Source organism: Bolinopsis microptera, chromosome 3 (genome assembly GCF_026151205.1).
Source record: "Bolinopsis microptera isolate Bmic1 chromosome 3, MBARI_Bmic_1.0, whole genome shotgun sequence".
In the NCBI taxonomy this organism is placed as follows: domain Eukaryota; kingdom Metazoa; phylum Ctenophora; class Tentaculata; order Lobata; family Bolinopsidae; genus Bolinopsis; species Bolinopsis microptera.
Genome location: NC_087074.1, coordinates 12367508 through 12435904, shown reverse-complemented (window position 1 = coordinate 12435904; position 68397 = coordinate 12367508). Strand labels below are relative to the sequence as shown.

At 37.1% G+C, this 68397-nt stretch overlaps 3 protein-coding genes and 1 long non-coding RNA gene across 11 annotated transcripts; 3 read left to right on the top strand and 1 right to left on the bottom strand.

The window, feature by feature from the left end:
• Positions 1–20425: 20425 nt before the first annotated feature.
• On the top strand, positions 20426–28598 carry LOC134813195 (transient receptor potential cation channel subfamily A member 1-like). Its single transcript, XM_063820882.1, has 20 exons — positions 20426–20723; positions 21087–21160; positions 21383–21578; positions 21749–21978; positions 22139–22277; positions 22458–22640; positions 22828–23093; positions 23217–23560; positions 23744–23977; positions 24163–24346; positions 24557–24809; positions 24944–25073; positions 25213–25396; positions 25511–25678; positions 25925–26453; positions 26601–26725; positions 26922–27113; positions 27292–27378; positions 27550–27789; positions 27945–28598. Exons 1-20 carry the CDS (start codon positions 20627–20629, stop codon positions 28089–28091), a joined length of 4002 nt encoding a protein of 1333 aa, XP_063676952.1. The 5' UTR covers positions 20426–20626; the 3' UTR covers positions 28092–28598.
• On the bottom strand, positions 28592–49036 carry LOC134813483 (uncharacterized). 6 transcript variants are annotated; one of them, XM_063821284.1, is made up of 16 exons: positions 48791–49036; positions 46097–46168; positions 40235–40341; positions 39736–39850; positions 39408–39482; positions 38771–38872; positions 38226–38314; positions 35814–35886; positions 34571–34675; positions 34231–34314; positions 34009–34098; positions 33287–33327; positions 30675–30771; positions 30437–30553; positions 30147–30264; positions 28592–29227 (listed from the first exon to the last, which is right to left on the bottom strand). In XM_063821284.1, the coding sequence occupies exons 1-16, from the start codon at positions 48938–48940 to the stop codon at positions 29184–29186; spliced, it is 1479 nt and encodes a 492-aa protein (XP_063677354.1). In that variant the 5' UTR covers positions 48941–49036; the 3' UTR covers positions 28592–29183. The 6 variants fall into 6 exon arrangements, with proteins under 6 accessions (XP_063677354.1, XP_063677352.1, XP_063677356.1 ...); XM_063821281.1 differs by having other exon boundaries at positions 28598–29227; positions 33287–33348; XM_063821282.1 differs by lacking the exon at positions 30147–30264.
• Positions 49037–51080: 2044 nt separating this feature from the next.
• LOC134812096 (adhesion G-protein coupled receptor D1-like) lies at positions 51081–58909 on the top strand. 2 transcript variants are annotated; one of them, XR_010159891.1, is made up of 17 exons: positions 51081–51340; positions 51488–51676; positions 51831–51958; positions 52234–52426; positions 52792–52932; positions 53906–54079; positions 54310–54546; positions 54689–54760; positions 54886–55292; positions 55732–55910; positions 56061–56344; positions 56670–56791; positions 56964–57066; positions 57319–57478; positions 57611–57668; positions 57907–58041; positions 58171–58909. XR_010159891.1 is itself a non-coding variant. In XM_063819278.1 (9 exons), the coding sequence occupies exons 1-9, from the start codon at positions 55066–55068 to the stop codon at positions 58469–58471; spliced, it is 1569 nt and encodes a 522-aa protein (XP_063675348.1). In that variant the 5' UTR covers positions 54983–55065; the 3' UTR covers positions 58472–58909. The 2 variants fall into 2 exon arrangements, 1 of the variants encoding a protein (XP_063675348.1); XM_063819278.1 differs by lacking the exons at positions 51081–51340; positions 51488–51676; positions 51831–51958; ... (3 more) ...; positions 54310–54546; positions 54689–54760 and having other exon boundaries at positions 54983–55292.
• Positions 58910–61489: 2580 nt separating this feature from the next.
• On the top strand, positions 61490–68167 carry LOC134813065 (uncharacterized). Of its 2 annotated transcripts, XR_010159994.1 has the most exons (4): positions 62363–62488; positions 62692–62779; positions 66618–66752; positions 66960–68167. It is a non-coding gene; the product is annotated as an uncharacterized LOC134813065 (long non-coding RNA). The 2 variants fall into 2 exon arrangements; XR_010159995.1 differs by lacking the exons at positions 62363–62488; positions 62692–62779 and adding an exon at positions 61490–61519.
• The last annotated feature ends 230 nt before the right edge of the window (positions 68168–68397 follow it).

Here is a 68397-nt window from a genome sequence, read left to right as displayed (position 1 = left end):
TGATGTCTCATGAGTATCGAGTAACGCTGCTCAATTAAAACAATTGAACACTAAATGTAATCTAAATGTACTCTAAATGTACTCTAAATGTACTCTAAACTTAGAATTGCGCTCCTATCCTAGCCCTCATTATACAACTTCTTCATTTACGGTTACCTTAACAGTTTCGTTGTCTTTCTCGTCCTTCATACAATATACATATCGAAATCCGTTTTTAACTCGGGATATGTCATTGCCTAGCCTCGACCCTGTCAGTACTTTAGTTCACGGCACAGGAAAGTGGGTATCCGGCAAACAACTCTCGTTCGGAGGTGAGACTTTAAGTTTAACACGTTCAGAAGATGTGATGGCCCCGTCAAGTTTTGACGAAACTCAACATAGAAACTGAGATTCTGTGATTAATTTATTTTGTTGATTGTAATGTTGTGATATTGCATAATTTATTGTAAACATAATATATGTTTTAGAATTATGTAATGTAACGTGATGGAAATATTTTAAACGGGCATATCCTGTCCAAACCAGGAAGCACTACATGAAGAATTCGTTGTAATTTTGTTTGAAAAGCATTAATAGGTAGGTCAAGTTTAGTGGTAAGTATTAAAACATTTAGTTACGTACTGAAATTTTTCCAACTGTCAATAATATGCCTAGAGGACTTTCTCCCTGTGTGCATAATATACCTTGGCCCGTGTATATAAAAATTCTACATGTGCGATGTGATGATGTGCTGTTATTCTGAAGCCCAAAAACTAAAATATGCAAATTGTTTGAAACCCCAAAGTCTCCGTGTGCGTCGGTCTCGAATTTCAGATATCTCGATTAAGGAATTTTTTAATATTTCATTTTTAATTGAATCTAAATAAAAGAAGCACATCAAACCAATAATTACAATTTCAAATTTATAACATTCAAAAATAGAGCACAGCAATAGTTATAAGAAATCAGATAATAAGATGAAAATAAAAAACAATCAAATGAAGAAATGGCAAACTGGTATAAGTATTTAACCTAGAATTACTTCCTTCTCAAATATTATTATCAATCACTCATACTTGAACAGAGTTTAAATTAATGCTTGCCATTCGTTGACTGTAAGTGCCTCTTCTTGAATACAATGTCTCTCTTGACTGCATGGAGGCCACTCTGTAGACCGTGCAGCTCTGACTAATGCTCCTCTCACTCAAAGAAAGAGCCTCTCTCTTGAGAAGTCGTTGCTTAACAAACCTATTGAAACTGTCGATGGATGCAAAATAAATGAAAGGATTTGCAGCATAATTAAGATAAACAATATAGTAAGACCAACGGTAAAGTACACCAAACCAACTGCTAGAGCTTCCATCTAGAAATCTCTTTAGTATTTGGTAAATAAAACCATACGGTGCATGAGAAACAAAAAACAGAGCACAAACTGAAAGTATAGTGATTAAACCCTGTTTGTGTACAGCACCAGCCTTGCTTACTAAGCATAACAACCAAACTGTTGTGACTGTTATGACTAACTGGGGAACTATGTTAAATACCATAACCATAACATTAAACATAATGTTCGAGTTCTTGTCGTAGTTCTCCCGGGAACACTGGTACACCGCCTCATGGAAATCTGTCCAGTTCTCTTTAGTGGACTCCCTGTAAATAGTAGTTCCAGCAGTCAGGCAGATCATCAGTAACCATATCAATGATGCTATGATTCTTCCATTCTTCTTTGAACGAGATAGCGCTTGAAGAGGTCTCAAAATCCACATCAGTTTGCTAATGCTGAGAGCCGCCAATAGAACAACCTCCGTAGAGAGACAGGCGTAGAACCAGGTTTTGGAGAAGATGCAGAAGAGGTCGCTGTAGAGGTTGTGTTTTGTGATGATGCCAGGAAGGGTGGATGCAATATAGAGGGCTACTCCGAGGTCGGCGATGGCTATGTTTCTGATCAGGACCATGGAGATGTCGTCCAGTTTGATGGCATTGTACTTGATTGTTGCTAACAGGACGACAATATTTCCTGTTGTGGAGATGATAACGATGATGGTTGACCACGTTGCCATCAGAATCCATTCTACGTAACTTGGGGGACTGTTCTTGTAGAGTAGTTCAGCTGATAGATTCATCTTTGTACATAGATAATGTTATTAATTGTTAAGTGTCAAAACGTACCTTGTTAACTGAGCATTTCTCAAATTATCCAATACTCATGTTAGTTCATGGTGTTAATCAAAATATAAGTTTGCTGGTCTAACTCTTAAACTGGATAGAAATGGAAAACCGTTAACTACAACGGCCTTGATCAACAAATAAATCTCCCTGATTCGAGACACCAAAAAGAGGAAGGAAATCAAGAAATGATGCTCACTCCACGTTAAAACGCAAACTATTACTTTGAGTTGCTAGTTGGAGGGGGTGTAGTTACTGATAGTACTATAAATAATCATGAGAGAAAATGAAAGTATTGTAGAATTTCATGTCCCCCAACTACAGAGTATAGATCTTCAAATTTCAGAAGGATGCAGAATGTGGTGTGTGAAAGTTTTTATAGATTGAGTTCTGCCTGGGCTCTCTAAAATAAGTTTAATTAGCTAATTAAAACGGGATCATTGGCAACTGCTCCTACCTTATCATAATCCAGGTATCTGACTCTGCCCTAATGGTCTACGGTCAATTTTCTCCTACCGTCTTACTCAAAAACAATTTTTACTTCATAACATTTATTGCAGTGTTTAGTAGAAAGTATCACGGTTTTCGTCAGTCTGTCGAGAGCTGTGATGCTCCCTTCTAAACACCATAATGTTAAAAGGTCACGCTCGGTATTACGAGATCTATATCATAACGTTCACCCATATTCTAGGTTACCGAAAGTAAAACAACATTTCTCAATTCTGTCTATTGTAAATTCAGAAAATTCTAAAAGTTCTTTTGCTACAATTCTATATTCTGTATTCTATAGTCTGTATATGAAATTGAATACGATAAAGGAGCGACGGTGAGCTGTTTTTCTTCTCTAATAATAGTGTCCATATTATATTACTATCTGAACGCGGAATACAGTATGTAAGCCACACACACTGCAGTCTGCAGGTGTGTTGTTAGGTGCCGAGTAGCACGAATAGAGGTATTCAGTAATATGTCTTCTAGCAATCTAGCTAACTACACTCTTACTCACTACTTCATAGCACGCTGTAGAGTGTAGTCTTTAGTTGCCGTGAGTTACATCTTGTAACAGTGAACAGATGTGTCTACTATTAGTGGTCATATTAAACATATTCTTGTTGTATACTAGGTTGCAGAGAGAGATTTTCACTCTCTTAAGAGTGATTACTCTCTTGAAGCATGCTCTGTTCTCTGCCGTTGTTATCGTGAGTTACAGCTTTGCAATACATTGTAGTGGTTCGTTGTGAATAGGCTTAATTCAGACACGTGTTGAGTTCTTTAGTTGTTAGCGTCTACACATTTAAATATTTGATGACACTCACGTTGAAACCATTAAAATGTTGTATCTGATTCCCTGGGCCTTCAAACGAACAAGTTGTGTACAACAATGCAGTACACATGATTTGTTTTTAAAAGAGATTAGATTACGTTAACGTTATTGTGGATGTTTGACTATTTGTGGCTGAGAAGTTAAAACTAGAGTACTCAGTAACAGTTATAAATATTAATCCCACATTTTAAGACAGCAGATTAACACGATGATTCCCCGAGTACAAGTTCCGATGGATTTTGGGATAGAATACCTAGGATCTCCCGCTCACAGCAACCTCAAGTTTCTTCTTGGATCTGGAGAAGAACTTCTCGCTAACTCAATGATTGTTTCTTACAACAGCCCAGTCGTTGACAGAATGACAACGCAATTGTTTCAAAGCACCATTGAAGTAGAAGAGTTTTCTAAAGATGCGGTGCAATGCTTCCTCGAAGCATCCTACTCCGGTAACATCAAAAAAATATCCAAGTTGAATTTTCGGGATGTTAACAAAATGGCTTATGCATTTGAAGTGACATGGCTCATTGAAAGATGCTTTGGCTATTTTCTATCGCTTACAGAAGAAGTAACGGCAAATGAAATTGACTCTCAAAGGTATATCTTTGATGAGGCAATGTTCATTCTGGAAAAGCTCAAGCAGAGAAACTTCATTGAAGCTGTCATCAAAAAGTTTACATCCCTCGAATCTTTCACTCAGTACTTTGCAACACACTATCTAACTAATCTATCCTCGTGCCCATTAAAGAGTCTGGATATTATCATGAAGATGACAGGAAAACAGGAAGTCCTTGTGGAAGTCCTTTGTAAAAACTTCGAATTAAACAAATCTTCAATAGATTCGAACAGCAGATATATTCTTGAGAAACTCAACTTTGCGGCATCTCAAGAGATGCACAAAGGACTGTACGAAAAGCTGTTCAGACAACTTGAGGAAATCGAAAATCCAACAAAAGATGACTACAGACTTATAATGAAAATTATACAAACATTTTACAGATCCTCAATAAGATGTGAACTGAACAGTGGCAGTTCTTCGCATCAAATAACATTGCCCTCTCCACAGGCACAAGTTGTAACTCCGACCCAATACAAAACCTCGTCAAACCCCAACTCTTTTGCTATAGAATCATCGCCTTTACACACTGATGCAGAAATTGGACAATCCATCAAAAGTAATGCTGCAGGAGACGAGTTACTGAGGCGTCTGCAGAACCCCCCTCAATCAAAACCTCAGTCTTATCGGGCAGACGAGATGTGGTTCTACCTTGATCAACAAGGAAACCCTCAAGGTCCATTTAACTCGGTTACAATGTTCAGCTGGTACAAAGAAGGATACTTTGGGAGGGATATCATGATAGGGCTATCTGCTGACTCACAGTTTATACCATTAAAAACTTTGATCCAGCAGTGTGGTCGTATTCCGTTCCAGTCTGGCGCTGGACCACCTCCTTGTAGCTACAACTTCCAGAGTGACAACCTCCGGAATACGACAGAAAACTTCCACTCCTCAACTTCTAGCCTTGAGAAACAGTGGCAGCAGATGAATCTTGGACAATCCAGCAGGAACTCTTAGTCTTAACAGCTTTGATCTTAATCGTTAATTTTAACAACACCTTCAAAAAATAAATTTTCCTCTAGAATAATGTCATGCGAAGAGCAATTTTTAACAGTTTTTAATTTTGACACGAGGCTCGTAATATCATTATCTGTGAGTTCGACCAAAAAATTCTTGCCAAAATTACGAAACGGCGCATTCGGCGTATAAACAGGTTCACGCCGTTTGAAAACGGCGTGGCTGGAAAATCATCGGCGGCGGCGTGCAGCACTGTCACGTGGAATTAATTGTTTCTGCTTTTTTTAAATTTTTATTTATAAATTAATAAATTTGTATATCATTTCAGAATACTAATTTGAGTTTTAAAGTGCATAAGGCATTTTATTAATTGTGAATTTCTGACATCGTTGTTTTATTGTGTGACAAGAAAAGCAATAAACAATATCATAAAATAACCAATAAAAATATCATAATTAAAGTGTCTCAGAACGTTATGCACAAAGTGTACAATATTCCATAATTGCGCCAAGCGGCAAGCTGCAGTATCGCGGATTATGGGAGATTCCCAACCATGCTGCAGTTGCTTTGGGAATGTGTGGGTTGGTATCTCTTGGGTGTCGTAACACGTAAATGTCTCATTATGTCTGCATAAGGGAGGATATTGGTCAAGAATTTGTGTGCTACATGTCCTGCACAGTAGATTCTAAAGTTGGCCAGCGAATATAGAATTCCAATGTGCGAGTAATAGTCGAGCGAACCAGCAGCAAAGTCGTCTATTCCAGCAGCACCAAGAACTCTTTTTGCGAAACTTTCCGTCTTTTTGTCTTGCGCAGTCATCTCAAGATCAGCCGGTTTATTGAATATAAAGTGACGATAGGAATTCTCGTTCTCTATGATCCGGGTCGACATCTTTTAAAAGATGAAGATTTTCCATATACGTAGTTTACAAACAATACAAAGGCAGGTCTCTCCCGAACGTTGGGATGGCCTGAGGTGCTTATCTCCTTTTCAGTAACCCTAAGCCACTCTGTGCCGAGGCACTATACTAGCTGTAGGGGGGTTAGTCCTACGAGCCAGAGAGTGTGTATCACCAGCCGAAGCTGTACCAAATCACAGCTTGGTAACTGGCCGACTTGCATCCGACCGGATTTGAACCCGGGTCTTCTGCTTGGGAGGCGATTGTGTTACCACTACACCACCCGGCCGACGTAGTTTACAAAGGCCATAATGAAAGTGACAACGAACTGATGATTTAACTGGAAATCTGTTTCCTTTTTATACTATTAGCAGTGTTTCTTACTCCCAATATATAGGATATCCTGGTACACACAAGCTGAATGCAAGCTGACTGGTTAGTTGGTAATTACTTGTCATCTGTGATCATGTCCAACACCATCCAACACCTATAGGGCTATTTCCGAGTTCTACTTAGGGTTAGCCTGAAAAACTGACAGTCGATAATTTAAATTATAACATTTACATTCCAGACCTAATTAGGGTTACCCACAACCCAGACAGCTTGAAGCACCCACAATCTACATTGGCAAATACAGATCCTGTTCGTAACATACAAAACATACTGATGACCATGTCAAGAAAAAAACAAAACAAAAATGGTTGATAGAAAATGATCGAGTAAGCGCACAAACCGGAGAAACATTAGAAGGAAAACCTTCGCCTTAAAATCATCACGGAGAATGATATTTTATAATGAGTTGCGTAATGTTGACTTTATTTGAACGTACGTAAATATGAACGCTACGGTTGCCAGCGTCCACGTAATGTCCGTTCAAATAAAGTTCGGTAAGATAGATCTGTTTCTGTTTTTGTGGAATAAATATTGATTATGTTAGATCCATTACGACCATTTGACATATCATCAATACTTGAACAATGAACAGTATTGAAGTAATATAAATAATCGCCTTGTTGAAATATACATAATATATCGATCAAATTTGAATCAATTACGATCATTATTGATTTTTATAAAAAATTCCATTTTCCGCAGTTGCCAAAACATTAGGATCACTCAATATTTACCATTCTGACTCATCAATTGAATGCTGCGTCACAAACATCGAGGTTGCTTTTTACTTCTTGATAGGTTTTAAGGTCAGTTTTCACTATTTTTTACTAGAAGTATGTCATTCACTAGCGTTGACTCTACCATGGCTTCAGTTCACAACACTTGAAATTAGATAACCGGTTAATGACTCTTGTCGGGGAGGGAGATGAGACTTATCAACTAAGATACTCTAACTCAGAGACTCTAACTAAGATACTCTAACTAAGATACTCTAACTCAGAGACTCTAGCTGTTAAACAGGCCTTCATTAGTCAGTCAAATATTATAATTACCGAAATATTTCCTTGTAAGTAACATGATCAGAGGAATAAAATCCTTCAATGTGTACTTAATTGAAATTCCATCCTATAATATAATTGTTTTCTCGGTCATACATCAGTATTCCGACGGCAGTACGGCGACAGTACGGCGGCAGTACGGCGCCGTACTGCCGCTGTACTGCCGCCGTACTGCCGCTGTACTGCCGCCGTACTGCCGCCGTACTGCCGTCGGAATACTGATGTATGACCGTTTTCTCTTTGCATAAGTAATACTATAGGTTTCAGTGATGTTTTTGAATATTGTGTGATTTTTGAATTCGTAATTAAATTTGTTCAGGACGTTACAGAAGGATTTGATTTAATGTAGTCCGAGGAGTCCTAACTCTCCTCGCGTCCTACGATATCGTTTTTCTTTTCTCATATTATATGTGATGTGCTCTATTATTAAAGCCCCAAACTCTATGTGACTCCAGTCATCTTAATTCAGGAATTTTGTATAAGATCTGTGGCCTGATCATTTACTAGGTGGCCTACAAATAGATAACAAAAATACAGTTTATGCTCTCACGTTACATACATCAATCAGTAAAGGCTGGCCCCTGTGATTCGCTTAACATCTCTAGCTCTATAACTTTAAGTTATAATGATATGCAGAGCGAGATACCAAAGCACTCCCATGATATTATATTCTGAATTTGACTCTATTTCTTTGCTCCGAACGTTTAGTTGTCTATTTTGTCAATCTAAATATAGCCATTTCAGCACCTACGAAACAACACTTATTTTAATTCTCAAATAATTAGTTGTAAACGTTTGGTGCCTGAATTAAAACTAAATGGGCTTAATGTTTTTGAGCTAAGCATAAAGTAATGGTTCATTTCTGTATTTTCACTTTTCAGAGTTCAATTTCTGCCTTTCTTAAATTTTAACCTCTATTTAAGTATTATTTGTTTTTTCGACGGGCTTGGTAAAATCTGTATTATTTTTGCAAATACGTTTTATAGAACTATTTCTTGCTAAGCAACGTAGATAATAGAGATGAGAGTACATCATTATGATAATACTCTCCTGAATTGCTGGTGGAAGATATACCTTACCTGAATAATTTGTCCTTAAGAATGGCTGGCAAGAACATGTGAATGTTTGTCAGAGCCATTACTTTTGCATATTTATTAGATAAGTGGGGACGGTGAGCTACCAGTTGTTTTGTCTACTAATAGTAATAGTAGTTATGCTAAACTTGAGGTATATCGTACTATCGTACATTTTATGTCACTGGTGCACAACTATACATATTAATATATACCTTATATATTATCTGACTACAATTTATCCGCTCAAGTGATGTCCGACATCCCTTTAATCACCACTTAATCTGGGGTTAATTTCCGCCCATATTAAAGTCAGTCAGAATGTTAACATAAGTTCAAAGAAATGCTCGACTTTAAAACTTGAATGTCCACGTAATAAAAGTAAGGTAACTGTGTAGTGTGTAGTATACACTCTTTTATAGTGCTTAGTCTCTCGAACTCGAAGAGGGTAAACAGCTGTATCCTCTTGGTGTTGCGAGTTACAGCTGTTTAATAGTGCTTCGTTGTGAGTAGGCTTCAGTGAAACATCTCTAGAATTATCTCACTGAGTTTATATTTGATAATGCAGGAAATTATTTTAATAATCTTGTTCAAAAGAAGCATCACAATGTTGTCACATTCTAAAACTACAAATAGACACAATAATTCATCAGTACAAGTTCCCATGAGTACAGAGTATTATGTGCACATTATTATACACCTAATGCTACAGCAATATTATCTAGTAGCTTTGTAGTTCCTTGTGAGAGATTCAACATTTTGACTCTTTGTATTCTGTAGTTGTCGAGATTTACAGCTTTGTTATAGTGGGCAGGTTTTATTTAAGTAACTGGCAGGTTTTATTCGAGTAGCTGACACATTTGTTTAGTGAGTACGTTTGATATATATAGCTCCATATAAACCATTTCAATATTTCTAATTAACATGTAATCTCATATTTAATACAGCAGATAAACATGATGATTCCTCGAGTACAAGTTCCGATGGATTTTGGGATACAATACCTAGGATCTCCCGCTCACAGCAACCTCAAGTTTCTTCTTGAATCTGGAGAAGAACTTCTTGCTAACTCAATGATTGTTTCTTACAACAGCCAAGTCGTTGACAGAATGACAACGCATCTCTTCCAAAGCACCATTGAAGTTGAAGAATTCTCTAAAGATGCGGTGCAATGCTTCCTCGAAGCGTCCTATAGCGGAGACATAAAAAAGATCTCCAAGCTAAATTTTCGGGGTGTTAACAAAATGGCTAATGCATTTGAAGTGACATGGCTCATTGAACGATGCTTAGGCTATTTCCAATCACTTACAGATGAGGTTACGGTAAATGACTTTGACTGTCAACGATACGTTTTCGATGAGGCAATGTTTATTCTAGAAAAACTCAAACATAGAAACTACATCGACACTGTCATAAAAAAGTTTACATCCCTGACATCTTGCACACAGCACTTCGTGACGCACTATCTGAATGATATTTCAAAATGCCCAATGGAGAATCTGAATTTGATCATCGAGATGACCGCAAAACAGGAAATAGTTCTTGTGGAAGTCCTTTGTAAAACTTTCGAAGCTAACAAATCTTCAATAGATTCGAACAGCAGATATATCCTTGAGAAACTAAACTTTGCAGCATGTCAGCAAGCTCACAGAGGATTATACGAACGGTTGTTTAGATACCTGGAAGAAGTTAAAAATCCGACAAAAGATGATTATAAACTAACAATGAAGATTATACAAAAATTCTACAGATCTTCAGTGGTAACGGAAGAAGTGGGATTTGTCTCGTTCACACCTCTTCCAAACTTGTTCAATCATGAGTTTAAACATCTTAAGTGTATCGATAATCTTGATGAACTAACCAAGTTCTTAACAAACTGTAGCGAAGTGAAGAATTCTTATATTTTCTACGATGCTATCTACAGTTGGTTATTTAATAAATCTAACCCTGACTTCTCCCCATTTGCCTCTATAACAAACGAGTTTGTTGAGGTATTCGCACAACATGCATCGAAAAGTGGATGGAAACCCTTGGCTCCAAAATACATCAAAGAGAAGAAATGGTGCTGGACTGGTGAACTTAGTGAAATGATTTTGCAGAACCCCAAATTATTGGTTGGTTATCAGGACGAGTGCCATATTATATCAGCAACCAGGGAGTACACTCCAGACGAACTGTTCGGTAGGAATCACGACATTAAGTTCAAATTTGATCCACGATTTACCAAAAGCTGCACCAAAGGAAGTGACTGTGGTTTCATCCTACGAGTATCGGCTGCCTCAGGTGCCCAAGACGAATCCTTTAACATACAGCTCCTCGTAGATTCAACACCTGCTGAGGACATCCACTTTGCTATTGACATTAGAAGTATACTTCACTATCCAGATTTAAATGAGACAATAGATGTTATCGATAAAGCGTGCCCAGTAACATGGTTTGGGAAGCCATGTCGTGATAGAAGCAAACATTACTGGTGTTGGGGGCCCCATTATTTTTACGACAACAGTCTGGAGTTCCCAGTTGCAGGACCCTCAAAACGGGCCTGGTATTGGGGCAGTATGATCAAAATAAGGCCTGTTCTTTACTACTTTGGTGAATAATATCGAGTGGTATTAGCAACGGTGCACCTGAAGGTATTTAGTTTGAAACCATCAAAACATTACCCTTTAAACAACATGCAGTCTACGACATGATCATTAAATGTGTAAACTGTATCCTTATCCAACTGTCTGCTCTACAAAACTAAGCATATCAGACTATTGTACATGCACGTTACATCATAGATGTATATTTTATACGTATGTTGAGAACTTTTCGTGTATTCGTGTACATTATTACTGCTACTCACTGTCAGAATGCGTTTCGCTTCGTTCACTTCTTTTTGCATTCTAGTTATTTTCGTTCACTCCAATTTTACTTCAAAGTAGATAAACGAGTATCTACTCTGAGGCACCAGAGAAAATGAGTGACATCGGATCAACAGCGTCACTCTACGGCAAAGTTACAAAATGGAAGAGATCAGGAAAAGTTGCTGTGAATTTGCGTAAGAGCTAATTATTAATTCAAGTTAATGATTATAATTATAAGTCGCAAATATAAAAAATGGGTATTTGTAACCTTACAGAGCACGATTCTCGTCTGATCCGTGAAACCCACCACCTATTATTTATGAGCCACCTGTCAAACTATTAACCTAAATGAAACTCTTTCTTAATTCCTATCATCAAAATTTCAAAAAGGATAATGGGATTGGGTTGCACAAGATGGCTCACTTCTCATTCTTCAGAGTTCAGACTTCTGCTGGGGACGTTAAAACCTAGTCATTAGTAATAGTCTGGATTAAATGCGTCATCAGATATCAGATAATTAAATCCAGCCATCTTTCAATACAATTACAAACCAAAGGAACCATTATTTCAAAGAAGGCCGAGTTCTGAGACCTCTGAATTCGATAAAGGTACCTAACTAATCGGTTTGTTTCGTTGCCAAGTTAAGCACTTCAGGACATATGAATTATTTAGCGAAATTATAGTCGTGTACACGATGACCGAGTGACCTTGGTCCTTTCCTAATACTAATTATCTATGCATGCTGTTCGAAAGTTGTGCATTACGTTACTGACTAGAACTCCTCTAATATGATAATTGGTTTCTTGCTTGATAATAGTTTGGATATTTTAAATTTTAATGACAACCATTCACCCGTCGTCATCAGTCAAGTTTAACAAGCCAAAAACAAAGATGAAACTGAAAGGTAAGAAGCTAGATAGGAAAGTTGATAATCTTTTCCTTGCGGTGAACAGCTGTGTATCTTATGGTTAGTATAAAATCATATGTCCCGTGTCAATAGGTAGTAAAATATTAGGAGCGGTATTTTCAGGTACGAATTAGCGAGGGAGGATTATGCTATGGTTGCTAGGTTAAATAAATATATTTCGTTTTAAAAAGAATTATGTCAAAGCTTTTAGGTCACTTTACAACACGATCACCAAGTGACCGTTCCTAAAACTAGTTATTTATTTTATGTATGATGTTTGAAACTTGTACTGACTAGAACTCCTCTAATATGATAATTAATTTTTTGCTTGATAGTAGTTTGGATATTTTAAATTTTAATGACAGCCATTCACCCGTTGTCATCAGTCAAGTTTAAAAAGCCAAAAACAAAGATGAAACTGAAAGGTAAGAAGCTAGATAGGAAAGTTGATAATCTTTTCTCTGTAGTTAACAGTTAATGGGAAGCTTATGGTTAGTATAACAATGATTTTATGACAGTAACCTCATCGGCATTGAATTCAAGGTTCATTCCTAAACTTAAAAATGTTATTTCACCCTACTGTTTTAGAATACTGAACTACATCACCATTAGTATTACCATGCCCAAACTCTGAGATTGTAAATCCAAAATAATTAGATAGATCGGCTCTTGGGCTTTTTCAACTATCCAATGTACCGGCCGTCATTATAGTACCACAGAAGATACTTCGCTTCAATGGAAAGCCGAGATAGTTAGGAAAGTTTGTTAAATTAACCTTATCTTTAACGGTAACAAAGAACTCTCTACAACGATGTATATACAGCCCATTATATTTCAGTCTCATCAGACGGCTTTATATAATTATGCAAATGACAATCAAATTTAAAGCACACTACCCTTTTTGGGTTATGATGCCACACTCTACACTCCATCCAAGTTGTATAACCCGTAATACAGATTACTTTTTTATGAGCGTGTAGGTATTCGTGAGTCGTGACTCGTCGATATAGAAGATTGTAAAGTTGATCGCAAGTGGCGCGGTTCGTTGGACGGTTCAATGTTCGTGTGTTAGCCCTCATAACCATTACCAGACTCATTATAGATTATTAGTCTGCACCTGTTTTAGTTTCTGTTCACTGTGTCATTTCAGCTGGATACTCGCTTCAGTCGTTTGTTAGTTATCACATCGTTTTTATTTCTTTGTAACTGTAACAACAAGAAATACCTCTGGTTTTCTTCTTCAAGTTCAAATATGGTTTCAAAAATGAATTTGAAAGGTTGGTTACTTCTTTAAAAAAATTACATTTAAAAATGAGTTTCGTATTGACTATTGAGGCAATCACGTTTTTATGATACCTTACAATTTGCTTATAATATTCACGACCATTGATCCCTGCACCGCAAAATAAAGTATAAACAAGTTTAGTTCCATTTTACAGTCAAGCTAACTTTCATCCCTATCGCGTAGCTTGTTAAACTTAGATCCTCTGAAATTTACAAAGTTACAAATTCGAACTTCCAGAATAATATGTTCATGTAATACGAGACCTTATACGCTGCTAAACATATGAAACACTTGGCAGCGAATAATTCTCACATAAGACGCGGTTGGCTGGCAATTATATTATTATTCAATCGTACTAACTTAACCAGACTCAGACATCTGCTTCAAACTACAACCTCCAAGTTCCGAGATAAAGCCCCTCGTCTGAGAGTTTAGTTCTCCTTTTTTGGTTGTCACAGTCCAGTGTCCATTGTTTGTAGGATGAGCTCTATATCTCGGGTAGGATCTTATCAGAGGGTACGAGGTAGGCTAGGAAGTGGTAGAACAAGAATATGCTGTCCAGACAACAAACATCACCTGCATCTCTCAGGTTGACATCACCATGACAACAAACATCACCATATCTCAGGTTGAAATCACCATGATAACAAAATCACAATCTCTCCGATTATGAACACCTATAATAGTTCTGATCCAATTTGAAATGCTCTGCTGATTCTATTTCTTCATTTAACGTTCATAGATCCACACGATCAGTTTGTTCTCCCATCCAATAGTTAATTATTGACTTAGTTATTTGTATACACTCGTATTACACCCGGAAATACGTTAACACAAACAATGCACCTTAGTATAACTACAGTATATACTTCTATAGTTCAAGTAAATGTGTTGTCCTGTTGTTGTGACGTTTTTTTTTCTTGCTTTGTACCAAACCTGTGTATTTTGTAAACTGAAGATCTGAATTTGGAACAAGTTTCTGTTATATAAAGGAGGGATATAAAAGAGGGATATAAAGGAGGGATGTCCTACTTGACGAACACTCTAACACGATCTGAAGAGGAGAAGGCGGTTAGATTGCTAGGTAGGTCACACTTAGACCACAGCCAGACGGCACGTAATTGATTAAGAGTCTTTGTTCTCGCTATACGGTACTTTCTGAGTACGTGATGACTGATGCGGTCATCGTTCTAGCAAGACGGCATACTGTACCGCAGTACGTGATCTAGTCTTTGATCCTAGCTAGACGGCACGTTACGCATTACGCGATCTTAAACATTATACTGAACTTGTCAATTTGACCAAAACCCATAATCATGGGTAGAGTGTACCGCTGCCAGTGTCTCTCTTTTCCAAACAAAAGGAAATGATATTAATTTGAGGAACAGTCCGCTAATGCAAATTGATACCGAGAATGAAATCGGTCGCTCGCTTTTTCAAATCAATAAGCTTTATTACAATTCGTGAGCCGTGATCGAATGGAAAAAGCGAGTGATCGATTTCATTCTCGGTATCAATTTGCATTAGCGGACTGTTCCTCAAATTAATATCATTTCCTTTTGTTTGGAAAAGAGAGACACTGGCAGCGGTACACTCTACCCATGATTATGGGTTTTGGTCAAATATCATCTCTTTTTGATTATAATGTCAGGATAATTTACACAGCTAGTCGAAACTTCATTAACAAGGAGGTAATTTCGACGATTTCGAAATTCTGCCTTTGAAAACGTTTCCTTGTGTTTAGTTAGGTATATCTGTCGATAACCGACTGAATATGGCACTTTTTACTCATTCAAGTTGGCATTAAATTCATATATAATGCCATTTAAATATCGTGGAAAGCAGAATATATTCGAAATCACGAATGAGCAAAATTCTCACCTTTCGCACGTGCAAACTTTGAGCGGACGTTGCGTGCGCATACAATATTGAATCACCGTAAATTTTTGCGTAGTGGTATTTAATATATAGTTTGATAAGCATGCAAAGTTTCAGAAGATTTCAAAAAGAACTTGGATCACAACGGGACTCCAAAGTTGATAAAAATCGTGAAAATCAAAATTTTTAGTGATTTTAGCTATTTTAAATCAATTTGGGCGTGTCCCCACGTGTGCAACTTTTCGATTTTTAACTTTAAAACTAGCCTATAACACAATTTACACCTTTAAGAAGCAAAATTGAGCTCCACAACCCAAGGGATAGCCCAACACCAGAGAATACTAATTCACAACTTTTGTGTTTTTATAAAATTATTCTTCAAAAAAGCACTAACTTCAATAGCAAATATCTTTATGAAGGAGTAAGGTAGGAAACTTTTCCGGTAGATTTTTAGAATGCTTGAACAATTATCTAAGGTGAAAATGTCCTCAGATTTTGAATAAAATTACTCTTTAATGGTGTAAAATCGATTTGAAAAGTTGTTGTTTTGTCAAAAATCAAGTTTAAAAAACACTTAAATTGATGACGTCATCAAGTGATGATGATGATGATAAATTATTTTTCAATATAAAGTAAACTAAAGTATAAACGATTATCTTTAAAACCTGTGGTTCGAAATGACTTTATCTTTTATACTTTTGAATCTACGGACACTTAAATGTAGGCTACAATTGACTGCAAAAAGCGTCTATATATCATATATATCTTCACGACAATCTGTTGTAAAACAGGGGTTCCAGAAAACCCACTTCCCGATACTCCTGAAACATGAAATTTTTTTACTGTCGACTTGGACAAGGTCTAGACGCCCTGCAAAGTTTCAGATCTCTAACTCAATTTTAACATGGTTTTTAAGGCACCTGAATATGGCGATTTTGGGTTTTTTACCTAATTTCGTATAACATGCTGGCGCGTATTTTGCGCAAATTTCTTAAAAACCTCCATATAACTATTTCTTATTCCTGTCATCTTTAACATTGAATCAGAATGTTTTGAACTTAAATGTACCTGCTGAATTACTTTCGAAAAAGTCTTAATGCCTGGAAAACAATAAAGGGGATATAATAGTATAGGGGGTAAATAGTATTGTGAATATAAGGGCGACGGTAATGCTTGCCAGCATTGTGATAGATTTAGGTTACTAAGTTATGAATGGATATGACGACGTTTTTTATCAGTAACGAATCACGATCTAGACTGACAAATCTCCACGAGGTAGAACAGTGATGAATAGAGACAGATTTTTATTCAAATAATCTTCTAGACCAAAGAAGCATTGTTGGCAATCTAGACTTTTGCCGGCCAAAAACTGTAGCTGACACAAAGTTCATGGCGCACCACAAATGATCTGTCGATTATCATTCATCATTTCTTATATTATTGAAACAAAAATCGCTGCTCGGACAAAAGTGGATCAATTAATTTATTGCCACGACACTAAGTGAAAAAGTTGATCTATTGTGCTAAGTTGGTGCACCCCGCATTGTTCAACTCTCTGAACAACATGTGAAGAGGACAACATCTGTCCAAGTCATTATACTTTCGTAAAGCTTAGCTAAAGACGAGCACTCTATAATCTGTATATATACCGAACTAAATCGTTCTTTTATAAAATTTGTCCTTTTATGCCATTAAGAACTTCAGAGAGCCTTCTGTTGTGTAACTCTGAAATAATTGTACGTTTAGAAGTTGATTGTCTGAGTCTTCACAGGAAAAGGTTGTGATTTCGTTCCACAGTTTGCTTGTTGAGTTTTAAACAATATGTCCTGGACCGATTTAAGAAATCAGTACAACGGAGGGACAACGCTTCCACCGGAACTACCGGATCATCAAATACGACGACGATGTACAAGAGTGCAAGGTAACATTTCGAGATAGACATTTTCTAGGGGCTATTCACTATACAGTATACAGCTCAGATTTCGAACACGTAATGACTAATGAGAGCTTTGTGGTCATTTAACCAATACTAATTGACCCTAACTAATGATTTCGTTATAATCAGGCGTCCATTTTTGCGATATTCATTTTCGTACCACATCACCAATGAGCTCTTCAAGAATCAACATTGTCAATCGTTCGACGAACAGGCAACAGCTTTCGGAATGCAACAACATCAAAATATATCAACAATATTGACATGCGTTATCGACGAGTCATTGGTTTGATTTCTTCACGATAGTTATCTGATAGCATGCGGCTTGTAAAAGTCTGCAGTCGAGCCAGCACTGAAATCACGAGTAGATACTAACAACACCGTTAGTTTCTGCTCTCAAAATAGTTGTCCGCTAATTCTGTGCGTGATCACTGATGATGATCATGTTCATTAGTCCTGATATCATTCTCTTGTGTGCTTCACTAATGAGTTTTATATCCAATATTACATTCGGTACAGATATATGTGCTTCCTATGAGTTGAGGGTTGAGCTGAAATTTCTCTCGGCATTGTGCTTGTTTAACTTGTCTCCTAACATTCTCTTTTTCAAATTCCTGCAAAGTTTAAAGATTGTCTTCTGTTTTTCGTTTGTTGAAAATCAGCCTCTATAATTTTATTTCAACAGCTCGGCAATCGGAACTTATATTCACACACCCTTTCATCGTTAATAATCAGTATAGTCTGAAGAATATTAATATTGGACCAAACATTTTAAAAGTTACAGGTAATTGTAGTATAGGGCATAATTAGCTGATAAAAATTTGAAATGGATGAGCATGAAGAAGGGGAGTTAAATGGGATCACTCTTCGGGTTCCCGGCGAAACTTACAAAAACACTTCTCCTAAACCGTACAGAGAATAAAGAACAGAAGGTAGGAATAAAAATGCAATCTTGGTCTCCAAATTGAATTAACTGCAGAGCTCATACACTCACACGCGTGAGACTTGAATAAGAGTGTCACCCTGTGCTAAAGAAATGTGGGGATTAAATGTTTGTTACACAGCCGTTATAACAACGTTGGTTTGAAATTTTGCGTAATTAATTTTACTACAGTCGTTCTGTTACTGATCAGTATCTACATTTAATTAAGGTTCCTGCTCCTCATTAAATTATCCGTTATCGTTTTCCTCAAGTCTTTTTGTGGTGATCGTTTGATTACGGGGGAAACTTAAATGAAGCCAAGGCCCAAAGGAAAACATAATGGTACCCTGCAAGCGGCGAAAGTTTTTGCCAACCGTTCGAGAGAGGTTTCAATTTTTGGGCTTTCAGGTTAGTAATTATATATATATAATATAATAAGGGCAGCTCACTGCAAAATATCGTAAATATTGGTCTGAAATAACGATTTACTTTCAATTAAACTTAAAATTGTACTTTAAACTTTTGTGACACTTAGTTAGGGTTTGCGGCTTGAATTGGATTTCATTTGTGCGCGATCGAATGTTTAAATAGTGCCCCAATTCAATAATGCAACTAGGAAACTTTCTATAATAGATCTTTGTTTATGATGATTGCTAGGTGACCATAATGTATAATGCCCGTGGTTATTTGTCAGCTGGTCACATTCAAGAGGTTTCATTGCAACCACGTCATTGTTGTTTGTCATTTGAGCCTTTTGGCCTGAGTCCATAACGCCATTACAGTGATTACATTTACCCTAATTGAAATGTGCGAGATAAGCTTTATTATCAGTGTTACTGGAGGCACACTATATTTCATTATTTGTGCAAACGTCGTTTTGATTTAAAATATTATTTAATTGAAATAGCAGTGAATTGCAAATTACAGCTATTTTTAATTCATTTGGAAGTTTTAAGTAAAAGTATAAGTTGATCTGATCTTGGCGGGGAGCCCAATGTGAATGAAGTCCTGGGGTAAATACAACAGTTCGGTACTGTCATCAGTTCACGGTTTCAAATCCGGTTACTCTGCGAAAGTTGCAGGTCTCTCAGGTAAATTGAATCCATGAAATTCCCCCTTTTTTTACTTGTTCGCTCCTCTGTAAATTACCCGTAATTCTTAACGCCAGGATTTTCTGTATGTGCCCCCCACAACTAATTATGTTTGATTCATTTACATCTCAAATACTCAGTACAATGTAACTTACCGGTTATTAGAAAAGTTAAGGAGATGAAAGATCTCTCCTGTAAGCTCCCAGCGGGTAACTTGAGCCATCCAATGAAGACAGACTAATTAGAGTACATGTACAATAATGTACATGTACTTATACCAGCATGTATAATGTATATACTATATGTCCATGTTATAATACCCGCAGGGACGTTACAACAGATACTTCGAGGGTATTATCGTATTATAATTTGTATAAATGTTCTGTGTGTACTGTGTGATCTGGTGTATACTGTATAAGGTGCTCGCTCTTTCTTTCTTTTGAAGGTGTTGCGAAATCCTGTGAGATGAGCTTATAGAGCAGCGTATCAATTATCAGCTTAACCTGTTTATTGTTGACCAGTTTAGTTTAGTGATAGTAAACCGTTGCTTGATTGTAAGTTTAGAAGTGCTAAAGCGTACATTCGCTTTCCGTAATGTACGTCCGTTCTGATAGTAACTTGAGCAGTGGGAGCACGGACAGCTCAACTTCATGCTTGCTGGAATCAGGAGCTGCAGCAGCCTATCGTAGATATCTGAAACATGAAGGTAATGTCTAAATGTCTACGAGGCTATTTCAACTCGCGTATAACGGTTAATATTAACACACAAAAACCTCGATCACAATCCCTACCCTAACTGTTACCAATAGTTTAACATAATTTGTATTATGTAAACAGGAGAAAGGTTCAACAGCAGTTTTACAATATTAATAGAACCGACAAGAAAATATTAAATGGGTAATCGTGTTGCTGGTCATTAGAAACGTCAAGGAGATGCTATATCTAGCTCCTGTCAGCTGCCAGGAGGTAACTTGAGCCATCCAATTAAGGCAGACTCATTAGTGTACATGCCAACATGTATACACAATACACACACGAAGCACGTTATATCAATGTTCTGGTATATATAACGTCCTTGCGCATTCCTCTCTTTGTTTTAATTCTCCGTGAGGTTACCTCATATCAGAGTACAGTATAATATCATTTATCAGCTTAAGCTTTTTCGTTGTTGTTGTTGTGCAGTCAGCAGTACCGTTTGTGATAGCTTGATAGTAAGCTGGTGCTTGATTACAGTGCTAAGCGTACATTCTTCTGCAAATCTGCATTAATACGGACCGTGAGAAGAATTTGAGTTATGTATGTACGATCTGATAGTAACTTGAGTAACGATAGTTCATCCTTGCGGGAATCAGAAACAGCCTCTGCGTATCGTAGATTTCTAAATCGTGAAGGTACATAAAATCGATGGGGCTCTGCCTATTTTGCCACATTTCATCTCACGTACGACAGTACCTTAACCGGTACCACTAGTTTAACGTTTGTAAACAGGATTAGGGTTCAATAATAGTTGTGCTGCGTGCAATATTATTAGAACAAACAAAAAAATCAAATTGGTAGTTGCTGGAAAGTTGCTGGAAATATGTCTGAAGAATTATTATTGGTTACATTTTCTGAGATGTGGTTCCTCAGTTGATAAAAATGGTCCACTCATATTGAGTATACTGAACTGAACTCTGAACTTTACTTCTTTTTACAATTATACTGTCTAAAAACTCTGAATGTTATCAACAACTAATGAACTGAACTTATTTCAGCGATCGGGAGGCAGTTTACACTAGATGATATACATCAGATCAAGGACAATGCTGGGGGTATCGACTTTCAGCAGGTATGATAAACTAGCAGAGAAATATTTTTTTCATAGTAGTATAGTGAGCTTACTGCAAGTGAATTTGTTTGACTTTCCCTTTCATTTTACATTTTCTTACTTTCTTACTTAAGGCCTAGCCAAATCTTTGAACGAATTCTCTCTAAGCTTTACGACAAAACTTATTCTAATATGCAAGCCAAGAGATTGTACTTCTAGCAATAAATCAATCATAAATTCCAGGCAGCTCGTGAGGGTAACCTCAAGGTTATAAAACGTTACATATCAAGTGTTCACTTCCGGAGAAAGATAGACAAAGTCTCCAAAGGAGGGAAGAATCCCATAGATACCCCTGATGGAGAGGGGTTCACTGCATTGCACTATGCAGCAAGGTACAACAACGTTGATGTTATGGAGCTGCTTATTGAGCATGGAGCAGGTGAGATCTTTACTTTTAGGAGCTCTTTTCCTGATCGGCAAACTTGTCCTAGAATCGTGAGTTTTGGCCTCTTTGAGTACCGGCGTCTACGTACTAATCTATTATATTATGTATGCTTGGTATCTTCAGATTGATCTCACTTCTAGAGATATTATAAAATGTCCTTCCAGATGTTAATGTAAAGGACGAGGATGGACAGACACCTTTACATCACGCAACTAGATACGCCCCAAAGGGTACAGCACTGAACCCAGCTCAAATGGCTTACGTTCCTATGAGACCTGATGTTAACCGTAAAGATGAAACGAGGGAAGAGGAAGATGATGATGACGAGCCGAGTAAGGATGATGACGTAGAAGAGGCAGAGGAAATAGCAAATGGGGATGAAGAAATTTTGCAGGTCTAAAGATATCATTGAGAGTTGAATATTCATGATTCATAGTTATAGTTTATTCCACCCCATTAGATCCGGTGGGTCTTATGCATCTTAATTTGAATTGAGAGTACTTAATCTGAATCTCAGCTGAACCCTCTGATTCACAATTAACGTTCATTCACAGTTAGAAGCTAGAACAATTGAACTTCAGGACATAGAGGCGGTCCAACAGGAAGTCATCAAAAAGATAACGTCGGAGGATGCCGCAGTTTCTGCTATAAAGAAGTTTCTCCACAGGAAGGACACTCAGCGGATTAAGACAGGTTATTATAATTAGTTATAATTAAGACAGGTTAGTTATAATTGTTTAAATTCAAGGTAAAAGCTTCAAAGGATGAAGAAAAATTCTAAAGGTTCCTAACAAGTTCCAACCTAATATGTAAACCTACGTGGTATCCTCCTATTATATATGTAGCCCTTATCTAAAATAATAACAAATTCAGTGGAAGAAGAGATCGCAGAGGAAGAAGGAAGTCCACCTATTAGGTCCCTGGCAGAGAACGGAGCTGATGTTAATGCTCAAGATGACTACGGACTGACTGCTCTTCACTGTGCTGCTGATAGGGGTAACTACCCCGCAGTTCTGGAGCTGCTCAAGATAAACAATGTTCAAGTCAATCTTAGAGGTATGTACTTATGTACAATGTTCAAGTCAATTTGAGAGGTATGTATTTTCTGAACTGATATTATCCGAGAACTGAATTATACAGATCCTTCTTAGGTCTTATTTTTGATGTTTTGATAGCAGAACGGGAATTGACCTGTGTCCTCGTCTCGTAAGATAAACACTTGTTAAACATAGCTACATCTCAGACAAACAAGGTGAGACAGCCCTACACATGGCAATTCTATACGAAGACATACCCTGTATCAAGAAACTGATGTTCAACAAAGAGCACCCTTGCAATCCCCGGGTCTACTCCTTGGAGAACATGTCCCCTCTTCACCTGGCTTGTAGAGAAGCCGACCTGGAGATCGTAGAGCTGGTGTACAGTCGTATCAAATCTTTGGAGCTAAAAGAGAGTATAGACAGCATCATGAGTGAGATAATGACGAGAGCAGGCAGTTCAATTCACTCTGTATGTTGATCGGTGTAAAGACTGTGTCCACATACCCTAAACATGTGTCATCTTTGATGAAGCAACTTCATAAGAAGGCCAAGGAAATGGATCCATTAAACTACAGGTTTGTCAAGACGATAATTGACAAGAAAGTTCAAGAAAGCAATGGGAGAGACTGACCTAAAGATGAAGGGACATCTTGACAAAGCAGGAGAGGAGAAGTTCACATGTCTTCATCTAGCTTGTAAAGACGGAAGGGTTGACGTGGTAGAGTTCATTCTGAACAACAGAGCTGATCAGAATCTCAGGACGATGGAGCGGGAGACAGCTTTGCATATATCCGCACACAAGGGTCACACAGAGGTGGTCAAGATGCTGGTGGATGCTGGGTGTCCGTTGGAGGCTAAGAACATAGCTGGAGAAACTGCTATGCACGAGGCGGCTAAAGCTGATCAGACTGAAGTTATTCAATATCTGTCTGACAAGTAAGTGATGTTTGGAGCGTTATTTGTTACTACAAATCTGAACTAAGTATTGAATGTATTTCAACATGCTATATGTTCTGGAGGTTTGAACTCGGGGAACAATCTTTATTTTAGATATTTTGTCGAACTTCTGCGGGAAACTACACATTCTGAAAGATTAAGATAACCAAATATTCCCTTCAGAGGAGCGAACATAAACGCAGCAGACAGGGACGGTTCGACACCCTTCATCACTGCTGCGGCCTGGGGTCATCCTAACTCAATAACCCTCCTACTGGACCTAGGAGCTGATTCCACTGCTCGGGACAAACGGGAAAACAGTGCAGTGTTTGCTTCGATTAGGGAGAACCAGCCAAGCGTTTTGAAGATCATTCTGGAAGCTGGCGGAGAGAGACTGATAGACAGTGAGCTTGACAAGTGAGTGAGAATGTAAAACATACATTTTCGAAATTAGAGATTTCATTAAAACATGGAATTAATGTTTCATTTTTTGACAGGAATATCTTATTAGAAATCAAGATAACATGTCTTTGAAATTGATATGCTACTGTATACTTTAAATTCATTATTTTTAGACTGTCCTAAAACCAAGTCTAATACAGGTTCCAAAACACCCCTCTACATTTTGCCGCCGAGCTTGGTCACCTCGGATGTCTGAGAGAGCTACTGGAGTTTAAGTTCGAGATAAATGCTCAGAACGAGGATGATAAGTGTCCGCTTCATCTCGCAGCTGAGAAAGGAAAGCTGAAATGTGTGCAGGAACTTGTCAAGGCGGACAAGGCCACGGTAATTTGAGTGATGATGACTATCGTCTGTTAATTAGCGTCGATTCGTATTCTTAAAAAAGAACGCTATTGAAATTGTTGGATTTCTGGAACAGCTGTACAGTGTACCACTTACCAGTACTGCCTATTGCAGCTAAAAATCGTGCTATACTTATTACAGTTTAGGCGCACAATGCCCAAGTAAAAAACTTTTAAAGCTGATATTTCCCAGCTGGAAGACAAGGACGACTACGGGAACCATCCCTTACATTACTCTGCTCTGAACGGCCACGTGGACACGACCATTTACCTCTGTGACATGGGAGCTGAGGTTGGGGCCCGCAACCAACTTGGGTGGACCCCCATGGATTGTGCTGCCTCCAGGGGTAACTCCAAGGTCATGGCTGCTCTGTTGGATGCTGATGCTGAGATTGATCCTATTGACAAGGCAAAGTTGACCCCTCTTCATCTCGCAGCTAAGAACGGTTAGTTTTAGAAGGTGTAGTGAGCTCTACTCTATCATGATTATATTTACGATATGCAATGCAATGACTTAAATAACGAAGTTTATGTTTCACAATTTTGTTACTGAAATCAATCAAAAACTTTTATTTTTCAGGTCATGTTGATGCGGTCCTTTTCCTCCTGAATAACGATGCTAATATCGGTCTGGTAGACGTAAACGATATGAATGCTCTAGAGCTGGCAATATTGGCAAACAATAGAGAAGTAGCTGAATCTATCATCAAGTAAGATAGACAATTTTGTCTCTAATCTTCATAAATATATTTGAGTTTTGTTTGTCTCATTTTATCAATCTTTAATCTGAGGTCAGCCACTCGACTTGTATTAATCATTTTAATGAAGAGATAATCGTTCAACTTTCAGTCACCAAGATGAATGGGGAAGGCCCTCATGGCCAAAAGCGCTGACAAACGCCCAAATGAACGGGGACACTCCAATGAAGAAACTGATAAGGTTCATGCCAGAGGTTGCGGAGTTAGTGCTGAATAAGTGCACCGACATGACCAATAACCCGTCGGAGATGACTACTGACAACGTTAACTACGAGGTACACAAACAGTTAACTGTAAACTGAGAGATGCTTTCTTCAAATTCTGATTCCAGCGTACGTTTATTTCTGATGTGGCCCCTCAGAAACACACTTGTAACTATGTAACCTAAGGTGCAATTCAACTACAAGTACATCACGGACAAAGAAATAGAGATGACAAGATCCGAAGACAATAAAAGTATCACCTCATCGGACCTTAACGATGAGTCAGAAGCGGAGTCTAAAATCGTTAATGCTCAAGATGCGACCTCCTACCATATAAACCCTCTCAATCTCATGGTTTGTGAATCATTCATCATTAAATTAATTATCATTATTTTTTATTGAAATTTTAATATTCACAGGAACTTTTATAAATCTTTCCTTATTACAACAAGGTACAACTTTTGATGGATTTATTTGTCTGTTTGACTAAGTGATGCAGATTCGTTCTAGATAAAACTCTAATTAAGAAGTATTTACAGTGTTACCTTTTCTAGATTATCTGTACCTCACATACCTCACATGAGTCTATCTCTCTCTCAGATAAAAAACAAAAGAAGCGAGCTCCTGAGTCACCCCCTTGTCACTAGTCTAGTGTTCTGTAAGTGGACTGCTTATGGCAGACACTTCTACTATGGCAACCTCTTCCTCTACGCACTCTACCTTGTTTTTCTAACTGTGTACACCTTGACTCAAATACCTCCATACTATCCCAAACTTATAGAGGATGATGGTTCGGGTTCCGACCCAAAATATGATAAGACAGCCAACGTTTATTTCGCGGGAAATTCGGAGATTCCGGAGACGAATAAGAAGTCAGTGTGGGTGTTCATATCGGGACTTATAACCATAGTCAGCAGTGTTATCAGACTTATAATAGAATTTCTACAGCTGGTGTATCAGAGGCACAAATATATCTCTATTCAGAACTTTGTCGAGTTGGCTCTCTTTGCGCTGTCAATCTTTTTTACTGTTAATGTGTTTTATCCTGAGAAGATTATCAGTGAAACAGAATGGCAGATCGGTGTGTTTTGTTTGCTCGTCGCGTGGATGAACTTCATGATGTTCCTAAGAAAGGTGAGATTTAGGGTTTGAAACTTTTGTTGGGGTGGGATCCATATTATGCGAAAATTAATAAAATAATCTCTGACAATTCCATGGTACTTTGGAATCTGGATCCATTATATCCTTAGGCCCTAACTAACAGATCCTTTATCAGTTCCAGGCATAGGAATATACATTGTCATGTTTGTAGAAGTGCTGCAGACTTTCTTGAAGATCATGGTCGTTCTGATCCTCTTTATAGTTGCATTTGGACTTACCTTCAACATGGTTATGGTTCAGGTAACTGATTAATTAATTAATTAATTTGAATATGCTACGGAGGTCTTATCTAACACTGACATTTGATACGGTCTGTGCTCATAGTTCACTGACTCAGCCAACTCTAGGAAGGGAGAAAACTTAATCATGTTGAAATAAAACATCCACCATTCATGGCTCATGCCGAGTTCTGAAGTCATAATGCAAAATATTTCAGTTTCCCTCATACAGCAACCCGGGTTACTCCATTATGCGAACGTTTGTGATGATGACCGGAGAGATGGAATACGACAACTATATGGCACCTCAGAGCCTAAACGAAGAGAATCCTCTCTACTATCCTGAATCTACGATAATAATGTTTGTGCTGTTCGTGATTGTGGTCCCCATTGTCTTCATGAACTTACTGGTGAGTTTAAACCTGGGGTTGTTCTAGATAAGTCACGATGTAAACGTTAATACGTGCTTGTTGGAGTGGATAGTGTTACTGAGACCATTTCAATTTCTAATTTATTCGTGATCAATAACTAACATTTCAACAAGTAATAAAATTCACGTGGATATGGTGAATAAGTTGTATCATTAAGGTTGGTTTAGCTGTTGACGATATAAAAGCAGTCTACGACCAAGCTGAGTTACAAAGAGCTATCATGAAAATACAGCTTATTTTCCAGGTATGGTAATTAATTAATCAATTTATTAATTTCCAGGTACGGTAATCGATTAATTATGAAAGAAATTCCGATTTTTGTTCCAAATAAGTTTAGCTCCATTCACCTAAATCATAAATTGCACAGCAATGTCGGTTTTGTGTTAACAAATTAGCTCAGTTCTGTTCCCCCTAGGTGGAGGCCCTGCTACCTGCGTCCTATCTAGAGAAGACAAACCAAAGTAAAGTTACATTCTATCCCAACTCAAGGGCAAGAGTTCTCGGGTCTAAGTTGCTGGCTAAATATTTCGGACCTCATAGATTACCGTTTAATGGTCCGGAGCTTTGTGTAAGAGTACAAGCTGGATCAGGGGTGGATTCTATAAGAGCAGGAGATCAGATTAGGATGAAGAAGATGAAAGTTCAACTAAATGAGGTTTGTTAATAATATGATTAATAATGTTTTGTTAATAAAATAACATTTATTAAGCGACCCGTGAACCAATCCTTAAACGCGATTGTAATGAAGTTAAGGGTATTTGCTGCATTGAAAAAAAATGTCACTTGTCCCATAACCGTAAATTCTCCCAGATTTCTAAACAGAACAAACAGATGCTAATGTTGATGAAAAGACTGCTCCTGAGGACACGGTCTGACGACACTGATTCTGTTATTTCCTCGGAACTTAACCATATTTTATTAGACGATGTTGATCTAGAGACACATGAGGACAACTAAATATGTCAGACTGTGGGTCTGTCCTCTTCTGGACTTGTCACGTGGAAGATCACTTGTGCGTGTCACGTGTTTAGATCAACAGTGCATCGCCAGATACTATGCAGTAAAATATTACTATTTTAATGTGTGGGAACTGATTAAATGATTGATGGTGACAATATTTTTAACGTACAGTTTTAGAGTGGAGTTTATTATTATAGTTGTTTGAATTTTATAGTTTTGCATTTACTTTTTAAAATACATTTTTAATTATTTTAGTATAGTTGTATATAACAAATGTTTGTAGCCTATAAACCAAGGTGAGTAAAATGAAGAATTTGTATATTTTCTTGCGAGCTATTCATTCCACCGGGCCACCCATAAAGATGAATTGCATTCGCAGATGTCGCGAACAGTACTTCGTGTGTTACAGGCCACTCGAAGCTAATTATACGATTCACAGAATTTTTCTTCTTATAGAATGGATATCTTAATGAAGTTAAAACAGTTATAAACGATATCAGTTGGTTGAGATAAAAATCGGTAAAAACTTCTACACAAGAGTACAGAAATGATTATATAAACTGTTTATCAATTAATGATGATAACACTGAACGAGTCCCTTACTTAAAAATGAAAATTACGACAACAATTTTGTACAAAAATAAAACATAAAACTGGTTGAAAGAAAGTAAAAATAATTTACAGCCTACAGAGGGCGGAGCACATCCACATATAATTATAAACACACTAAAATAATTAATTTACATTAAACTATCACGAGGCACAATCAAGTACCAGTTCCATATGGTCCTGTGTAAATAAAATATTGATTGCGTAGAAAGGTTAAATATCTGAGTTTAGTCGTTGAGCCGTTTAAATAACGATGGTTTTGATTACTTTTACTATGTAACAGGACAGTTTATCTTCACTAAATTTTAATATGCCTCTGTATCCTTCAGATGGATTCTGGTCAAGTCTGGATAAGTTTAGTAGCCCTCTATAGAGTAACCCTCCATATCCTTTTGATGGAGTCGGGACAAGAAAGGGGAGGGGCTGCTCAACAGTGACTGGTAAATGGAGTGGTCATTACTCAGGATATAATCTATACGCTCAACCGGCACGCTTGCCTCTGCTAAGCAAACCGTACTGGAACCCTGAAATATGCACATTTTTATTATACTTAATTATAGATAATTATGCTTAATTATAATTAATTATAGATATCAATTGAGCGGAAAATATTTGTATAATCATGGATCAGCATGCTAGATACATATTTGGAAACTGTTTTGGCGTTTCGCAACTTTAAACTTAACAAACAGTCCACTTAAACGAATGGCCATTGTAACATCACGTGAGCACTTGTCACACCACATACATCAGACTGTTACATTTTTAACCAGAAACCATTTCATAACAAGTTGAACTTTATCACTTTGTAAACTTCTTGCCGTGTTTCACAGATAAATTAAATGTTTAAAAAAATTCTACTCCTCAAATCAAAAACTCTCCAATTCATCTCCACACCCACGGTGCTTTTAACCCGACTGACACACAACTCACACAACTCACACTGATCACACTAATCACACTAATCACACTTTCGGTCGCATCTCTTACTAGCTGTGTAGTCTACTCCCGAACCCTGGGGGGCATAGACGATAGATTTATCGGAGGTTGACAATTTATTTGATGCACAAATATGTACCTAAATAGTTAATTCCCCCATAATTGCGTAACATTTAAATAAGCAAAATTCCTCCTGGCTCTTGAAGTTTTAGCCTTTGTTTAATTTTATGAGTTTCATGCCAACATAGAAAGCAACAAATAAGATTGATATTTAAAAAGCTTGAGCAGTATCCCAACCCAGCTAATCCTTACTTTGGATTATAAAGCCAACTCAACGAGTAACCAATCTAAATGCCCATTAATATCTTAAACTTAAGCATGCATAGACCGTATGATTTAGGAAGATTTAAAGCCATTTCAGCTTTCAAGTTGGAGTGAGAAAGCTCCGGGTCATGCGGGGACACAATACCCAATACATGCAACACATGCTAAACTATAACGTACACTCTTGAACATATCGCCTATTAGCAATGCTTTCCATGGATTGTAGCAGAGGGTCCAAATCTTCGCTTTTACTGAAGCTTTTACTATATCCTGTTGCAGGACTATAGCTTAACGAGCCCTAGCGAGGTTAATACCAGTTGGGTCATTATTCGTCTCGGTACAAATGGAGAGCATTTTGATAAAGAGGAAAAGCAGTTTTAGGATTACGATTATAGTCACAATATATAATTTTTTCTTTTCTGTTTCGAAAAAGAGAGCACCTAAAATATATAATCAACACAGACACTCACATAATTTGGTCTGTAAGGAGGTGGGTAGGAGGTGTCTGTTATGAGATGATCATTCTCATCTGCATCTGGAGTCATCGTTATGTTCTTGTCAAGTATACACTCGACCTTCAACCACTCCTAAAGCGTTGCTATCGTTATGTTTTTGTCAAGAATGCTGAGAATGCAGTCAACTATGATATTGGCATGGCTATTCGTTATTACATACGAAATATGAATACCTAAAAGTAAAAGAACGAACCTCGACTCTATCAGCGTAGGGTTTGAGCTGGTTGATAACGATCCACACTAGAAATACACTTATACATGTTACCAAGCAATACATAGACATGTTCCACCTGGGTTTAAATGGAGAGTCAGGTTCAGGTAGACGCATCATTTGAACATTGAACGGGAGTATCGTATGTTATTCTAGTGAAAACTTGCAGTGAAACAGTGATGTAATGTGGTGAAATACAGCGGTTTTAAACGAGCCAACATTGATGCAAATGTAAAACAAAATACACAAAGAGCAGCACTCAGCACTCAGCAGTCATTATTTACCGCAGTTATTTGAAATAAAATCAGTTATCTACAGCGATTATCTTCTAATCAAAACGTGATGGAACATCATTGATCATTTCGGCAAATTTCTCTGCATTGATTTGTTGTAGTGAAATTAGTTAAATTAAAAGTGTAAAGAATATGATAATAGCTCATGCCTCATATCAATTTTTATTGAATTAAACTCAAAAAATATTATGCGACATGCTGCTAGAGTCTACTTTAAGTTTTATATTCATTTCCTCGACAGAATCATTCCATAAACAAGCAGTCAGACCAATGCATAAATATCACAGCCTCTACCGGCTGTAGGACTATTGAGCGGAGGACTGTTGAGCGTAGGACTGTAGGTCGGTGAAGGTCGGAAGTAGGACTGTAGAGCGGTGTCAAATCGCCAGGGTAGGACTCTAGAGCGGCCGCCCTTATAGATCTCACAACATGAGGACTTTAGAGCGGTACGATCCTAAAATGAGGACTGTAGAGCGGTGGACTGTTGAGCGGTGGACTGTAGGCCGGTGAAGGTCGGAAGTAGGACTGTAGAGCGGCCCTCCCTTATAGATCCCATAACATGAGGACTCTAGAGCGGTACCCTCCTATAACATGAGGACTCTATAGCGGTTGAAAATTTGAAGATTGAACACTCAACGAAGCTAAGTTATACATTGTAACTCGTGATTGATTATGGTCATGACATTCTAGGATGATAACTTTATTAAAGAGTCATGGACTATGGAGTTAATGAACATTTTCATTTACTTATTATATATATTTCATTACTAATATTATAGTGTAACTTAATTTAAGATTATTGGTCGGTCTCAACGTCTTCCAAATGATTGATTGAAATATTCACCTGCTACTCAAAAATGTAAAACGTGTCTTCGTTATTTTAGTGAACTGTTCGTATCAATGTGATTTCGCTAAGCAGAGTACCGATCAAGTTCGTGCAGATCATTTAGGAATGAGGATCGCATCGCGTGACGCTTTAGCGCCTACTAAGAATATCTCATGTTCATCAATCTGGTGACGGGACTGATTCAGATCAGATCCCATCGCAGTGCGATATCTTGTTAGGATTTCGAAGGTATGGTATAAATATCACGGAGTATCCAGTTTTCGTATATCAAATTCGATTCCTACTCCTCTTCTACAACTACCTACAATATGCAGAGTGTTAACAGTCTTTCTCCTCCTGAGAAGCCCATCTTCATCGAATCCCTCAACGGAGAATCAAGGCTCGTGTACGACTAGCCCACCTAGTTGAAGTAAACGATGATCAGGACCTCGTCTCACACCTGGACATGCTGCGAAATGTGATGGCTGAGGAGTGAAATGTTATTTTGATATTTGTTAACTATAGTATTGATTTTTCGTAATTGTTTGTAATATAAATAAGTTTTATCGATTTTATCATCCTTATATCACGTGTGTTATTGATTACGAGTTTAAAAACCATAATTTTATTCAATGTTCAAATTTTTTGGAAGACGTTGAGACCGACCAATAATCTTAAATAAAGATACACTATAATATTAGTAATGAGATATTCATAATGAAAATGTTCATTAACTCCATGACTCTTTAATAAAGTTATCATCCTAGAATGTCATGACCATAATCAATCACGAGTTACAATGCTTCGTTGAGTGTTCAATCTTCAAATTTTCAATCTTCAAATTTTCAATCTTCAAATTTTCAACCGCTATAGAGTCCTCATGTTATATCATAAGGGAGGGCCGCTCTACAGTCCTACTTCCGACCTTCACCGGCCTACAGTCCACCGCTCAACAGTCTACCGCTCTACAGTCCTCATTATAGGATCGTACCGCTCTAAAGTCCTCATGTTGTGAGATCTATAAGGGCGGCCGCTCTAGAGTCCTACCCTGGCGATTTGACACCGCTCTACAGTCCTACTTCCGACCTTCACCTACCTACAGTCCTACGCTCAACAGTCCACCGCTCAATAGTTCTGCTCCCCCTCTACCGATTCTCAAACAATGAATGATATCTCAAAGACAGTGATAGATAATGTGTGCCTGGGTAACTTATGAAATAATAATGAGAAACTTGAGCTACATAATGCTCGTGGACATTGGTGGGTGGGTTGAGAAGTTATCATTAGCATAAGAGAAGTTGATTTTTATGAACGAGAACATGGATAAAATAATTCTTGTTGGATGACATTAACACACATAAACAGCATAACTGATTGGATTTTCAACATTTTTCAAACAGAATTTATCAAACTGACAGTAATTTCAAGATTCTGATGAAATTTCGACACGTCATTCAGCATGACACTGTACTTACAGGAACGGCTTGCAAAGTATGTCAGTTATTCCTTTGTAATCCTGAACAAAACTTTTCAAAATCTGTATCAGCATGAAAAAGGGGGTGTTATTTCTATATTGAAGATGAATTTGACAATCTACATTGCCAAAGCAAAATGGTCGGCAATTGCATTATTGTCAATCATCACTCATCATCAATGATTAACGGGGATTTATATGTATACATATGCATGAAGTAAGCAGTAATGTGCTTAAAAATCAATCTCGTTCTAACGACAAATGAAAGTATATAAAATATGTGATCCAGCACCTCTTCGTTCTGGAAACACACACAATATACAGTAATGATTTCCTAAAATATGTACCTACAAATCAGCAGCGCCATCATAATACAAAGGTATGTGTATTTGTTAGGATATCATCAAAATATGAAGTTTAAAATATTTGCCGATAAAGTTCTTAAAACGCGCTAATGCACAGAATCATCTCATAAATCAAGAGGCTTGCATATAATGAACATATTGACACGGGTGCAGAGTTGAGTCTGTACGGAACCTAGTAGTTTCAGATCCTTGTTTAACTTGCCGTACAGCAAGGTCATCCACTACTTTATCATGACCCTATGTCATCAATAGAACAAATGAAATTATTCATAATTCTTGGATTAACCATGATTACCACTCGGGCGTCTAAAGAACATTAACTATTTGATTGGCTGATAACTTATAAACAAATGTGTACCTTGGTTAGCTGCTGGCATGCCATGATGTGTTGAATATTGTTCATATCGCTCGTTAGATCTATCAACGTGTCTTTTACTTGAGGCGGAACCTGTGAGAGAATTGAAACATTTACATCGTTATCATAGGGATAATTTTGGCCCAATTTACAGTATAAATTATCTTTAGATTTGTAGAAATTGAATGATTTTAAATTGTAAGAAAACCCATTAGGTTATATTACCAACTGAACAGGCCCCGGAATGTGGTCGAGAAAACTGAGGAGACCACTGACGAGATCTAGCGATTTTAGTCCCGTGCTACCATCCTGCAATAAGAAATAAACTTAAAGTCATCCTAACACCGTGATAGCATCGCTGTATTGCATAATCATGCATAATACTGTTAAACCTTTACTATAGGCAGCAGGAGCGTGTACCACATTTTGGTAGAAATCCCCGCTTATAACAGAGATATGTGAGCTTTAGAGGGAATAAAATGGTCTAATCATCCACTGATGGTCAGATGTTTCACATTAACTACATAATAAGCATATTTATCCATGATTTTATGAATATGCTCACCTCCTTGCAGCGTAAGAAAAGTTTCACAACATCCTCAGCCAATTCTTCCACATCAATAATGTATCTCATAAACTCTGTGTGTTCAACACATATATCAGCAGATGCCTGAGATAAGAGTTTATTATCTTTCTTGAAAACTGATAGCAACAATGATCAAAATGCCATCCAGCGTGGTTCAGTCGGCGGTTTGTGTACACACTCCGCGCGGTTAATTGGATTTAGCCACGTTTCGATTTAAGCTTACATTACATAAAGTTGATTCGAAGTTCGCGCGCTACGTATATCTCATACTATTCTTCTGATATTTGCGTTCCTGGTAAAAAATAATGATTTCTTAGAAGTGCATGCGATCACATGAGCCATCATCAAGTAGTCTGAGAGTCTGAGATTTAGAAAACCGCTCATTAGATCTGCGGGATCTCATCAAGGATAGTTAGCAAGCAGGGGAGCCATCGCCTAAAGTAGGAAAATATGGAGTAAACCATTGCACGTTAACTGCTAATCATTTGACACTGCCAGGAGCCTTAACAAATGCAGGTATACTAGTATAAATAACAACCAAACCACTGCCAAATTATCAAACAGCTTCTTTCAATCAGTTACTCAGTATCAACTAACAACAACAACCTTCAATACAAGTTCCTAGCCTCCTTCTTAAATCCCTAAACCACTTCCACTTCCTAACTGCTAATCCCCACTTCCATCCCACTTCCACCCCTGCTAACTTACACCGGAAATGTCAACTACCATGTCCAATGACACCTTCGTTCAATACACTCAGAGACTGGGTTACCCGGAACGTTTGGCGCAGCTAGCTGTATCCAGACTCGGCCACAATGCCGGAACTAATGAACTTCTCACTGCTGTAATGGCGGACGCAAAGAGATACAACATCAGACCTACAGGATCTTACCAGCCTAAATACCTTCTCTCACAGGACTCCTACAGACTCAGAGATGGCAGCTCTAAGAAACCACAGTGGGTTAATTTCAAGAGAGATTGATCTGTGGAAACGAGAATTTTCTACTCAGAAAATTTGATACTGCTCTAGAGAAATGTTGGATCAGATGAGGCCCATTTTCGTGTCTTAATTGAATGAACTTTTTACTGCTTTAATAATTGTTGTTATTTGATATTAAATAGATTTTCACCAAACTCATTAAGAATAACGTGTTGAATTGACTGGTTTGTTTGTGTTTAACGATAAAGTGCGAAGAAATAACAGTAAACAGTAAACACCTACCACAGCCCCAGATAGATAAATGCCGATAGATGCAGACAAGAAAAACATACAGAGGGTTAGCATCACCAATGAGCTGAAAAGATATTAATTAGCATATTATAAGTAAGATTTAAGTAATGACTAGTGAAAACATTAAAAATAGACGTAAAGTTGGTACGGAATGTTTTTATTCAAATTTCTACGATCGTTTTAGCCTCTCATATCACTCATGAGAAAAGGTCACGGTGAGTTAGGATCACATAGGGTACGAGGTTAAAATTCTCACTATTTCGGTGTGGCCTAGAAATTTAATTTAACTCTTTGCATTCGATTAAGGTTAGCTGTCTTAGTATTATCTATAGTCTCATTATGTATAGTCTCATTATATGGGTGTGGCCAGGTCATCAAATACCACTTTTCTGAATTCGATTAAAGTTAGCTGTAGTAGTTTTCGCTGTAGTTTTACTATTTCAGTGTGGCCAAGTCATCAAATACCACTTTTCTGAATTTTATTTCTGTTGGTTTTTAAAGGTTGTATCAACACTGTACCCATAGCTCGCAGGGTAACGTGATTCAAGCGATGCCAATCGAACCATTAATCAAGAAGGTTTGTGACTCACCAATCTTCTTGATTAATGGTTCACCAAGTTGGTGAGCTCATCTCGACTGGCAAGTGCCAACTAATCAGTACGTCTTTTTAATATATATATAATAACATCTATAAACAAAAGAGCACCTAAAGAGGCTCAGCAAAGTGCTGGCCTATTTACGCTTACGAAGACTCATTCGTTCAATATGTCTCAAAGTAAATAAACTCCTCCATCCTACTCTATCTCTTGCTAAGTTCACTAAGTTGGTAAAATCATCTTCATTTTTCAAATAAATTTGTCTCTTAAATAGGTCCTTTTTCACAATAATATCATACAAATTAGTCCTATGTCTACCCACTCGTCCCTTTAGTGTTTGACATCCTAGTGTAGCAAATAACAGAGACTGGTAGGCAGGCGTGTCTTTTTAATAGTGGTAATATTATTATTATCAAATTGTTGCATCTGATTTTTGGTCAGCTGATTCTCATGTTGCCATGTGTTTTAGTAGAGTGATGGTTCGGCTTTAAAGATCAATCCTCTTTAAAATGGTTTCAGGATCAATCACTAACTCCAATGTTCATCTATTTTACATGCACTTACACAGCTTGTTTAAATTATATTAACGAGAACATTGACAATGTTGCTTTGCTCAATCAATAAGTTGCCGGAAAACTAGTTTAACAAGTTTAGAACTGCCTTAATCTAATAACATAACCCATCACATACGTATTATAGTGGTGTGCCCATCCTACGGACAATTAGTCATCCTACGGACAATTAGTCTTCCTACGGACAATTAGTCATCCTACGGACAATTAGTCATCCTACGGACAATTAGTCATCCTACGGACAATTAGTCTTGCTTTGAAAATATTAAAGTCCCTTTTGAGACAGTGAAATAATTCAAACCACCCAGCTGGGGCTTGAACACTCGCGGATATAGGAAGCAGATATAGACATATAGACATAAATAAATACAGCGACTTCACGGTGCATTAAAAGGAGTGAGATGTCATAACATTCTATATATAACATTCAAGTGCTGATTTTATTCTCATAACCACTCAACAAGCAATAGCAGTACCTCACAAACATTTTCCCCTTCTAATTGAAGTAAGTTATTTAGTGTGAACTGGACTCTAATGTTATGGTTGGCACCAGAACGTCAAGCACTTGGTTATCAACTGATGTATTAACGAGATAGCCAGATGTCATGGGACATAATATCACAGCGATATGACAAACTTGAATTTATACAACCAAGGTACAGGTATCTTAGTTCAATTGTCATGTCCGGACATCATGAAAATATATAATTTCCTGAGATACTCACTCTCAAATACTATGTTGAGTTTTATCAGTAAATATCTCGTTCAGGATCAATGTCTGACTCTTACACAGAAGCGCTGTTTTTAGAGCATAGGTATTTTATCAGTTGATTACATTTGTCGATGTTGTAGATTCGGGTTACAGATACCTCTAATTCAAGCCCAATGTGTGTGTGTGTGTTATCAGGTAGCGTACATAATACACGTGATAATAACTTTGCAGAACTGGTCCACAAATGAATAATCAATTAGCTGCCAATTGAAAAATTACGTGATTTTTAAATCACCTCACTCTTGGATACCGTACAAGTTTTACAAAAAACAAACATCGTATGATTATGCCCTAAGTTCTTTACACTTCCCACTTCTTTACACCTCCCACTCAACCGTAACTCGACCTTAATTTGGCGAACATTTATTAAATTTCAGGTTTTGAAAAGGTCACATACACATAGGTCATAAGAGCTGTCACATGGTGGAACTAATAAGTTATAAGAAGTGAAAGTCCCACTGACCAGTGAAGAACGAAAACTCTCCCGTAACATATACCAATGAGCAGGGTGGCACAGCAGAACATCTGTAACATTAACAGTGCTAGTGTAACCTGGAGGGAGGTGTGTCAGGGGGAGAAGTTGTTGGGTTAGGAGTAATGTTTGGAATGTGTAATTGGAATGTTAGTAGTTGTGTAGATCTTCTGCATCAGCACAATGGCCTGGCAATGTGTTATTTATATATTTATTAATATAATTCAACCTTTTTAAGTTGTAAGTAAGGCCAGTGATCTGCTCTACAAGTATTATGTTTTAGTTTTAGTAGGGAAATGTTTAGAAGCAATTCTATAACCTATCGTCTTTAAATAGTCTCGAAATAAAATCGATATGTACCTACAGGACAAATATATAAAAACTGGGTATATAAGTTTCCTGTTGTTATGTAAATACATCATATTTATAATATATGATATCTCATTACTCAAAAAACTAATTTTTTTCAAACATAGTACAACTAGCGAATTTGAGTCAACATTCCTGGCACAGAATACACTGGTTTGTGAACCCACCAATTCTCTGGCCCGGTTATATTTAATAAGTCGTTTAATATCGTCGTCAAAGTCGGGTATCTTATCCCGCTCTATCTCTTTCTCGATATCCAATAGTTTGGTCTGAAGAAAGAGATTATTATGTTAGTACTTGTTTAATATTCTAAAGTGGATCTAGGTTCCACTTTTTTAGGCTTTTTGTAGGAAAAGCACCAATTTAAACATAAATTGAAGTCTTTAAAAATATAAACTGTTCATTGATGCAGGAGTCTTTTTAGTATTATGAAATTTTTGTGAGGTATTTCTATCAAGTTTTATAACAAAGATGAGTCTTTCCCCGATGCCAGAATTATTTAGGCAGTAACAAATAAAACCCACCATTCGGTGGCATGAAAGACATAGGCTCCACGCTTTTTGTTGAATAGGGACCATTTAGGAAACAATACTATCTTTCAAGTCTTAAAAAATATAAACTTTTCATTGATGCAGGAGTCTATTTAGTATGGTGAAATTTTTGTGAGGTATTTCAATCAAGTTTTGTAACAAAGAATAGTCTTTCCCCGATGTTTTAGAGCAAATGAGCAGCCTGTGTTCGAGGCCAGAATTTAGTATAGGCATGCGAGTAATGTTGCTTTTCTACTTGTAATTTGGTAATTACCGATATGTAGCTACTTCTCGGGAGGTCTTTTGTATTGTTCTTCAGTGATATTATGTGCTTCTGCATATCCGACATCTGAGATGGAATTATTAACCTGGGGACAACTCCTCTCAGAATTGAAATAGTGTCGTCCCTATAATATCATTTCTGTCATACGTACGATAAACCTTCCAACGACCATCAGCAATCGTTACTATCTTTTAATGATAACAATAGCACCAAACATGCCGATATAGCTTCCACTTTTGGAATGTTCAGTAATATCCGAGATAACTAATCTCGTAATATATATATTATAAAAGTCTTAATATAAGTCTTAAACACTTACCACTTTATCGTACTGATCAATAGTAAGTGAGATGTCTTTGATAAAGACCGACATTCTACTGACATCTCCTTGTACTTTACCCACTCCATAGTACAGTGACACAGTTGTTGTTGCCCTGGGTGGCATTTGTTTATTAAGTTTGCTCCTATCTGATAAGGAACGTACAGCTGGGAAACTTGACGATTTTATAAAAGTTGTCGGTAACCTTTGTACCTAAGGATATCAGCCAAGCGAACAGGGGACAATCATGGGAGTGAGCATATATTATTATGATGCGGAACAGCACAATACCTGTTACAGGTGACCTGTATGAAGTATTCAGTAAAGAGCCTGATAAACCGTTAATAATACAGATTACTTTATAATGTTCCGACGTGATAACGTGACTGTTTAGTGTTTGCTCAAATAACAAAGAGTACCACATGACCTCGGTTATGTTGCTGCAGCAGTGATATTTAACCAAGTTCACGTGATAATTTACTGTTAAACAACAACTCACATGACCGCGAGAGAGCAGCAGAACAGAAAGGTTGTTAGGATGGGGTCGTATTGCTTCATCCTGTAGGAGATACTGTACCCACCACATCTTCTACACCCCAAACAACACTAGGGGAGTTAGTCTCTTAGAACTTTAGAATGTGCTTAGCAAGTGTCTGGCGATGGTTCTTTGATATTATACGATTAGTGATTAGGATAGTTTGAATTCCGATTGATGTTATCGAAAGACTTAACGCATTAGAAGTCTAGCACAGTTGTCAGTTATAGTATAGTATGGTTGCACTTCCAATGTGGTATCATAAGCTAGCTGAATATTCAAATTCCAAGGTTGACCTCATTCTGATATCCAACAGAGGCGAAATGTAGTTGCGGTGATATTTTGTAATTAGTACTATTCCGCTCCTGCCCAAAAAGTTTTTATGTGAGCAAATTTGGAGTAAGAAACAAGGTAATTAAGCTGAACAATTCGCTAAATTGTCAGCCAGTAGTCTCAGGTTGAATTATTCAACATCGTAGTATACAACGTTGCCTAACATGATTGTTCTGTTTAACTTACATTGAGTTTTCTGAATATTCAAGATTAGTAAAGTAGCAAAGGTTTTACAATTAGATGGGCAGGATGGCTGGTGCTGAGTATAATTGAAGCTCGTAAAATTAATCCCCAATTATCAATGATTCCAAACTGTAGAGTTCGTTTCAAGTTCGTCTTAATAAATTTTATCCTCATTACTATGAGCTCATTATATAAATTTAGTGTTGCTCAGTAGCATCTCTCAGCTGATATCAGGGGTAGTACGTATATATAAAGTACCAAAACGGGTATTTACTTTGGGTAGACGAATTTCACTGAGGTGTGTTCACTCAATTTCAAGCCATCAATCCTCTTAGTGAAAACGACCATCATTTAGGACGGTTTTTGTTCCGCCTTCGTGTCCATACCAAAATGAATCATGTGATTGGCCCTCGTGTCCACCCTTTTAGGAAAGTAACGCCTTTGTGTCCTCCGCTCTTGTGTCTACCACCCTTGTGTCCTACGCCCTAGTGTCCTATACCCACGCTTGTTTAACATACCACTCCAACTTCCAAGCAATTGAGCTATTGTGACTAATACCTCACGTCTGAGGATGAAGCTATGATTTATTCAGAAACAAACCACACACCCTCCAGAGTCTGTGTGTCTGGATCCCAGACTCCTGCTTATTATACCACTCTAACCAATGAGAGACAGTTGTTTGTTGGCTATTGTGACTAATACCTCACGTCTGGGGATGTAGCTATGATTTATTCAGAAACAAACCATTCAACTAACAGTTAGTACCATGCTGATTGCTGAACCATCCAGATCCAGATTCAGATGTACCTACCTATGTCACCTATGTTGAGATTCATTAAGCTTTAACAGGGCCATCACATTGTGTGACCACCCCACAGAGAGGAGATCTTTCTGTCATTCCTCCAGCAAAGTAGCGAGTTTGAGTTATGAGAATTCAAACTCGCTGCTTGGGCGGTGTATCCGGAAGATTTAGTAGGGTGGCCCATAAGTGACTACCCACACGCAACCACTTAATAACTCACGTAATTCGTCTCCAAATTGCACCAAAATTTCAGAGATTATAGATATGGGTCAAACTTAGATTTCCTGAAAGTTTCGTAAGCCACGCCCAATTACAGTGGGCGTGGCGTGACACTCCCTCTTTTTCACTATTGTCTTCATAAAATGAGAACGCTTTAAGCTAAGAACTCAAAATTTTTTGCACACATTTGGCTTGATAATTGAAAACTTTTCCAAAAGTTTCAAGTTCATTGGTTAAAATATGGCTGAGTTATGACCATTTTAAAATCCATCGGATATGTGATCCGAGCACTCAGTCAGTGATATTTGCACTCAATTAGTGATCTCGTCACCCAATCTGATCAAGAGTAAGGCGTTAGCGTGTATTAATGAGGTTCATTATGCTTTGATTGGATACCGATGATGACTTTGCTAGAAAGGGAAACACAAATTTTTAGGATAAAAACCAGATCGTGACCTTTTCAGGAAAAGCCGTTCTCTCCACCACTTCATCCGGTCTAGTAGAGCCCCAGTGAATTGCATTCTGGGAGTTGACATATCCGTTTATATGGCCTTGTCGCTGTACCAGATTTCGTCCTCAAAGTAGGGATCCACATTCTGCTTGGACAGGAATGTGTTGGCGAAATCTATCCTCGATTGGAAATCACGGTCCAAAAGTTTGTGTTTCTTTGTGATTCGGTAGGCCCGGTTAGAAAGGTCTTGCTTTAGGATTCGCTGAAGGGTTCTGCTGATGTCTAAGGCAGGAGCTCGTTTCCGGGTGCCAATCTTAGGTGTGTCCATCACGTCACCAACAACCATCGTGATGTTTTCTACAGTCCTCGCAGTTCGTCTTCTGCCGACTCTTCGCCGATCGTGTGCAGAAAACTTGATCTTGTGATGAATGTCAAAGCAGCTTTTCCGGCAAGGGGGTGGTCGGTTGAATTTCATCTGAAATTGTCGTTTAATCTGAGGGTAGAACTCCCCATTTTCTTTCTTCAGGTAGACGAACAATCGTTGTTCTGCAGTAAAGGGAGGATAGTGAACCATTTTCGATGATTCAATGGATGGTTCATTCCTTTTTATTGATTGTAAGGAACCTGTGACTAGCAGGGCTAACAAGCCCTGAAATGGTGACACCACCATAAATTCGTGTGATAGCGTTTTAGGTGCAGTCAGCTGTATAGGCCGGCCCATAAGCAGGCTGCAACCAATCAAGCGGTGCATGTGAGCCAAACAGGCCATTAGCCAAGTGACGAGATCACTGACTGAGTGCTCGGATCACGTATCCGATGAGTTTTGAAATGGTCATAACTTAGCCATATTTTAACCAATGAACTTGAAACTTTGGGAAAGGTTTTCAATTATCAAGCCAAATGTGTGCAAAAAATTTTGAGTTCTTAGCTTAAAGCGTTTTCATTTTATGAAGACAATAGTGAAAAAGAGGGAGTGTCACGCCACGCCCACTGTAATTGGGCGTGGCTTACGAAACTTTCAGGAAATCTAAGTTTGACCCATATCTATAATCTCTGGAATTTTGGTGCAATTTGGAGACGAATTACGTGAGTTATTAAGAGGTTGCGTGTGGGTAGTCACTTATGGGCCACCCTGTATGTGACTATTCTAGAACTCTGCGATCATTAGTAATTGTGTCAGGAATGGAGCAGTACGTTGTTATTCTACCTTTGTTAGATAATTCTAGCAGTGTCTTGAGATTAACTAACTTTGCCCATTTAGTAGTATCGTGAGAAATGTTTCTCGGGGTGAAAGTTGAGTATTTTTTTTGTATGTGACTTTGCTGGAACCCTGCGCGGCACTGCGATCATTAGTAATTGTGCCAGGAATGAAGGAGTACGTTGTTATTCTACCTTTGTTAGATAATTCTAGCAGTGTCTTTAGATTAACTAACTTTGCCCATTTAGTAGCATCGTGAGAAATGTTTCTTGAGGTGAAATTTAAGTATTTTTAAAAGTCGCCCTACTTACTATTACCGTTCGAATTTGCTCAAGTGACCATTTACTAGATTTGGTTAAAAGCCGGTTTAAAACGTTATTGTAGCATTGCTATGCCGCAGGTGATCTTGCATTAATAATAACGTTATACCAGTACGAGTTTAGATTTATTTTAACCTGAACCTAGATACCTAAATCTAAAAACCTAAATACCTAAACATAAATACCAGTGTGACAATCGCATTCTTCCCTCATTCTTTAAACTTGTTTAGGAAACAAAAAAAATTAATTTCAAATATGACTGTCATATTAGCATTTAAACATGACTGTCATATTAGCATTTGCGAAAGTATGCACGCTGAATGATATCATTGTACCACTATACTAACCGACGTCTTGCCAAAGATACAAGTTTGAGACTCGCTCTGCGATCTCCATCGTCTAGTTTGTTGTCAGATCAAGACTGTAGAGCCAAACCAAGGATCAGTTGGTCTTATGCTTGAGTGGATCGTTCTTAGGTAAGAATGTTAGTGTGCACTGGACCTCAGTGAAAACTCAACCGAGGAGGGAAAGTTTTATATTCGTAATAGTAATTAGTTGTAGATATTAGTCTTGAATAAGCCAGACGAAAGAAAATTAATTTCATTCCTCCTACTAATTTTGCCATTGATCTTACTGTTCCTCATTTTACAAACTCTAGGCTAGGTCATTTAATGCTAACGACTTAATTGAATTTCTTATTTTTCGTGCCATAACAAAATTAATGCAATCACAGGACGTTTCAAACTCAAGTCTTTGTGTTAGATCGGACAAGATCATACGATCCAATTTCCTAAAGTTCCAAATACCTCCAATACTTTAAATTCTTCTTCCTATTGATACCTAAATATTTACATTTTTTCCTCTAGTTGCTCTTCCATGTTTATTTATCCAAACTCTAGATTTACTGTAATTTCTGGTAACAGAATTGTTGAGTTTCTTGAGGTGATTGTCGACCACTGCTACATCAAATGCGCCTCAAACAATTAAATGATCGCCAGCAACACATTCCAATCTGGTAAAAGTTTCTGTCGGGCTGTTTGTTCATTTTAATGCTTAAATTATCATAAATAACAACCGATGTCAACACGTTTCAAATTGTTGAATATAATGTAAACAGAGCCTGTAAAAGAACCTGTAATTCTTCAGACGGATATTACATTTATATTACAAACATAATTACCCACTATTTGTTGTATTTTATATTTTTTCTAATACGTAGATCCCAATCTTTAAGAGATGTTATTACTCTTGATTCATATCTGGGAATGGTGTATTGATACATAAAACCCAACTGCCAAAATTTGTTTGTTTTTAAATTATAACTCGATAAGAGATACTGTACCCAAATATCTTATTGAACTAACCTTTCTTGTCCTCTGAGATTTAAGTATTATATTCAGTGTATTAGATATTACTATAGGCCTGCGAAGGTAAATTGGCGGACAGTGACATACTTCAAAGTCAATTATCAGATGATTTGCTTACTTTTTTTAACTGTTGAACCGTAGGATTATAAATTATAATATCTGCTATTTCATATCTACTTATCTATTTTTTGACATGCACGTGTCTACGCTTCAATTGCAATTGAGTGAGTTGTTCGTGTTTTTAATTTTATAAACACCACCAGTATTGTTATAACGGAGGCGAAATATTATCCGACCGGCAAATAATACAACTAACCAGGCATTATTTAACCGTGTTGTTGCAAGTTCATTCAGTGGCGCCCATTTTACCTATTTAAGATCTATTTCCGGTCTTCGCAACAATGATTTCAGGATTTTAGCTGTCCACGAGACTGTTTTTAAACGTGCACTTATCATAAAATTATCATAAAATGATTTATGACTGAGAAAATATCACATACCAAATCACGTGGATGGCATTGGGCGAATATTTGTGCCTAATATTTGTGCCTCGACCGGCCCGTTTATCTAAACTGTTGCTCTAAATTTCTACCTTAACTCAGAAGTTACCGTCTCTGCTGAACCAGTTTCAACTGTTCGTGTCAGTTGGAATTGTTGCAAATGTGAGCGTGACTGGGTTTACATTTACCATAAACTGTCGGGACACGGCTCTCCCAATTCTCTACAGTACCTATAATAATCCAAACTACCAGTAATTAATGTTCACTACAGTACCTTAGTTCATATAATTTGTTTTGAGACATTTGGCCACTCACATCTGTATCGGTTGGTCTTATATCTGCAGTTTGCTTTTTTTCATCCCGGCCGTAGCCCGCATTATACTAGTTATTTAATATATCTAAGAATGATATTATTATACATCTAACTTTATTCGCATTTCGCAGTTACATTACCTGTATAAATCCAAAAGTAATGAAGAGAGCCACGCCGAATACCACACCCGATAAACTGTAAACCTCTAAACTCTGAAATAGGTCCGGTAATTATTCATTAATGCTTAATAAATCAATAATACTAATCAATACTAATTGTGTAAAGAAAAAAACCTATATTTACCGCTGAGTTTAAGGGAAAGTAAAAAGCTGTGTTACATCAGTGTCCGCGGTATATCAGGTTTTTAACTGTACAGTTAGTTTTAAGAAACTATAGCGATTCGAATAAATGGTCAAAATGGCACTTCCATCAGTTACTAATTTCGTAATATTGACAAAGTTAAGTAAAACATAATTTGAACTTAAAATCGCCACGTTTGGGTATTGCCATAGTCTATATCGCATACACGAATGTAGCAATATTATTACCTACACTCACCCTCCGCTATAAATTCCATACTACAGAGTGCTCCAAGAAAAACATGACCTTTTTTATAGAGAAAATTTCAATTAGAAAAAACATCTGATCTTCCTGAAACTCTTTAACTAGTTAGTCTTAACCTTTTTCTAAAAGTACTTGAAATGTATTTTGGAATCCGTTGGACTTTTTTCCACAAAAGGCAAATTCCCGGAAGACCAGTTACAAAATCTTTGCACGAAGTTTCCGTATTTGACATTCTCCATCAGCTAGATAATTTGGGGCCATATTACCAGCGGGGTAATTTTGGATGTCAATTCATGTTGGAAAAGCCAATGGGAACATTTCTTTAAAGTTTTCAGAGCCCATTAAATCTTTCCAGCTCCGCGAGGAGGCGATTGTTTGGCATAATGCCCAACTATGGGCATGCAGACCTTGAAAATTGATGTAGCGGACAAACAGTACATTTTAGAATCAAATGGATATCACCACTGTGTTCCTTGATACATTTTACATCTAGAAACATTACCATTTAGATTGATAAAAGTGATTTTTGAGGTTTTATGACGGAAAACTGCGCTTTAGCCAGATACCACTCGTTTCCGGGCATGAGGAGCGTCCGGGCCGTCCCATATATTATCACATATCTCCGATTAATATTTTTTAAGCAGTTCAAGGAGTGTCAGAGCTACATCTGTGTGCAAGGATAGGTAAAAATATCACTTTTTAGCCGAGCCACAGCCCCAGAACCTCACTAGAATGACATGATCATAACCTTCATTCAGCTTGATATTTTGTATCAGCTATCCCGAGATATATAGCTGTGACTATACAAAAGGATAATTGCTTTGTGTATGTACTTTTTTCTCCGTACCCCAAAAAGTGAGAAGGTTTTTTACTCACCCTGTAATATTATATCTCTTAAAGATTCCTTCACTAGGGATTGAACAATGGACATATTATTTTGTTTTCTACATTCTTTCAGACTTTTACTTAAATCTAGTTATACATTACTTTATTGAATATTTTATCGAACTAAAGTCTAAGGTGTAGTATTGCCATTCATTTTGTAACGGAGTTTTATATTAACAGGAAACGATGTAACAGAGTCGATATATTTTAATGTTGCAGTGGGGTGGCAAGTCCCCATACATCATGGTCCGGTAGTTTCATTGCGTCCTAATATATGCATATGATATGGTTAAATCTTTGTTAAAATCCCCGCGTCGAACCTAGTTTAACTATCATAGATTTGTATAACTTCTCTTAACTTAGTATTCTTGTTATTTTCTGAGATGACTAGTTTAAACACTGCTGAGTATAAGTTTTATCTTAAAATCGGTGTTATATTCGATACAATTTTGTTTGCTTTTATAGTCAAGCCTAGCACAGTGCTTATAGAAACCGGGGCTTCGTTGTTATCTTAATGTGTTAAGTTTATTCAATCATTCTAGGTCTTACCTTTTTTGCCACAATTTGATTTTTAAATCTTATTTAAATCCAATGCAATAATTGGGGAAGGCCGCATTTCAACCTGGAAGTTACATAAAATAACTTTGCGACGTAATACATTTATACTACCATAGCAACTCAGAAACGAGGAGCGCATTGGTTAAAATGTTGGGATGTGAACTCGTACGCTCGTACTGATGCGTAGTCGCATGGTACCTGGTGTATCATAAAATAACGCTGATTTCCCAACCTCGACAGTCGACAATAACGATTTGAGACTTCACCTCAAAAGCCATAGATCGGGAAAAATCTGAGCTATTTCAATTTTGCAATCTTTTTTCTACATAACTTCGAGGAATTCGCAGAAGAAATATGTTTTTGTTTTAAATTGGACGCCCTAACTTTGTGATTGCTATTGTGACAGCTCAACACATTCAAGTACAGAGTATTTATCTTTGACGTCTATTTGTGTTTGCCAATATGTTTGCCAATATGTTGACCTATGTGTTATCCAATATTATATAATATGGAGACTTATATATTTCACAGGGCCGCTCCGAAAGATTTAAATTTGTTAGGATATTATATATTATTGCCTACATATCATGTGTATGTACAATATATATATATAGAGTACAAGGATATGGCACGTGCTGTTTAAGACCCATGTACCTATTATAAACGGTGCTCACTAGAAATTAGTGAACAATTAGCACTGAAGTAACTCGTTTGTGACAACATAGTTGACATTTTCTACAGCTTATTTTATCTTTTTATGTTTCGTCTGTTTTGTGTCTAAAGATTTCATCAGAAGTTAAGAAAAATAAAATGACTAAGATAAGTACCTGGATATACTGATCATTAGAGAAGTTGAAGTTCTTGTGGACGATGTCTTGTAGTGACAGATTCAGGTGGGGTAGCTCGTGAAGAGAATTTGCTAATCCATACTCAGATCTCAGCTCATCGTTCATACTACCTAGCTCTACATAGTTCATTCTATGCTGAATAATATGTTATTAAAGTTAGGTTGCTTTAATTTCTGTGTTTTTGAATAACTGGAGAATCGTCTACCTCCAATGTAATTATATCAATTTATCGTCAATAAAATATAAATAAGTAATAAAAGTATAATAAGTAAAGCCAAATTTTATACAGCAATTTATCATTGATATTTGTGTCAGACAATAGATCGGTATAAACCCTGCTTGCACTTGATGAGCTTTTGATTAAAATTAAATCTAAAATGTAGGGTAGTACACACAGAGCCCCATTGTTAACATTCACTGTTGAAAAGTTTAACTATTTAATTAAAAACAAAACAGGGGACTTTCATCCTATTATTGTAGTTTTCCACTGACTTGACCTAAACTGGATAGACAGATAATGAAATTCAGAGGTCATTAACTTAGTTGAGGATGACGCTCGTCCAATCCATCGTGCAAAATTAACAAACATAATTTGAGACATTATTAACTTATTGCATTGTCCTCCAGACAGGAAGCCCGTTTAAGCAGATTAAAGTTTTGTTCAAATTACCTTTTAGTCAGATAATTGATCTTCTTCACTTGCTGTTCACGTCTCGGCGACTTAACAGCGGATACTTATAATAAGTAGGTACCAGGTCGAATAGCATAATAATCTGTCAGTTCGTCGTCAAAATCTGTCATTTTGTTCTACTGTGCAGTGTCGGTATAGGGATAGTGCGCATCACTTATTACGATCATTTAAAATGGAATAATAATAATAATCAGCACTGAGTGGACAATCTACAAATTTTGTTTAAAATTTTTCTTCCGCTTGCCACGATACCTACTGTCAAATATCGTCTGTATTTTTGTAGATTTTAAATACACAACGGACGAAATATTAGACATTGAGGCTTGTAAGAGCTTTAGTTGTTAACAGATGCTTTTTAAGGTTTGATTTTAACGCCCAAAATGTGCTTTTGATGCACTTTAATAACACGTTACACGCTGTACCTGTCGCATGTCGTCAATAAAGAATTTAAATAGACAATAGACATGTTGTAATTGGTTACTTTAGGTGGTTACTCAATCTGTCCTTTTGGGAGGGAAAGAGACTTTGCAGATTCTAATCCGCTCATACGGTTTATCCACGTGACACAACTAACACGTGACACACCTAACACGTGACATAACTAACACGTGACACAACTAACACGTGACACAACTAACAACAGATTGCACCACCAAAAGTCTACTTATATCACACTTCATTCGAGATTCTAATTAAAAACAAATTTGATTTTAGTAACTTGAGCTAAGAATCCCTAGTTACCTAGCAACCAGGGCTTTAGTTACCTAATCTGATACCGTCTAGCAACTGATGTAATTATATTGAGTACTATGTCACCGTAATAGTTCACATAATTTGAATTTCTTTATAGCTAAGAATATCTCTTCATTTATATGTAATATGCATAGACTTTTATTCGTACCAAAAATGTGGGTTTATTTCTATTTGCTTTAATTGTTGATAGTTACCTCCGTGCGTTAGACAGTACGCTCAGTATGATCCGTTACCTTAACTACTGTTTTCACTTTTCAGAGGTTCATGACTCTTTAAATAAAGGAGTAACAGTAGCTTACAAATAGAGACCAATACTAGATATCCTACACTTGCTTTCTCATATTATGTCATTGATCTCCTGAATGATATAATAACATGACAAATCATTGTCGATACAATGCTCCAATGCTTACGATCACAAAGAAGTTCACAACGCAATGTCTTTGTTTCCAAACTAGACTTGGTAGTGTAACCTTGTTTTCATGAGGTTAGACCTTCTGGTGGGTCCACGTCACATATGTATCTACAACTTTATGTATGTGACTCTATTGTTCTTTGAAAGGCAAGACTTAGTTATTGGAAAGTTATAACGTCGTTTTTCTTGCATAGTTCTTTGTAGATTACGAAGTTTGTTGTTGTTTTAGATTGACAATACGAGGATGCAAATCATCGCATTAACGCTATACATTATATTTAGGCTTTGATTTGGGAAAAGGCAAGGTATTACTTAATAGATTTTCAAAGTTTGGAACATGGTTTGGTTGAAAAGTCTGAGGTCGAGGGGTGCCCCGCAGAGTACATCATAACCAATTACCAAATCATACCAGATACTATGAACATAATATAGACAACACACAGAGAACTTGTCCATGGAATGACATATCTGAAGGTCCTCACATCACTCCTTTTCGGATATTTCACCTGCATCCAGTCGACTGAGTTCTACTTCAAGTGCTTGAAGACTAAGATAGATTTCACGACAGCTCAAAAGCTGTGCGAGGATGGCGGGAGGAAGCTGGTCACAATAAGAAATGAGCAGGAGGAGACTGGGCTTAAAGCACTAGTCAGATCGGAGGAATGTTCAGGTAAATTTCTTAGCAAGAATTTAGTAAAGTATTTATTTAAGAATTTAATTAAATTACGTACTTTGAAGTCTTGACTTTTTAACCTGCCGAATTTAACAGCACCCTTCTGTTACACAATAGATGATTTTGAAACTGTGTCAACCTCAGTAAACGCAAATTGGAGACATGCCTGGTTGAACTACCAAGCGGGCCGGTGGCTGGATGGCTATCCATTGTTATACAACAACTGGAAAGTTAAAATACCCTCCACAAGATGTGCTAAGTTTTCACTCAATGGCTGGATTATAAGGAAGTGTTCTGTCGAAGCTGCTCGTGTCCTGCTGTGTGAAAATAGAGGTAATTATTACTTAAAACTAAAAGGTAACTTATCAGATTAACGTAAACAAACCTTGTTTTTGTAGGATTTATAGTTTATACTTTATGCCGTCTAATACTGTGTACTTTTAGGAAGAATTTGGCTTCAAATAATTAGTATTAACCGATTTTTTAGATGATGAGAACGCAGGAGAATACAAAGTACTTTTAAAGAGTACGACCATCATGCACACCATTGATGCAATTGTTGGAACAAATGGAATAACTGTTACGTTTTTCGTTTCTTCTAGCACTATGGTCCAGGTAATTAACGATTTTTCAAATCCAGATAATCACATTTGTAATATGCTACAATTTAGCATGTATTACAAACGTGGATATCTGGAAACTTATCACGTCATTTCTATTTCAGTCAGGACTTTTAATCGTTAATTCTTATCATATGACGTCATTACGTTATCTTCCTTCAATTATGAGTTATAATAGACGTGGGATGACGTGTAATTTGTAATTTGTAGTTATGTAACGTGATTTTGAAGAGCTACCACATTCCAGTAATTGACCCCAAAACTTTGCAGCTGGAGATCTTTGACAACGAGATAACAATTTATTTGTTTCTACGAGAAGGGGAACCAGTAGAACTAATTGAAAGGAAACTGATAGCAACTGCTGAGGATATCAAACTTATGGATGTTTCTTCTGGGGACTATACATCTTTCACCCCAATATCTATCGACGCGAAGTTTATTATATCATTCATAGCAGAATCAGGTAACTAAACATTCGTTTTTTGCTAAGACGTTAGGTTTAATTTACGACATATAATTCATGAAAATAAAACAAAGAGCTATAATATACTGTAATTGTTACGTACTTACTAAAGCTGTACTGTATAAGTGGTGATGGGATCACTTTTATGCTGAACACCAATTGTAACGTAAACTTAGCAATGTTTAAATTTCTTAAAAAATTGATCAGAAGGAGGACATCAACATGTCACGGTACTAACAAAATAACACATACATGCTACATGAAAAGGTCTCCTCCTAGTCGTTGGAGTGGCCGTCATCACACACATCTCTTCTACGGCGTAACATGCTCCTCCAAAAAAAAACTACCCAACAATATTTCCACAGATTGCACCCTCTACAATGTCAATGTTTTTGAAACGACAGATACGACTGCGGAGCCATTGATAAGCTGGGATAATAGGAACTGGGTCGTGGATGGACCTTTCAGATACAGCTCACCTCATGTCCTGAACGAACAGATAATGGGTAATTTATTTAGTAAATTTAAATTTACATAAAACTGAAATCCGGCTGCATACTTCAAGCCTGCATACTTCAAGCCCTGAAGAATAAGGCTTTATACCGTGCCTCTCTATAGCGGGTACCTCATATACCGAACCTCTTCTTTCCCCAAACGTTTCACTATTAGATCGTGCTGTGATTTATCATAGCTCATATATCGCAATTAGTGGTGATTTGAGTAATTAGTGGTGATTTAAGTACATATCGAGCAGTATTTCGTCCCAATACGACACATATAAGGCGCTAATGGGGTATATGACAAGTTATTTGATACAAATACGGAGGATTGGGATCATGTGAACCTACCTTTCTCTATACCAAATTAGAGGACACTAGTATCAGTACAACAAAAACAGCAAATTCAGACAAGAATAAGACCAGTAAAAAGGAAGACGGCTCAAGAGGATCAACCAGAACTCTTTCCAAGGAACTACAAATTATGAAAATACCAAATTCATCGTTTCAGAGTGGGTTAGGAAGGTATTGAAAGTTACCTCGGGACCAGGTAACAGGGGAGTTGTTCGTCCAGACGTGTAATGAATATCACATTTCAAACTTTTTCTCATCAATGGATGAGAGAAAAAATACATTCTTCATTCCTTCAATCATAGCTTTTCATAAGATTGAAAAAAACCCAATTTTCGTGAACTAGAAATATGACTTGAGGAAAAATGTTACCGCGTAGCTCAAAGTTAATTTTATTGAGTAAATATGAGTACTGCCATTATGGTTAGTGGATGATTTTAATGAGACAGGGTCATTTTTCTATATTCTCAGAAAATTCTTGTTAGCAGTAGGCAATGGTGAATGTTCGCATTGAGGTACCATTTAAGCACTTGCGGCTAACAATAACCATTCATCGAACTCGATACATAATATCAGCAATTACACTTTACCGTAATCAAGCATCTCTATTGATTACACCTGATATTTTCAGATAACCGCATCTGCAAAGAAGGGACATATCTGGACACTTCTTCAGCAAGCTTGCAATGCTCGGATTGTCCTGCTGGATATTATCAAAACTTGAAGAATGCAACATTCTGCAAAGCTTGTCCTCCCATATTCACTGGAACTGAGACTGGCCAGACATTCTGCACTTGTATGAGGGGTGAGTTGTTCACCAGTAGCTGACACTTAGTGCCCAGGTCCTTTTTTCCATGAGACTAATCAAATATGTTCCATGATGTAGAAGAACTACGAAGATTTCATCACAATACTGCCTATACAACTTATTACAAAATATGTTCCACCTTCATGAGTATAAATCATGATGTTGTAAGGAAATTTAATGATGAATCACTCTTTGGTTAAGAAAATAAAAAATGAAAACTTTTACAGATGACTGCGAGGAAAACCCTTCAGATGAACCCATTGTAGAAACCTCGACTGAAAAGCCAATTGCAACAAAAAAACACACAACTAAAATTCCGACAGAAAAACTTACGACAAAGGGACCAACAGTGAAACAAGTTACAACAGTGAAACAAGTATCAACAGTGAAACAAGTAACAACTGTCCAACCCGCCACTGATGCACCAGAACCTTCTAGAACCATACCTATATTCCCTGGTGACGGTAGCGTGATTTTTATTGCTTCAAGTACCACCATAACATACGAATATTAATACGATCATAGTTTGATGAAAAATCTTTTAAAATGTTGGCACTCAATTTCTCTCATTTTTCACACGAATCTCACCTACAACCATCATCACAGGTTCAACAACAATGACTACAGTTGAACCAAAACCAAGGTGCACCTCCGAAGAAAGATCCGACGGAATTTATGGTAAGCTCACGAAGTTCGTCCAAGGCCACTGAACACCAAAATCTGTAATCTGAAAGGCACGATTTCAAGAACTAATAGTAATATTTTAAATTCAAAATCGTGTCAGTTAATGAACAAAATCACAGGGCAATTTGAATGGAGTACAGTTGAGGTAGGAGAAATTAGTACGAGCAGGTGCTTTTACAAGACTTCAGATGACATTTCTTATGCTCACCGAAGATGCTCCAGTGGATTCAATAGATGCGTATTGGGAAACACCTGACTATACGAAATGTGCAACAAAGAAGGATATAGAAATACGTCAAATGACGTCAACTAAGGTAACAGAGGAAAATGCTGTTGCGTTTGCAGATAATCTAAAAGAGATGACAAACAGTATGGAGGAAGTATCAAGTTCGGGAGTTGAAGCCACTGTGAATGCTTTGAAAGAACTTGAGAGTCATACCAAACCAGAGAATTCTCAATCATTTGTTGACATAAGCAGCAATTTATTGGATGCAAGTGATGAAACCTTAAACAAAAGCAAATCAAGGTAATTTATATAATAAAATAAGAGTTTCACTGCAAAAGAGCAAGCCAGACAGTGGCGTAATGTTGCCTGTTGGCCCCCCCCCCACCCCCCCCCCCACTGAAAGAGCGCCCCCTGTTGGCGCCCTCTCCCCTATTGGCGCCCCTCCCTAAATTTGAACAAATTAGATTATTTTAGAGGATACACCTATAAAATCTCTAAAAAAGTGTGTTTCTAGAGCAAAACGCACAGTTTTATCCCACATTTAAACAACGATTTTGCACCCCCTAATATGCCCGCGCCCCCCCCCCCCCCTTCGTTACGCCACTGAAGCCATCACCTTTAAGTTGCAGTGAAACTATGACATGATGTGGGATTGGATTGACTTTGTTTGGTTACACAAACTCGGTGTAAAATCAAAGTTAATATTATCGATTTTAATAATTATCCTTATCATTTTCAGCTTAAAGAATTTGATGACGAAAATGGCCAAGTCAATAGCTGAATCCGACACTGAACAGAAAATATTCACCAAAAATGTGGACATTTTAACAATTAAGTTTGATGCGAACAAACCAGCTACAGTATCTAGCATCGACACCAATATTGAAATTCCAAAAAGCCTGACTTCACAAACAAATGGTAACATATTATAATATATTCATATAAGTATAAGTATCAGCAATGCAGCTTATCAACAATGATCTGATGCATGAGCTAAAGGCCAGATAAATAGAATAAAATCTACTTGAATAATCTGAAAATTGATAACAAAATTTATCGACATTACAGGAGCATATTTGGTAGTGTATAAAACTGCCAAGCTTTTCAAAGCGGTGGAAAAGGATGAAAAGATGGCAGTCATATCAGATCTACATTTCTCTGGAATAAAAGTGGAGAATTCAGAGGAGATAAAACTCGAGTTTGAGGAGATGCAAAAATGGACAGTGAATGATTCTCAGACAATACAGTGTGTATTTTGGAATGACACCTTTTGGGACGACTACGGTTGCAGATACGACCCAGCAGTGAAAGCTTGCTTCTGCAACCATGCCACACCATTTACATCAATTCTGGTATATATCTAAATTGCTAACTATTCTGGGACAAGTTTTATGTGGTTAATAGAGTTTAAAAGTAAAGTAAAGTAAAATAAAATTGATGGCATCGCATCATCACACAATATGTCTACAAAATATCATCGGCCATCGCACTAAACAAAATAAATTTAATGGAAGTAGGAAATGCTACCATTTTTATGACACACTAAAATGCTTCACCAATCAGCCTGCTGCCTCGGCCAATCAAATTCCAGAATCACTGTCATGTGTCAAATCAAACTTACATCACCTACCCACCTTTGTCCTTTACTCATGTCTTTTTTAACATGCTATCCCACAGAGTTTTAAACAAACAGATGTGGTGGAGCCTGTCAACCAAGTGGTGTGGTGGATAGAAGTTATTTGTTTCTCAGCCTCTATAATAAGTTGCATTATATTTATTGTCATCATCCTCAGTATTAGGTAACTAAGCTCATTTTCTTAAAATTCTTCCATATTATTATATATTATTTCAAGCTTTACAGCATTCTTGATGTAGCAAGATCTTACTTCATGTTAACAACAGCTAGAAATCTTAGAAATCTTTATTTGATTTATTCCTCCCTAACTAAATCTACATTTTGTTATATTACAGAGGTTTAAGAAAGCTCCAGAGCTTCAAGATGCATTGTATCCTGGCTGTGGCACTCCTTCTTCAGTATACCGGATACCTTACACTCGATGTTGTTGAACTGGAGGTAATCGTTATTTTACATGGTCAGGAATGATTAACCAGTTATTAGTTTAGTAATTAGTTGATATCACTTTTTAGGTAATAAGAAAACTAATTTTGAATCTTTATGGTGACAAAATAGCAGAATATAAGGTTATTAAAAGGCGGTTCTCAGTTATAACTCAATAACTTGTGAACTAAATGTTCAGTCATCCTATATTCCAACTGTGCATAATATAACATTAAATTAAGATAACCAATACCATATACCATTCAGGGTGCACAATGCAAAGCTATTGGATTTTTGGTGCACTGGATAACGCTGGCTTGCTTCTTGGCCATGTTTGCAGAAGCTTTATCAGTTTACCTAGCCATTGTCATAGTCTTTGACACTCATGTCAGCCATATTGTTATCAAGGTCGCACTATTTTGTTGGGGTAAGTTCATGCTATATTTAAAATTGTAATTACTGTATCTATTCAAAGCAGTTAAGAGAAAAATGTAACACTCCTCAACTAAATAGAACAATTTCCAAAAATAAATAATATAAGTAAATACAATATTTTCAGGTACAACAGGCACTTTAGTTGGACTGTACGCAGGAATAACTGAAATGGATCATTACAGGTAGGTAACTGTTATGGTCACAAAAATGGTAAAAATATTGATAGGATGAACTTGCGTTTTAGTAGAATTGGTCCTAAACAAACATCGTGCAATTCATCATGCCAGTGCTTACATATTTCCGGCATATATCACAAACTGCTTAATCACAGAAAATATCCCATGTCATAGGACTAATTTTTGATGCTTGTTGCAATATGGCCCACTGATATCAGTTTGGCTAACTGACTTACATTTTCAGTTGCACCTCTAATGGATTTTTGATAGCACCTTACAATTCGTACTTCTTAACCATACCTGTACTATGTGTTCTTCTTATAAACACTGTCATGTTTGGAAGAGTGGTTTGGAAAATGGTTCGAAAAAGCATGACCAAGTAAGCAAAGTGTTTTGAAAGAAAATTGTTTACTTTTATTACCCTTTGTATATTTAAATCAACCTTTTTCTCGCAAAAAAAGAAAATTATTTAGGACAAGAAATTATTAATTTTGATCAATTCTTTAAGGTCAGAAGGTGGTTCCAAAAGAGCACAAGTTTTGTCGCAGCTAAAAATGATTTTCACTCTCAACACCATGCTGGGTGCTGGATATCTAATAGGACTTGTCGCTAGCTTTTCTATGGCTTTTGAGATTATGTTTGTTGTCATCAATGGATTGTCAGGACTCTTCTTATTGTGCTTATTTGGAATTTTCAACCCTATGACAAAGGCTGCCATAAGGAAGTCATTTAGAGAGATTGGTCCATCGACGAGGTCAACATATGCATACACATTAAAAACATCAGACACTAGAGAAACTCTAGAATGAGAACCAGTGACCCTTAGCAATTGACCTAGTTGGCCATAATGTAAAACACAGTTTTTTACTGGTGTCAGAAGATCTTCTAAAATTGAGCAAGCACTGCACAACTCCACTGAACGAACCATGGACGAACCTTCACCAGACATTTTGTTTATTTTGCTGTTATGCATCATGGAATTGTGGAGAACTGGCAGTAATTTTAAGTTTGTTTTTAATTTTAATACGAAAATAGGACAGCATAACAAATATGCTCTGTGTAATTTTTTATTTGACTATACTTTTATTGTTTATTGTTTATATTTTCAATTTTATGTGAAATGTACGATTTTAATATTGATGACATTGGATATGAGCCTACTAACGATGTTATAGCCATGGCAAGGAATACTTTATAATGATTATGTACAGCTAGGAGTAAAATGTATTAACAGTTTTTATTTGTTTAAAGAAAGGTCATTCAAATGAACAATTAAATACAGGGGCTGGGGGCCAAAAGTTAGTGTGCAGACGTTGGGTCTTATACCTCCGCCGTGTTTTATATTTGAGAGTTGTTGCTTTGCAGATGGCACACTGTACCTACTTGTTCGAGGATTCCCTCGCCAAAATTTGAAAATTCGAATATTTTAGACCACACCCATTCAATAATAAAACACCTATATTGTTTTTTCTGAACATTCTTGTCGCTTGATGCTGGACGCCTAATTTTTTCAGTGACGGTAGATTATTCGTTATTAAATGTTGCATCTGATTTGAAAAATGAGGCTACAGGAATTACTAGAAATGACGAAGTTATCAAGCATTTTGTGTATCTCGTCAACAAAATTGACTGGGTAACTGACACCGTGACACGTCACCTTTAATTAATTGGCCACCCTTAACAATTCTCACAAGACATCAATGAAACAAGAAATTTTTCAATGAAAATATACCTTTGCCCTGTTTGGTATTCCATCTTGCTAGCAAGCTTCTTTACTAGTCTTTCAGCTTCACCACCCATTCCATCAGATGTTGAGAAAACTAACGGCGTGAAGCTTAGCTTCCTTTCTCTACTTCCAGAACCCTTGCATTGTAACACCTTTTCTTCTCATTTTCATGGGACTGGTACATAGCTGGGATCGATTTGCTTGCATTGGAGGGGGCTGGGGCATGGAATACCCTTACATCAAAATATGCCCTCTCTGAAGCTTTCCAAATCGATCTTGCAGAAATGTCCAGCCTAGCTTGGTCTCCTAGGACTGTTCCCTTTGGTAACTCTAGACCATCAACTGGAAGTAGAACTGGCTCAGTCTGCACATCCTTGCATTTCACAGTTCTCATTAGTACTGCAAAGGTGTCTCTCAACGAGTTGTGCCGCAGTGACACATACCCACCGAGTTTGCAGATGAGCGCATGGTTTGCCGAGTATTTCTGGCCACACGAACATGTCTGATGTCTTAGGGCTATCCTTTAAGTTTACCTTACTCGGGAATATTATAGCGGGTTAATTTATGACTGGGAAAATTAATAACCGGGAAAAATATGGCGGACTTTCCCAAAACCCGCCAAATTATCCCGGTCATGTATTTACCGGTGGCCGACCTTTCAAGTTTTTTTTCAGAGGTCAACAAATTTTCAACCGAAATTACTGTTTTTGTTACTTGTTAAAGAAGTTATTTCAATTTACAGTTACTGATATTACTCAGAAATAGAAAAAAAGACACGTCTAGTTTTTAAAGGAAAATAAATCTATAGCAATAATAAGTCAAATCTTCATTAAAGCGTATTCTCATTCTCATTATCGCTAATGTCCCCTCCATTATCATTATTGATATCCCCCTGCTGCTGACCGTCAAATTTGAAGTTGTATTGTTGTCTTAACAAGACTTTCATTTTGTCCGCTAATGGGGTTACTGCTCTGAAGGTCAGCCGGAGCTTTGTAGCGCGATGCACTACTGGGTCGCGCGCGCATCAAATAATGCTTCTCGCAACCACAGTAGTGTGCAAACCAACATTCGAACCACCAGCAGCTGGTGGTCAATTTCCTACGAACGCGACTTAATTTTGGTTCAGACTGGAGTCGAGCGCTACGTTATAGCTGTATATATAGCTCGTTTCACGACGAAATCTTCATTTATTGAGTTTGTCTGTCGATTATGTTGGAGTTTGTATTTTTAATTTTGTACTCGAATACTGTTAATTTATTTTTATTAAATAGTTGTTTTTCGTAACAGCACACTAGTACGTGATTCCTTTTGTTATTCTTACATAATTAGGAAGATTTTAAACTTCAATACTATAAATAATCAAATATTTACGAACACCGATCATCGGTATGTACCCATTATGCATTATTGGTATCGAAGTCTTATGTTGAGCTGGATATCGAAAAATTTCAAAATGTAAGGCTGTAATTTTGTACTTGTTTAGGTGTAGAACTAGGATTAACAACTTGATTGCTAGGAGCTAGGAAGAGATTTTAGTAATGATGACCCTTTAAACTTAAACTATATCTCTAGTGCACTTCGATCGGTTTTCTTTTCAATTTTGATAAAACCTAGTCGTGATCTTTGTTTCAGAACTTCACTAATTTATTAAGTTTTGTAGTTTATATAGACGGAACATGAGCAGATACCATTTGATTAATTATAATATATCCGATTTGAAATATTATTCTGTCGGAGTTTGAGTTCAACATGGACACATTTATTAACATCCCGCATGAATTTGTGTCGTCTTTACAATTTTTGCGCTGAATTTGTATGCTTATTAATACTGCCGCATGATATCAGTAGCTGCTATAAAACTAGAGTGTATAGCATGTGTATTATACGATGTTTCCCACGTAAAAATCGCAGGTTGTTTTGGTGCGGCTGGGCACTCTACTGGTGATTGACACCAGAGACTGAGAAAAACTTTGACATAATTTTCAAGTTTGATATGACCTAATAACTACCACATTTACAGGAAGTATGGTAATACATTCTTGTCAGCTGTCTGGGCAAATATTCTCTCGCAGAATTGGATTAAAATTTAATGTATTTTATTTCTCACTTCCAACGATGTCGCAATTATTAGGTAAAATTTGAAGTTATTTTGAGATTCAATTAATAAATTTTAGATTGCAGCTTGATATCACTTAGTATGTACATTGTACTCGGTTGCAAGGGTAGAACTTATGAGAATACTATCATAGTATTATTGCACTATACTATTATGGGTTCATCAAAGTTCGTATCATGATTTGTCACAATTAAACTATCGAGTCACTTGAGGAAACCCGTTAAAGCTCGCAATTGGCGACGAGATAAAGTTTGTGGTACCTCTAGATGTTAAGTTAACTCTTAGGCTCCAATCTTCCTTACTATACCTACCACTCCTTCTTCCTTGATAAGAAGTAGATCCATCTGGAACAGTGAGCTGCTTCTTCCCTTCTATCCCGTACTAGCCTACTCAGCTCTCTCCAAACCGTGAACAACTACTCCCGGTGCTAGAACTTTAACCGCATAATTATAACAGCACAATTCTTTCGCTTGAATCTCAGTCTGCTGTAAGACTGCTGTACCGGTAGAGTTTTTACTTGTATGATTCAGCAATCTGCTCTTTAGATGGTACCGTTACCTCCCGCCATAAGACTGTGCCGTCTTGGTGACCTTGAGAATATCATAAGGTCCGATATATAAAAGCACTATCCAATATCGAGACCCACTCAGGATCCCAAACCACGACTCCTTTCGGTCGTCTGTACTTGCTTTTTTCCTCCCAGCATGGACTAAGTCAATGATACTGTCTTACATCGCTGGCCTTGTTCTTATAAGTGTTCACTCGGCGCTCACAAGATAACATGTTCAGAGATCTGTTGCAGAACCTTGTCGTGCCGTCATTTATATACTCCTTGACTAAGAGCTACTTTAAACCTACAGCAAAAATGTGCTAAATGATACCCATCCTCTCCTCACATTACTGTACTTGCACTTACCATCCTCATCTTCGCCATAGAGGTGGTTAAGAGGGTGACGTACACAGCATCTAGCACGAATCCAATAAGTGAGTCTACAGTGCGTGTCGAAATACATTGCATGTACCCTTATATATTAATTGAGACAGAATTTTAATGAATCAACAAATTCTTAAAATTTAAAAAGGTAGAATTTAATTCTATGGCATTTATTGAAACCTGCTTTTTTAAAGTTGAGAATTGGTTTCAATTTCTAGAATATCACGATAATGTTGACTCAAAACTGTTTCAGGCAGCTATCAAGTCTCAAGATATGACATAATTTGATAGAATGTTAGTACCAACGCTATCAGTGCATTGAAGTCGAGTTCTCGATGCAGGTATTATAATTAGGTTCTATCGACCGTTTTTGTAGTCTTAACTCATTTTTATTTGTTATTATACGACCAATTAAAACCTAGCAAACCAGACTTCTTTATGTGCTAAATGTTACTTTAACCTTAATAATAGCAGCATTGTGGCAGATATCCAGTTACATTTTTTCCAGCCGTATATTATAAATATACAGGGTGGGCCAAAAGTCAGTGTGCAAACGTTGGCATTAATAGCTCAGTCACTGAGTGCCCAATTGAAATAATTGGTTCTGGTATGACTTACTACCACCACTGGTTCGAGAAATTTGTCAAATCGAAACATATTTGTGTTCATTGTTTTCAAAAGAAGGTTCATTTTCGCATTTATTTGATAGTTTGGATAATCGGATCGAGCCAAATTTTATTGAATTGTGTTTAGCCATTTAAATTACGTTTGCTCTAAAAAAATGAGAGTATATATATATTACTCATGCAACTAAGATAAATTGAGTATAAATACTCAATTTATCTTAGTTTAAGTTGCAAGTTATATAACTCATTTTCTAAAGGTCTCGTAAACTTTAATCAATTACAGAGAGTGTGGCCTCTTTTTCACTGAAAAGACGCCATCAGATTTCATTGCATTCTGGGACCAATTTTGGTGTGATTTAAAGTATCCTACAAATTGGTGTTTACTGTTTCGACTTTTGTAAAATCACTGTAACAATATAATCTGTATTCTTATAGTTTCAACCATAATAGTGAAATTGAGGGGCTGGCCAATAGCCACACCCTCTGTAATTGATTTAAGTCTACGAAACTTTCAGAAATTTGTGTGTAATTCGGAGATAAATTAAACAAGTTGTTATCGGCCACCATGTGTAAACGGAATGTTCTAGCAGACTGTATAATACTATAACATACATTTTCTTACACACACATAATCTAATCTCTGGAATGTTGCTATGATATCAATGGCAATGTTTTGATACTGTGTATTATCATGATTATGCCTTACAGGCCGATCTTCCGATGGAGTTTCGGTTGCCATGGCAACACATCAATATGATAAAGAATTTGTAAACGCAGTCACAACTCTGTCGTGTACACTGTACGGTGCGAGCGGTTATTTTATGATAGGTAACATCTACTTTTTCAGCATTTGCGGGATGACCAGTTCACACGTATATTTTCGCAGACACAACTTCGCATACAATTATATCCAATTATTCTATAACCAATTATCTACACGGACTTCTGTCTAAATATGAATGAAATCGAGAAAACCAAATATTATATGTTTCATCCTGAAGTGCTGAGTTCTCAGGCAGTAAAATCATGATCCTGATAGATATCGAAGTCTCCTTAAATGATTGTCTCTGCTGCTTAATATATCTGGATTGTCGTTGGGAGGCGATGCAGATTTGTTTACTTTTAAGGGGGAGGTTCTGCTCAGCAGGAGAAAGAGGTGATGCACATTTTGTATTTGTCTGACATGTAGGACTTGAGCCACGTTTCCGTAAGTGCAATAAACGGTAACGAGTGGTTTTTGGATTTCTCCTGAATAAGAGCTGAGATTTTTGGCACTTCCCATATACTCGCACTTGATGCACTAGGATTCATGGACTGGACATTTAAGACGAGGCATGAGGAATAACGGGCACGTGCAGTGTATCCTCTGAGGCGGTAGGAACTGCTGGTAGTGGTATAGTGGGTAGTATATATATATTACTCATGCAACTAAGATAAATTGAGTATAAATACTCAATTTATCTTAGTTTAAGTTGCAAATTATATAACTCATTTTCTAAAGGTCTCTTAAACTTTAATCAATTACAGAGAGTGTGGCCTCTTTTTCACTGAAAAGACGCCATCAGATTTCATTGCATTCTGGGACCAATTTTGGTGTGATTTAAAGTATCCTACAAATTGGTGTTTACTGTTTCGACTTTTGTAAAATCACTGTAACAATATAATCTGTATTCTTATAGTTTCAACCATAATAGTGAAATAGAGGGGCTGGCCAATAGCCACACCCTCTGTAATTGATTTAAGTCTACGAAACTTTCAGAAATTTGTGTGTAATTCGGAGATAAATTAAACAAGTTGTTATCGGCCACCATGTGTAAACGGAATGTTCTAGCAGACTGTATAATACTATAACATACATTTTCTTACACACACATAATCTAATCTCTGGAATGTTGCTATGATATCAATGGCAATGTTTTGATACTGTGTATTATCATGATTATGCCTTACAGGCCGATCTTCCGATGGAGTTTCGGTTGCCATGGCAACACATCAATATGATAAAGAATTTGTAAACGCAGTCACAACTCTGTCGTGTACACTGTACGGTGCGAGCGGTTATTTTATGATAGGTAACATCTACTTTTTCAGCATTTGCGGGATGACCAGTTCACACGTATATTTTCGCAGACACAACTTCGCATACAATTATATCCAATTATTCTATAACCAATTATCTACACGGACTTCTGTCTAAATATGAATGAAATCGAGAAAACCAAATATTATATGTTTCATCCTGAAGTGCTGAGTTCTCAGGCAGTATAATCATGATCCTGATAGATATCGAAGTCTCCTTAAATGATTGTCTCTGCTGCTTAATATATCTGGATTGTCGTTGGGAGGCGATGCAGATTTGTTTACTTTTAAGGGGGAGGTTCTGCTCAGCAGGAGAAAGAGGTGATGCACATTTTGTATTTGTCTGACATGTAGGACTTGAGCCACGTTTCCGTAAGTGCAATAAACGGTAACGAGTGGTTTTTGGATTTCTCCTGAATAAGAGCTGAGATTTTTGGCACTTCCCATATACTCGCACTTGATGCACTAGGATTCATGGACTGGACATTTAAGACGAGGCATGAGGAATAACGGGCACGTGCAGTGTATCCTCTGAGGCGGTAGGAACTGCTGGTAGTGGTATAGTGGGAGCGCTGTTCCTGGCTGAAGAGGTGGATGTGGTCTGGGGTAGTGGTAGGGCATTTGAGTTTGAGGGAGGCTGGACCGGTGGTCGACTATTTCTGATAGGAGTCCGATCCTGGTTTGCATCGTTTCCAACAGTCTCCGTAACTATAACAATCCTGTGATCTGGTATTGGTTACTTAAACTTATTTAATTGAACATGGTGTTTGACGTTGGAGCTTATCACTTTACAGTTTACATCACCTTACCTGAATAATTGAATAGGATGAATACTGAATAGCATTTATTAATGCTTTCTTTACCCGGAGAACTCTGTTTTACTTGTCCCTCGGTAACACAAGACCGTGAGCCGTGACACTTAGTCACAATAATTAAGTCATAAGTCAGAAAGAAGTCCATAATTCGTACACCCATGATTATGTTAAATATAGATTGACTCCAGTCTCCATTGTTCAATGACTTCGTCAAAATGTTTTAGGAAAATGTTCACAGATTTGTTAATTTTGGACTCAAATTAACGTTGAGAAAAACTGAATTTATTTTGAAAAATCCCGGCTAAAACCAAAATCCCGGCCGGTACCGGTACAAAATCGCCAAATACCAGCCGGTATTCCGGCTGCGCCGGTTATATCCCGGTCGAGTTCTGTCTGAGACCTAATTTTCTCTATTTCTCGTGCAATTTTAGATCAGACACAGTCATCTAAATTATTTAATAAGAAGGTTTAAATTATAAGCAATTAAAAACAGTTGGGACTATCATTGTTTGTGAGTACATATTATACGAATATAAGGTGGTTAATATAATTATAACACATTTAATATAAAACATTTAAGACACATTTTTTTATTCCTGCATTGTACTCATTAATTTAACTAGTAATATTATATAAAAACCACATTTCTATTTGTACAGGGAGCTGCTGGTAAACTACCGTCGCTATACATCGACTATGACTACAATCCTACTTTTAAAAACAAACTACATACATATCTCACATTTGCGAGGACTACTTCATCACAAGCAAAAAATCGACATTGGTAAATAAAGGTAGGTTCTTTTCACTGACTTCGTTAAATGAGTTACATATTTTCACACAAATTACGTGCGTGATCATTAAAGGGTTGCTTGTGTGCAGTTACTTCTGGGCCAGCGCCACCCTGTTGGGAGTTTTCACATAAGTAAATTTGCCGATAATACAATTTTACTCATTCTGGACGTGTTACCTATATTATCATTATACTAGTATTTCTTCAGGTCTGTCTTCTATAACCACGATGAAAAGAAAAGCTGGGCGAAAACATTTGAGACTGCAGATTGCAGAACTGGAACACTCTATTTGAAGACAGTGGCTGCTGAGTGCTGAGCTGCATCAAATCTATCAGCATCATGTAACTTCGATCAGGAACAGACTCCATTTCATTTCCGACAACTAGCACCTGTTTTCCCTAGACTTACCAAGTATTAAGTAACTGCATTAGTATTAGGTTAAATTAAAGGCCCTACATCGAACAAGTCTAACAATTAAAACTTAAATGCAAGAGTGCACAATTTATCACTAAATATCTTCCTCTTTTAATTCTAATCAACACACGGTTTCGTCTTTGTTTCACCCAATCGTGCTGATAATCAGTAATCATGCACTCTGCACTCTAACTTCGAGATGTTTCAAAAGGGCTCCCGACGAGTTGAATTAGATCAATATTTTCTTTTGATACATAGATACTGATTGGGAGGTTCATCATACTATTCTTGTCACATGGTAACGATTAACGATTAGCTGATCAGCTTCCAGCATCGACAGGCCGAAATCCATAAATATAATCAGTTGTAATTTAATATTTATCATCGTCCGGATCATCATAATATTTTAATTTAAAGTTACAATTGAACGGTGTTAAGAAAGATAATTTAAGAGAAATGTTTTGAAAGTGCCTGATTTCGAGTATAAGATCTGTACTGATACATTAATTTTCAGATTGTTATTATAGTTTATTTGTATTTTTTATATTATCTTATCCGCACAAGTTCGGAAGCCATCTGAACGCTATTGCCAGACACAGGCATATATTTATTTTGGGGTATCATGCTCTCAGAAATTTCAACTCAGTCCGATATTATAGTTATACTAACCTGCATTGCATAAGGTTAATTGTCTCGCAGTCTAGTGCATAAACCTTTTATTTTGTATAAACCCTTTATTTTGATTGGGAAAACTTTAGTTTAATGTGGTTACCGTCTCTAAAGTTGGCATGATAGTTAATAAACTCTTATCTATTATGTCACTGAAGATGACGCCTTGCAACATGTTTGACGATAGCCTGTAGATTGATAGTTTGATCTAAGTATTTACAACAATTCATCTAGTTTGATTGATTCAAAGGGAAACAAATTCCTCTCTTATCTATTATGACTATATTTAAATTCAATCCTGTAAAGTGATACTCCTTTTTTAGTAATTTAAACATGTGTTTTCTCCTTCTGATTTTTAAACTATTACCGGTCACGCTGAATAATAATGACATCAGTGAATTTAAAGCTATCGTTAACATCACTCAGAAAATGCGCGTCTTTAGCGCGTGTCTTGTTGTTATGCATCAATCCTTCGGTAGATCGGCGAGATGCACCACTGTGCCTCACCGAGCTGCGAAGGATTGACATCGTGAATCAAGCCGGAGCTTAATTTCCTGCCCAC

What these genes read in the sequence shown, in the direction of transcription:
- LOC134812096 (XM_063819278.1), top strand. Translation starts at nt 55,066, where the DNA reads ATGACGTCAACTAAGGTAACAGAGGAAAATGCTGTTGCGTTTGCAGAT. An exon ending in CCTGACTTCACAAACAAATG is followed by an intron (nt 55,911 to 56,060) that starts GTAACATATTAT and finishes TCGACATTACAG; the next exon opens with GAGCATATTTGGTAGTGTAT. An exon ending in CACCATTTACATCAATTCTG is followed by an intron (nt 56,345 to 56,669) that starts GTATATATCTAA and finishes GCTATCCCACAG; the next exon opens with AGTTTTAAACAAACAGATGT.
- LOC134813483 (XM_063821281.1), bottom strand. Translation starts at nt 48,940, where the DNA reads ATGAACTATGTAGAGCTAGGTAGTATGAACGATGAGCTGAGATCTGAG. An exon ending in TGCTGCTCTCTCGCGGTCAT is followed by an intron (nt 39,851 to 40,234) that starts GTGAGTTGTTGT and finishes AATGCCACCCAG; the next exon opens with GGCAACAACAACTGTGTCAC. An exon ending in TTGATCAGTACGATAAAGTG is followed by an intron (nt 39,483 to 39,735) that starts GTAAGTGTTTAA and finishes ATTCCATCTCAG; the next exon opens with ATGTCGGATATGCAGAAGCA.
- LOC134813195 (XM_063820882.1), top strand. Translation starts at nt 20,627, where the DNA reads ATGTATGTACGATCTGATAGTAACTTGAGTAACGATAGTTCATCCTTG. An exon ending in CAGGCAGTTCAATTCACTCT is followed by an intron (nt 23,094 to 23,216) that starts GTATGTTGATCG and finishes TCAAGACGATAA; the next exon opens with TTGACAAGAAAGTTCAAGAA. An exon ending in TAAACCCTCTCAATCTCATG is followed by an intron (nt 25,679 to 25,924) that starts GTTTGTGAATCA and finishes TCTCTCTCTCAG; the next exon opens with ATAAAAAACAAAAGAAGCGA.